General features: G+C 45.5%; 1 protein-coding gene and 1 long non-coding RNA gene across 3 annotated transcripts; one reads left to right on the plus strand and one right to left on the minus strand.

The window, feature by feature from the left end:
* Positions 1-1,716: 1,716 nt before the first annotated feature.
* Positions 1,717-29,997, minus strand: SLC36A2 (solute carrier family 36 member 2). 2 transcript variants are annotated; one of them, XM_019464465.2, is made up of 11 exons: positions 29,552-29,997; positions 28,484-28,688; positions 25,431-25,521; positions 24,798-24,886; positions 24,156-24,251; positions 19,563-19,647; positions 16,288-16,506; positions 14,679-14,777; positions 9,642-9,808; positions 7,493-7,662; positions 1,717-3,242 (listed from the first exon to the last, which is right to left on the minus strand). In XM_019464465.2, exons 1-11 carry the CDS (start codon positions 29,709-29,711, stop codon positions 2,971-2,973), a joined length of 1,653 nt encoding a protein of 550 aa, XP_019320010.1. In that variant the 5' UTR covers positions 29,712-29,997; the 3' UTR covers positions 1,717-2,970. The 2 variants fall into 2 exon arrangements, with proteins under 2 accessions (XP_019320010.1, XP_019320012.1); XM_019464467.2 differs by having other exon boundaries at positions 29,556-29,664.
* On the plus strand, positions 15,859-19,703 carry LOC128778253 (uncharacterized). The gene is made up of 2 exons (XR_008423716.1): positions 15,859-16,196; positions 19,468-19,703. It is a non-coding gene; the product is annotated as an uncharacterized LOC128778253 (long non-coding RNA).
* Positions 29,998-52,863: the final 22,866 nt, after the last annotated feature.

A 52,863-nucleotide genomic window follows, 5' to 3' on the forward strand; every position in this document is an offset into this window, starting at 1 on the left:
GCATGCTTGATCACCTACAAGTCACTTCATATCTCTAAGCCTGTTTCCTTACCTGAAAATAGGGACAATGACAGTACATACCTCATAGGGTGGTTGTAAGGATTAGGGAGATAATCCCATGTAAAACACAGTAAGCGCTCAGTGAGGGAAGGAAGAAAGGGTTTTCTATGATTCTTGATTCAAGCACAAGCTCTGAAACTTAAAAGAATCAGTCGGGATGAGGAGAGGGTGGAGAGCCTGTGTGTGTGTGTGTGTGTGTGTGTGTGTGCGCAAACCAGTACCAACAAACAAAAAAACCCCTTAATATCCTCACACTCAGACACAGTTCTAATACTTGGTATTTTTTAGTGCTGCCGACAATGACTAACGAGTCTCACTAGCTTACTTTGATCAGTTACATCTATGTTACTAAATTTTTTTTCTTTAAAAACATTTTTTTTAACATTTATTTATTTTTGAGAGACAGAGACAGAGCATGAGCAGGGGAGGGCAGAGAGAGGAAGACACAGAATCTAGAAGCAGGCTCCAGGCTCTGAGCTGTCAGCACCGAGCCTGACATGAGGCTTGAACTCACGAATCGCAAGATCATGACCTAGGTTGAAGTCGGACACTTAACTGACCGAGCCACCCAGGCGCCCCTAAATTTTTTTTTTCTTTGCAAAATTGAGCTTTAGCCAGATTAGCCTAAGCGATAAGATTAGCCTGAGCATCTTACACTGTAGGGGCTTGTGCCTGGACAAGGAGTGTGACAGTTTTTTAACAACAGGACAATCTTAAACTTAGCAAGGTTGGTTGGGGTGATGGTGGAATATGGTGGGAGAGGCGAGCTCAGAGAGAGGAAGAACGCTTTGCCGCAGCTCTGAGCCAGTCAGTGGGAGAACTTTGGGTCTGCTGATGAAACAGAGAAGTACAGGGTGGAAGTGATGAGCCAGCTCCCTGGCCAGGTAGGTTTTGTACCATTGCATAGGCTAAGGGTGTGCTGCCTCCCAACAGGAACTCTGCAGACAGACTATGGGATGTGGGTGTGGCCTGCTGGCCCTCCTCCCACCTGAGCAAGGCTAGTGCTCATGAAGTACCTTCTTGAAGTCTAGCAGATAGAAAGTAACACACAAAAGGAGCAGACCAGGATTTAGGAATTAGGGCAGACACTCCCCCAATATCTTCCCTAGGCCATATAGGGAGGATCACGGTTGAAAAGAAGCAAGAAAGGGTCTTTCAAACACGGTCTTAAAATGGAGACTAAAACAAGCATGGGTCATTCCCATAAATTACAGGAAGTCCAATGGGAAACTCTCTTCCTTGGGACTATAGATCTGCCTCTAATATCTACTCAGTTATTTGGGGGCACTTTCCCAGTTTTAGTAATTTTAGGGATGAAGGAGCAAACGCTACCTGGAAGGTTGAGCTGGTGTTTCAGGTTGGCTGGCTCTTGCTATCAGCCGAGCACAGACATGAGAAAAGGCCCAGGACTGTCAAGGAAGCAGGTTGGAGTGGAAGGAGGGCAAGGTTCAGTGTCAGGAGACCCAAGTTTTACTCAAAATCCAGTTTAATGGCACCACCTGTGGAAAGCCATACTTTGTCCTCAAGAGCAGTTAGTGTCCCTCTGCCCTTATAAGGACCCGTTATGGTATCGACTTAGGTGATTACCTATAATTCTTCCCCCCTTGCCTCCCCACCGGTGAATAGTAAACTAGCTTTTTTGAGGGCAGGGATGCTTTCTCACTCATTGGTATATCTCCTTTAGAGTATCAGTTAACTTTTGCTGCATAAAAACTCCCACTTCTTATGGCTTAAAACCACATTTATTATTTCTCACAATTCTGTGGATCATCTGGGCAATTCTTACGACTTGGGTCAGCTTGACTGGAGCTGGATGTAGTCTAGGAGGCTTCCCTCATGTGTCAGAAGTTGGCAGGCTGGTTGATCTGAGGGATGGGCTCAACTGGGATGATTCGTTTCTGTGCAACATGGCTTCTCATCCTCCAGTAGGCTAGCTCAGGCTTCTTCCACTGGTGGATCTTCACCCCATAGCATAGGGAGAAATGAAAGTCCTGATGCACAAGCCATCACCAAATCTCTGCTTGCATCACATCTACTGATGTTCAACGGGCCCAAATAAGTCACAAGGGCAAGACCAGATTCAAGGAGTAGAGACATGGATTTCACCTCTTGATGGGAGGAGCTGCAAAGTCACATTGTCAAGAGGAATCTGTGGCCATTTTTGCAACCTACTATAAGAACCTTGAACTATGCTTGACACACCGTAGGGAGAATGCTTGTTGCAAGAGTTAAGAGGTAAATAATGCCAAATACTGTAATGGCATTATCCACTCCCCTACCCCATGCCATTGGCACATCAACTTCCATGCCTCCTACTTACTGATGAGATCTTTCACCTGGGCCAAAACTTTATCCAGTGGTTTAGAAAGTTTATTGCCCTGGACTTAAATATGATGGCTCCTTTCTGAGAGTTGCAGCTCACGTTGGACCTCTTTGCCCTACCCATTTTGACACAGGAGCCATGCATACCTTGTTGGATTATAGGTTCTGTCCCCTAGTCTTTGCTCATTGAACAGGTCTGGAAAAGGGGAAACCCTTGGTCTACCAGATCAGGGTCAGCCTTAGCCAGCTGCACGTCCTTCTGCCAGTTGCTGTCACTTGGTTTCCCCCTGGTGGCTTCTTCGTGCCTAGCACCACTCAAGGCGACGTGAATTGCCCAAAAGTTGGATGGAATCAAGAGCCTTCCATGGGAGAGCTCTCGACTTAATGGAAAGCTAGAGATGGAAATAAAAGGAATAACAAAACCAAATTTTTAAATTACCATCTAGACCCTGTAGCCAGTGAGTCCTTGCTTGTTTCACCATGACTTGGCCCAGAACAAGGATAAAGCAGTAAAATAAAGATAGTGCATATAAAAGATATCCACATCAGTAAAAGTCAGGCGCTGGTGGGTACGGGACAGTGCCATGCTCACTGAATAAAAACGGTAGAGTTGGAAAAGGTGAGAGGGCCTCCCGAGAGGATCAGCTCGTCCAGGGCCTGGTAGGTTCCTGCCACAAAGCCTGCAAAGCCCAGGATGCTGATCAGGGCGTCCTTGGCGATGGTGAGGGGGCTCATGCCCTCTGAGTAGTAGGTGGTGATCTCCAGGAGGGGCGGGATGATGAGGGCCAGGGCGCTGCTGCTCACGGACCCCACCAGGGAGAGGACCAGGTCCAGGCGGGGGACGAGGATGGCCAAGGTGCCTGCAGGAGATGATATGCGATGCATGGATTTTTAGGACTTGGCCAAGTTTTTCAAGTTTGGTTTTAAAATCCTTTTCTTAAAACACAAACCAGTTGTTTCTCACATTTAATCGCGTAAGTAAAACATCGAAAGTCCTGTAATACTCTGATCATATTCACTAGAGGTTACACATTAAAAATCTGGCGTGTCTCAGGGCCCCTGTGTGGCTCAGTCGCCTAAGTGTCTGACTCTTGACCTCGGCTCAGGTCATGATCTCCCGGTTTGTGGGTTCAGGCCCCACATCAGGTTCTGCAGAGCCTGCTGGGGATTTCCCTCTCACACACACAAAATAAATAAACTTAAAAAAATTGGTGTCTTTTTAATGATTTTTTTAAAACATGCGTTCATATTTATTGGGAAGAGAAATCTTCCCTCTGCCTACTTAGGCCGGGTGGGGGCGAGGGGAGGCAGAGGCTGGGGATGAACTGACAATGGATTAACCAGACAAAAGACAGTTTATTTAGGGTTAGGGAACCTTCAGATGAGTTGGCTCCTCCCAGAACAGCCAAAGATAGGGGTCCACATGCCTATCTCATAGGGTGAAAGGAGTGGGCAGAAAGAGCATCTATGTAAGAACAAGTGGAAGTCATAACTGGTTCCTATCATTTATTTAAGGAATTTGTCTGTGATGATGGTTAGTCTTTTTTTCTGGTTGAAAACCTTCCAGAGAGGGGATTTATAGAGGCTGTACTTCTTCTGGGATCCTCCTTAATTCAGCGATGGACGTTTAGACAAGGGTTTATTTTTCCCTTCCCTGTGGCTGCTGTTTGTTCAAATTTAGTTTAAAATAATTTTTATGCCACCGAGGCACACTTTGAATCCTCCATTATTCAACAATGATTAAGCTCTTACCCAATAAATAATATTAAATATCAGTGCTGGCAGCAAAGGAAACAATCAACGAAACTAAAAGGCAACCAACGGAATGGGAAAAGATATTTGCAAATGACATATCGGACAAAGGGTTAGTATCCAAAATCTATAAAGAGCTCACCAAACTCCACACCCGAAAAACAACCCAGTGAAGAAATGGGCAGAAAACATGAATAGACACTTCTCTAAAGAAGACATCCGGATGGCCAACAGACACATGAAAAGATGTTCAACGTCGCTCCTTATCAGGGAAATACAAATCAAAACCACACTCAGATATCACCTCACGCCAGTCAGAGTGGCCAAAATGAACAAATCAGGAGACTATAGATGCTGGAGAGGATGTGGAGAAACGGGAACCCTCTTGCACTGTTGGTGGGAATGCAAATTGGTGCAGCTGCTCTGGAAAGCAGTGTGGAGGTTCCTCAGAAAATTAAAAATGACCCAGCAATAGCACTGCTAGGAATTTACCCAAGGGATACAGGAGTACTGATGCAAAAGGGCACTTGTACCCCAATGTTTATAGCAGCACCCTCAACAATAGCCAAATTATGGAAAGAGCCTAAATGTCCATCAACTGATGAATGGATAAAGAAATTGTGGTTTATATACACAATGGAATACTACGTGGCAATGAGAAAGAATGAAATATGGCGTTTTGTAGCAACGTGGATGGAACTGGAGAGTGTGATGCTAAGTGAAATAAGCCATACAGAGAAAGACAGATACCATGTGGTTTCACTCTTATGTGGATCCTGAGAAACTTAACAGAAACCCATGGGGGAGGGGAAGGAAAAAAAAAAAAGAGGTTAGAGTGGAAGAGAGCCAAAGCATAAGAGACTCTTGAAAACTGAGAACAAACTGAGGGTTGATGGGGGTGGGAGGGAAGGGAGGGTGGGTGATGGGTATTGAGGAGGGCACCTTTTGGGATGAGCACTGGGTGTTGTATGGAAACCAATTTGACAATAAACTTCATATATTGAAAATAAATAAATAAAATAAATAAATAAATAAATAAATAAATATCAGTGCTGGGAACTGTCCCATCTGTTTGGGACGCATCAACGTACAAAAAGACAGAAATTAAACACACACACACACACACACACACACACACACACACACCTTGGGAGGGGGGGATGGGCTCAATGGGTAAGGGGCACTAAGGAATCTACTCCTGAAATCATTGTTGCACTAGATGCTAACTAACTTGGATGCAAACTTTAAAAATAAATTAAATTAAAAAAACTTTTTAGAGCTAACATTTTAATAATTAACACAACTATAAGCACCTCTTACTTGCAAACAATTAGAATGTGAAATTATTTATAGGGGAAAGGGGTCTTCAGCTGGAACAAGATTGCAGGGGCTCATTAAAAGAGTATCTTCTCCAGGTTTTAAATCCATGTCAGAAAACATCTAACAGACACTAGCAGCTAAGGATTTTGAACTTATCCATTTTTTAGTAGGATATCTTACAGGTGTGGGCTTCTACATTCCTTGTTTGACCTGTTGGCAGATTTTCACCAAGAAAGCCCAAAAGCCTCCCCCCGGGCCTGCTGTGGAGGAGTGTGGTGTATCAGAACCGCAACAGGTCTGGAAGGCAGGGTTCTGGCTTCCCCTTGTGTGGCCTTGGGGAAGTCCCTAACCTCCTTCTCAGCCTGTTGCCTCCTCTGCAGAATGGGGATAAATGCCATCTATCTTTGTAGGTAGCATGGCGCACACTGCAGACGGTGTTAAAGTTTTAAACTGGTTTATGTCCCTAGATAACAGAGTTAATTGATGTAAAGCCCTTAGAAAAGTTATCTTTATTGTTACTTCAATTTATTTCCTCATTTGTGCTGATTGAGGCAATGCATTCAGAAGCTGGAGGCCTCAGGAACTCATCTTCGAGGACAAAGTCCTTGATCTCTAAGGTTCCAAATGGTAGTGTCCCTGCTTCCTGGGGTAAACTGGGGACAAATCACTTTAAAGAAAGAAAACCAGTGTCCGTTGAATTGCATAGGTTGGTCTAGTACAGTAAGAAGCAAGAATCTCCCTGAGAAGGAGTCTTAGAATCACAATTAAAAGGAACTTTAGAGCGGTGCCTGGGTGGCTCAGTCGGTTAAGCGTCCCACTTCCGCTCAGGTCATGATCTCACGGTTTGTGGGTTCAACCTCTGCATTGGGCTCTGTGCTGACAGCTCAGAGCCTGGAGCCTGCTTCGGATTCTGTGTCTCCCTTCCTCTCTGCCCCTCCCCTGCTTGTGCGCGCACTCTCTCTCTCAAAAATAAAACATTAAAGGAGACAGGGATAGCTGGGGAATACCACACTCCACACAGAAATCTCTGTCATCTCCTTCGCCCCTGCTAAAACACCTGCACAAATGGGGTGCCCTGGATCATGGGGCCTGGAGCATGAGGAGGGCTGCCAGGGGGTGACCGCGGCCAGCTGAAGCCCAGGGGGCAAGTCCAGCTCACTGCTGCCAGTGGGAACGTGAGCCTAGGCTTGCCAAATCATTTTGTTTCCTCCCGCCCAATGTTAGAAGTCTGGATGTATAACAGATCTCAGGCATTTTAAACGTTGGCTGAAATTTATACAACACTCAGGCTCAAACAACACACCTCTGCTATCCGATTAGACTCACTGGCCACAAACCTCTGTCTTGGAGGGTGTTGGCTCTGGACTCAGATGATGTGGGTTCAAATCCAAGTTCTGGCACCTCCTGGCCAATTATTTACTGCTCCCTGCTTTAGTTTTCTCCTTTGTAAAGTGAAGTGTATCATAGTCCTACCTCATTAGGGTTCCTGCGGGGCTGAATAAAATACTATGAAATACGGCCTATGGGGCGCCTGGGTGGCTCAGTCGGTTGAGTGTCCAACTTCGGCTCAGGTCATGATCTCATGGTCTATGAGTTCGAGCCCTGCGTCGGGCTCTGTGCTGACAGCTCAGAGCCTGCAACCTGCTTTGGATTCTGTGTCTCCCTCTCTCTCTGCCCCTCCCCCACTCATGCTCTGTCTGTCTCTCTCTCTCTCTGTCAAAAATAAATAAACATTAAAAAAAAAAGAGCACAGTGGCTGGTACACAGTAGGTATTTAGTATCAGTTCTTATGATGATGATTATTGTTCAATAAGCTGTGTCACTCCCTCAGGCTGGACACCTGTGAATCTGACTAATTAGGTACCTGTAAGAATTAGGTTGTCCCTGAGGCTTACATGAGTTACTACTTGTAAAGTATGATCCTTGAAATACAATTAGTGCTCAAACAATGCTGGTTATCATGATTATCCTTTACCATCTGGCTGATTCCTGATAGCCCTCAGGGAAAGAGCACCATTTTGCTGTGCCTTGTACTCACATGTCAGGCAGACCATGGCGAGGCGGATGGACAGGTCCAGAGGCAGTGCCCAGCGCTTTGACACCTGCGAGGTGGCAAAGGGGATGATGATTTCTGCAGGGACGTAGAACTGCAGGGCGTAAGTGCACAGGATACCCACGATGTACAAGAGCTTGACCGACTGGTACAGCCTGCGGGACAAAGCAGAGCAATGCTCCCTGAGGCCACTGTGCTCTGATGCCTGGGCCCTAGGAACATTAACCCCTGACCTTGGGATAGTCCCCGGGGCTGCAGTTTCCTTGTCAACATGATGGGCAGGGGGCTTCTCGGAGCTAAGAGCATGCAGTGAAAACTAAAGAATAAAGTATCATGAATTCGAATGGAAACAGGTCATCTCCAAATAGAATCTTGAGCATGGTTACATGTAACACTTTCACAAGCCACTATCACTTGGTGGTCAAGTTTAGGTTTTAGGAACTACAGGCTCAGGCCAGGTACCCCATGCAGGGAGACAGAAGTGTTAAGTGGTGAAGACCAAAAACCCTGGGTCTAAAATACTCTCGTCCCTTGTGATCTAATGTCAGTCCTTAGCAATGCTCTGGATTCCCCCAGAGCTCTTGGCACATAACAGGCCCTCAACAAATGCTTCTAGTGGGTTGAGAGAACTGCAGAGTCCCGAACCCTTGCAGGAAGACGCGGTCTACAAATAGGGTTGTGTGCAGGCTGGGGGTGAAAGTAACCCTTGTAGGCCTTGGACTGAGGCAGAGATGGTGTGTCGGGTTTTACCAAAGCCTGTTTTGACCTATGGAGGTAGGACTTTTTCCTTTAGTCCACTAATGTGGTAGCTACATCTCACATACTTAAGAAATCAGTGTGTGTGTGTGTGTGTGTGTGTGTGTGTGTGTGTGTGTGTTGGGAGCCATTCCTTAGACTAACTTCCACATTTCTGAGTTTCTTGTTCTCACTAGTCCTTCTGCCTGAAACACCACTTACTCCATTTCCACCTGTCCAAATCCCACTGATTTTTTTGAAATTCCCATCTTTTGAGCTGTACTGCACGCCAGATATTTTTAGACATGTCCAGCTTAATCCCCAGGGAAACTGTGCATTATCGATGAAGAAACTGAGGGTCAGAAAGGTTGAGGAAATCACCCATGACCACAAGCTAGAAGGTGGCGCAACAGAGACTTGGGCCCATGAGTGACAGAGTCGTCCTTGTCTGGACAGAGCTGCCTTGTTGGACAAAAAGATTCCCGTTCTGATAGATTTCTTTCCTCAAAGGTTCCCAAAGCCTCTTTGCTACTCTGGAGGGCTCCTTTTTCTGTTCCATTTGTGTCTATATACTACCTATCCCTCCCCCATCCTCGCTGGATCACGAGCTGGGGCAGGTAGCGAAGTTCAAGATCTTAGCCTACTCAGTCGGTGCCTCCCAGCTCCCTCGTGCCTAGACTGGCGTCTCCACGTAATTGGCATGCAGGAAATGCTTGATGCATGACATTATCAACTTGAGAAAGGGGCCCCATTTAGGTAAATGAAGCCTCCAAGTGACCCTTAAAAAGACAAGCCCCCTGTCATTAATGACCTGCCTGGGTGTGGGAGACAGTGCCACACAACGCGATATGGGTTCATGTGTCTATTTAAATCCTGGTGAAGTCTGGGTCAGCTAACCATTGCATGAATTGGTTGCATTTGAACATAAAATGTTCACAGTGGTCATCCCAAATTGGTCCTTGCTTCACTACTTTTTTCTCCTACTCTGACCGGGAGGATGTATACCCTTGGCTGTGGCAAGGAAGGCTTGGTAGCATAGGCCTTAGGAAGTGTCGCTGGAAATGAGTGTTGCTGCCCAACGACTCCTTTCTCTGCCTCTTATTCTCCCCGAGGGCCCCTCCTTTCTCTCCTTGGGTGGCCAAGGACTGTCACTTCTCTCTCTTCCTAAATCCTGTCCTCCATACTAAAGCTATCAAGGCCTCACTCAACACGGGAGGCTGTTGTTCAAAGAGGAGCTCCCTGGACAGAGAAACCAGAGCCCAGGGTGCCAACGACAGTTCTGCTTCTCGCTGTGGAGGCCCTGTAGGCCTCAGTTGCCATCGGTGGAAGGCAGGAGGAAGTAACTCACACATTTCTACCCGGCCCCACGTCCCCCCCACCTGAGGGCCTGTGAAGTTACCAGCAGTTGGGTAGGTTAAGGGTTATGCTGGCCTTGATGTCATTTCCAAACCGCAGGTAGCCCAGGGCCCCGATGCCAATGTACAGGGCAGTGATGATGGACATTCCCAAAGACAGGATGGCTGGGAAGCGGCGGGCATCCTTCATCTTGTTTTCCAGGGGAAGAACCTACAGAAGCATCATAGCATAAAAAGAGAGAAGGAGAAAGAGGAACATGAACATAAAGAAGAAAGGCATGACACTTCTGAGTATATCCCAACATACCGGAAGCAAGGGCTGGAACTGATATTCATAGCAGCATTATTTCCAAAGCCAAAAGGCAGTAGCAACCCAAGGGTCCAGTGATGGATGAATGGATAAACAAAGACGGTATATACGTACGACGAATATCATTCAGCCTCAAAACAAAAGGAAATTCTGACACATGCTGTAATACGGATGAACCTTGAGGTCATTATTCCGAGTGAAATAAGCCGGTCATAAAATGGCACAAACTGTGTGACTCCGTTTACATGAGGTGCCTGAAGTAGTTAAATTCAGAGAGTCAGAAAGTAGCATGCAGGGTTCATGGAGCGGGGGGAGTGAGTGGTTATTGCTCAATGGGTACAGAGTTTCGGTTCTGCAAGAAGAAAAGGATCCTGGGGACGACGGACGGTGGTGGTGGTTGCCCAATAATGTGAATGTAGTTAATGCCACTGAACTCTACACTTAAACATGGTGAAGATGGTAAGTGTTGTGTTAGGTGTATTTTACCACAATAAAAGACGAAGGAAGGAAGGAAGGCCGGCTGGCAGGACTGGACTCACAAGATGAGCCCTGGAACATTCAGAGCTGGAAGGGCTCTTCAGGTTGTTCAGACCAAGGAGCTCAGTGCCCTGGGGCAGCCCCATCTGGCTAGCAGATGCATTTTGTTAGGCCAGCATAGCCTTTTAGACAATTGAAGGTGAATGCCTTTGGGCACAATATTCTTGCCCCATTCACCAGGCCCGCCTCTCCCCTCACATTGACACATACCTGGCCCCTTTGCCCACATTGCCCGCTAAAGGCATTTGAGTTTGAGACTTCCGATTCTAGCACATTTGCTGCTTTCTGTCCAGAAGGGGAGGCTGAGATTCGGCTTACACAGTGAGCCGGTGACAAGAGTTGGGACTGGGGGTTCTTGGTTCCCCAGCGGGACGCTCCCCTGCACACCACGTTCTCAGGATCCTTTTTCCCCAGGTGTATATCTGGCCCTAAGAGCCTCCGAGTTGAGACCGCCTACCTGGAGCCTGCTGGGCACCCCAAGGTCACGTCTATCTTTGGAACCAACCTTCTGGCCTTCCATCCCATATACGTTCCTCCTTAGGCTTCTCTTGGCTGACAGTCCACTTCCACCTTCTCCTTCTCCTTGATCAGGCCGTGGGTAAAGCACACTCTACACACACCATTAGGCTGATCTGTGCTTCAGTTTCTGTATCTGAAAACTTATCTGTTGGAATTTTTTTTTTTTTTTTGAGATTGAAGTGAGTACCGTAATGGCATACAGTAAGGGCTTGGTAAATGTTAACTGTTCTTGTTTTCAATACTGTGAAGACCACATCTCTATGAAGATGGAGCCTATATAATTCTTATTTTGCAGATGAAGACTGCGGCAGACTGGGGCTGTCCCCCAAAGTTGAAGTACTTGCTTCTATCCAATCTTGACTGTACCCCTCCAGCACTGGATATATTTATTACTCGGTAGGACCTTAGCATCTACTCCCTTGTACTGTTGACTCTTTTTTTTGTCCTTTACGCATCCCAGCTCCATGCAAATGGAAAATGCTTGAGGGGAATGCCATGTCAGGGTCATGGTTGTGTCTTTCCACTTTCTTCCAGATGAGGGCAGGCTCCTAGCTGCGGCAGGTGCTCAGGAAAATGTCTGGGGGATTATATGGAAAGCGAACAATCCAACCTGAGTTCTCCCACCCTGCAATACATTTTTGTTTTTAATTTTTTAATGTTTTATTCTTTATTTTTGACAGAGAGAGACAGAGCATGAGCAGGAGAGGGGCAGAGAGAGAGAGGGAGACACAGAATCTGAAGCAGCTCCAGGCTCTGAGCTGTCAGCACAAAGCCCGATGTGGGGCTTGAAACTCACGAATTGCGAGATCATGACCTGAGCCAAAGTCAGACACTCAACCGACGGAGCCTCCCAGGTGCTCCTGCAATACATTTTTGCTGCATAAATTCTCCAGGCACACAATGACTTTTTTACTCAGTAGCTGGATTTCTCCTTCTCTCCTTTCTCCTCCCACAATCAATCAAGGAGATAAATGGCCATTCACATAAAGTGGGAAGTCCCTGGACTGGGAGTAAGGAGTGCTTGGTTTTAGCCACAGCTGCAGCTGTTCCCGGCTGGTGACCTGACTCAAGTCCCTTTCCTGTCAGGGCTTAGGCTCCTCTTCTGTAAAGTTGGAGACTAGGCTAGAAGATTTCTAGTGGTAATCTGAACTCTGATACTGATCATCATTAGTATCTAGTAGGTGTTTGATACTTACTGAACAATTACTTCCATCATTAGCTGGGGAATTAGAGTTCAGAGAGTAACCCGTGGCTGAAGTAAGATTCCAGCATAGTCTGCCTCCAAAGTCATTTACTCAACCATGGCACTCTGCTTTTTGCCATGAGTATCCAACATTCTAAATATAAAGTGCTTCCATTTCCATTAAGATGGTGTAAGCACGTTCCACCATAGCTCTCTTCCTGATTAAAACTAAAAGCCCTGGGCAGGATACACAAAATAACTACCCAAGGACTCTGAAAAGTATGAAGAGGGTCCCTACTTTTTTGTTTCCTTTTTTACTCTCAACACCACACTCCCAGGGCAAGTCCCCATCACAAAGCAGCATCTTGGTGGACCAGTGACTGTGGTGGTCACACAGGCACCCAAAAATCTGACGCAAGCTTTTCTCTTTGAGCAAAGGAACTAGGGGAGGGGGATTTGGGGGTCTATAGAATGTAGGGGTAAATCAGCACTGGTATATAATTTGCAGGGTCTAGTGCAAAATGATAATGCAGGGCACCTTGTTCAAAAATCAAGAATTTCAAGATGATGAAGGTAGAGCATTAAACCATGTACGGGATCCTTCCAAAGGCAGGTCTCTATGTGATTGCACAGGTTGCATGTCCATGAAGAAGGCCCTGGAAGGAATCCCTATTCATTCATTCATTCGTTTTTATTTTAGTTTTTCCCTCTCTTTTCTCTCAGTGCTTAACCCCAGTCAGACTTAGTTACAGGAAGTGTGCATAGCACTATAGGGAGGCTAAAACCCTAGCTTTCTAGCCAGAGAACCAGAAAAAAAAAAGCCACTGGAAGCTGATGAGTGTGCAGGAAAACATGGATAGGAGGATGCTGGAGAAACTGATCTCCTGCATCTGTGGGTGAAGTCCTGGGCTCAGCCCTAAGTTGTGCATGTATGGAAATGTGATGTGAAAGATCAAAACATTATTTAAAGAAATGAAAGAAGGCCCAAATAAATGGAAAGACATCCCATGTTCATGGAGGACAATACTGTGAAGATGCAAAGGCAATTCAATGGAGAATGAACAGTCTTTTCAACAGATGATGCTGGAACAATTGGCCATCCTATTAAACAAAAATGAACTCCCATGTATAAACATCTTTATCAAAAATTAACTCAGAATGGATCACAGATCTAAATGTATGATAAAATTATAAAATATTTAAAAGAAAATATAGGGGAAAATCTTTGTGGACTTATGTTAGGGAAAGTGGTTTTAGATAAAACATCAAAAGCAGGATCCATAAAACTAAAATTTTGATCTATTGGACTTCATCAAATTTTAAATCTTTTGCTCTATGAAAGGCACTGCTAAGAGAATGAAAAGACAAGCTACAGACTACAGAAAATATTTGCAAATTATATATCCAATAAAGGACTTGCATTTGGAATATGTATAGAATTCTTACATTTCAACAACTGTTAGGTCATTTCCAGTTTATGACTATTATGAACAATGTTGCCATTGTCATAAATTGGAAACAACCTAGCTGCTCTTCAACAGGTAAACTGATAAACAAATCGCGGTATTGCCCACACAGTGGATGTTCAGCCATCGAAAGCAAGGAGCTATTGATGGATGCAACAACACAGACGATCTTTAAAAAAAAAAAAAATATATATATATATATATATAAAGTTTATTTGAGAGAGAGAGAGAGAGAGAGAGAGAAGGGGCACTCATGTGCATGTATGCACAAGCAGGGGAGGGGCAGAGAGTGAGACAGGGAGAGAGAGAGGATCGCAAGCTCCGATGCGTGGCTCGAACTCACGAACAGTGAGATCATGACCTGAGCCGAAATCAAGAGCTGGGCGTTTACTCAGCTGAGCCACCCAGATGCCCCACAACACAGATAATCTTACGTGCAGTCTCAAAAGGTTACATACAGCATGACCCCATGTGTATGACATTCGGGAAACAATAAAACAATAGAGACAGAGAATAGAAAGAGGGTGGTTGCCAGGGGTCAGTGGCGGGGCGGGGGCGGGGGGCGGGGGGGGGGAGAGCGGACTACAATGGGAGCAGCACAGGGTTTTTTTTTTTTTTTGTGGTGAGGGAGTTGTTCTGTGTCCTGATTGTGGTGTATCTATGACTCTATGCATTTCCCAAACTTAGAGAAATGTACACCCCCCCCAAGTGAATTGCACTGTATGTAAACTAAAAGTAAACAAAAATTACATGCATAGCACTTCCCTTCCTCAAGTGTGGAAGCACAAACTATATAATAATCCATCGTAAACGTGTAGTACTTTCCAGCTTAAAACTCCTTTTGTTTGCTTCATTACATCCTGTAAATTGTATACCTCCATTTGCCTTGCTTTTAAAAGATTAGGAAACACATGTTGGCATGAAGATAAATGTTTAATAGATGTATTGGGACAAGAGGTTACTTTCTCCTATGTGCACACAGAAACCCAGAAACCCAGAGCTCCCGGCTCCTGTTCAGAAGGCCACCCACAGCACCGGGGAAAGGCTACCCCAATTCCAACCTTACCACGCCAATGCTTTCAAATGAAAAAATGGCTGTTCCAAAGAACAGAGGATAGGTCTTCCAACTCGCTACCAGTGGCAACCGGCTGGGGTCTGGAATTTCCTACGGGAGAGAGAAATGTAGTAGGACATTTATTCTTTTTTTTTTTTTTTTTTTTAATTTTTTTTTAACATTTATTTTTGAGACAGAGAGAGACAGAGTATGAACAGGGGAGGGGCAGAGAGAGAGGGAGACACAGAATCTGAAATGGGCTCCAGGCTCTGAGCTGTCAGCACAGAGCCCGACGCGGGGCTCGAACCCACGGACCGTGAGATCATGACCTGAGCCGAAGTCGGACGCTTAACCGACTGAGCCACCCAGGTGCCCCTAGGACCTTTATTCTTAAAGCGTGTTTGGGCTCATTTAAGAGGGGAATATTCTGACAGTAAATCTAAATTAAAAAACAAAAACAAAACCAAAAACGAATGTCAAGAAATTCAGAAAACTTCAAAAGGAAGTAGGCACCAAAGCTGATTTTAACACCACACGATACCGAAGAGCCAGAGGAAAGAGACATTGAGGTATTCAAAGTACTGAAGGGTCAGGACCTCATGATGTGAGTATGGCTTACCAGAATCCTCCAAAAGAAAATCTTACACACCACAGGTTGGTACCAGCCTGAAATGCCCTTGGACACTTGGTATGTACCAGAGGTTAGGGGTGACACAAAGTGCTGTGTCTATAGTTTCAGTGATATTCTAGCGAGTCCAAAGTAGTTAGATAGATATGAAAGTCCCCTTTTATAGATCCTCAATGAGTTATAAATTGAAGGGAAGAAAAGTACTGGAATAAATATTTTATGTGCCCTGTGACCTGGAATGTGACACCAATTACAGAGCTATTTCTCTAACTGGGCCACCTCAGGAATGGTCTAAAAATGACTCGAAGGTAGCTATCTCATTAGGAAATTCACTTTTGTAGGATTTATTAATATATTGTCTTAAGGAATATAAGACCGATTTGTAGTCCTCCTACAATACTTAACTAATTTGTTATTTTTATTAAATTCCATGGACAAGATAATTTTTTTCTTGTGACTTCTGAAAGAGAATAACATCTGAAAGGTATGAGGTAGGCCAAGGGTTTAAATTTCTATGCAGCCTTGTCCAATAAATACAATTAGAAAGGATGGAAAAGTAGAAATTGAGGGAAAAATCAATATCCATAATTCAACCTCAAAGGCATCATAATTTGCATTGTGACAGATTTGCTTGTGGTCTTCTGAGATTAGTCTCTGTGATAATAGGATCCAGTAGGGGATCCTATTTTTCATTTGCCTTTTGCTGCTATCTAACCATTAGAGGAATGGTCTGTAGTTCACCAATCAAGATGTTTTCCTTACAGAGTATAATTTTTTTCAAAGCCCAGAATTTGACAAGTATTGGAGAAGCAATATAAAAGAGGAGATACCGAGAAGAAGGAGACTGCGCAGAGACACCTTTGCGGAAAAAATGGTACAATGGTACTCGGCTGGAGAGTCAGGTACATACCTACCCTCAGGGCTCGCTCTAGGCAGGTATCTAGAGAAAAGTCTCTGCCCACTGGAGGGGTCAGGTGTGTGGTGTGCACTAACCTGGGCAATATACTGGGTGATGATGATCAAGCTGACCAGCATGCTGATGTTGGCCAACATGGAGAAGACGGTCAAGACCCTGAGGTTCCGGATGAGGACCAGCAGCACCAGGAAGGGCAGGAAGGCAAGCATGTAGAGTCGAGAGTCCATGGTGGGCGTCAGAATCACTGTCTCATTGTAATGGCAGTTGTTGGTGGTGCCATTAACTGCTTCCACTACCTGAGGAAGAAATGGGAAAAGCAAGAGGGAAGATTCAATGTATCTGTTGGCCACACGATGAGCTTAGTGCGTGGTCCATAATCAAATCCCTCACAAAGAGCTGGAATGTCTCACACGCCAGGGCCTCACAATGAGTTAGGGTGGGTGTCTCTTTTGCTTATAACCAAAAAACCCATCACTTACTGTTTCTTAATTGGACCAATACTGGCATTCTGAGTGAGAGAATTATTCTTTGTCAGGACTGCATTCACTGCAGGACATTTAGCATCCCTGCACCCCACCCAATAAAAGCTATTTGCATCCCCCAATCATTGTGATGCACAAGAAACACCCCTCTGCACACAATACAAACATCCCTTGGTAAAGTCAGGGGGAATGGGGGAGAAGAGGGTTGGTACTACCCTCATTTAGAATCAGCCTGAATTAACTGATACAGTTGTATTCTGCAAGCAATACAATTAGAACAATTAGAAACTAGAGTTAGGCAAGAAGAAAACGTAAAGGCAATGACAATCTCAGTACCCGTTGGTAGCCAGGGTAATGCCCTGGAACATATTCATCTATGCATTTTCTTGTCTTTTTTTAAAAAAATGTTTAAATGTTCTTATTTTTGAGAGAGAGAGAGAGAGAAAGAGAGAGAGAGAGAGCACGCACACATGGGGGAGGGGCAGAGAGAGAGGGAGACATAGAATCCGAAGCAGACTCCAGGCTCTGACCTGTCAGCACAGAGCTCGACGCGGGGCTCAAACCCATGAACCCTGAGATCATGACCTGAGCTGAAGTCGGACGCTTAACCTACCGAGCCACCTAGGTGCTCCCCATTTATGCATTTTCTATACCATATCACAAATTACATGTATCATATGCATCCTTTTCATTTTATAAGACTGCAATCACAGCATATGCTCTTATTTTGAAGTCTCCTTTTCATTTAATATACCACAGCTACTTGAATGAACGATTAAGTCTATTTTTTTTCTGATTCCTCACTACAATAGGAAAAATATTTGGCACATTAGCCAGCACTCATGGTCCTCTATACTGGGCACCATTCAATCTGGAAGGCTCTTCCTCTCCCAAAGCCTACACCTTCTACAACCAATTTTATTGCCTCTCCTGGGCAAGTCCTGCACATTCCTGCCTCCAGGTGTTCATGCCTCCCTTCTTGGCTGCCAGAACCTCTCCTCCAACCTTCCTTCAATACCCAGCCCACATGGACCTCCACAAGGGAGACCTCCCTTGCTCTAATGATCTTTTCTGCCCCCACGTATTTTGCCCATTAAGTTCACAATTAAGCAGCCCTGCCCTCAGAGTGTTGTCAGTGGTGTCCTGACCCAGCACCACAATACACTGATGCTAACTTTTTATTTTTTAGAACACATTCTACTGAGCCTGCAAACTCTTCAAGTGAATGCTTGCTATGTCTTTAGACAGAGATGATAACGTTCAGCAGACTGATTTCCAAGCGGCCATCTGATGACGTGTCTTAAGAGCCTTCAAACAATCAAACTCTTTGATCCCATAATTTTACCTTAAGGAATATATGCTAAGGAAATAAAGGGGTATACAAACATTTCCACAGATTATAGTAGAAAAACAAAGGGAAAAAAAGAAAATATCCAATGACAGAAGACTAAGTCATGGCTAATCTGTGTGATGAAATATGAAACTAGCAGAAGTTATATTTAAAAATATAAGGACAGGGGCGCCTGGGTGGCTCAGTTGGTTAAGCGTCCGACTTCGGCTCAGGTCGTGATCTTGCAGTCCGTGAGTTCCAGCCCTGCATCGGGCTCTGTGCTGACAGCTCAGAGCCTGGAGCCTGTTTCAGATTCTGTGTCTCCCTCTCTCTGACCCTCCCCCGTTCATGTTCTGTCTCTCTCTGTCTCACAAATAAAGGTTAAAAAAAATTAAAAAAAATAAATAAAATAAAAATAAAAATATAAGGACATTACAAAATGCTCACCAGCTGATACTAACTTAAGACAATAACCTGAGTGGTTGAATTAACAATAATTTTGTTTCATTTTGAAAAGCAATATGGTATGGTGTTCAAGAACTGCAGCTCTGATGTCAAAAGGCCTGGATTTTTGACTGTGCTTCTGTGATCTTGTATACATTATAGTTCATAGCTTTAGTTTTCTCATCTGCGAAATGGGAATAGCCACAGTACCTACTCTGATAAGGCTATGGAGAGAACTGAATGAGGGGAAGCCCATACCATGTTCCCTGTTCCTGACATAGAACAGAGGCTAACTCTGAACGCTTACTATTTTTTTTCCTTCTGATTTCTTTACATTTCTAAATTTCTAAATCATTGACTAAGGATGGCCTTTGTTACTACCCGTATTATTTTGCTTATATTGCTACAAGATAACTTCTGGGCTAGATCAAAACAACGTCCTAGAGACAACAACTGTTAAACCGGAGGTTAAGAAGCTAAAGGTAGATAAAGATGGTCCAAAGAATGGGGCGCCTGAGTGGCTCAGTCGGTTAAGTGTCCAACTTCAGCTCAGGTCATGATCTCACAGCTCATGGGTTGTAGTCCTATGTCGGGCTCTGTGTTGGCAGCTCAGAGCCTGGAACCTGCTTCAGATTCTGTCTCTGTCTCTCTCTGCCCCTCCCCTGCTCATGCTCTGTGTCTCTCAAAAATAAATAAACATTAAAAAAATTAAAAAAAAAAAAAAAGATCGTCCAAAGAAGATTAGCTATCATCCAAAAAGAACCATATCCACTTTAGGAAAGTTAAGGGTGATTAAGCTCCAAGGCTGGACAACTGACAAAATCCAAGGTTCCTCCCAGCTCAGTTTTAGAGACGGGCTTTGAGAACGGGTCCAAGGTACCGGACCAAGGGTACTATGAAAAAAGTAACCACTTGTAGAACAGACACGTGAACTGGGGGAAGTCTGGGTTCTTTGATAACATCTAATTTAACTTCCTTTGTTGTACAGATGAGGACACTAGGAGCCCAAGAGAAGAAGCCACATTTGCTGAACAACTAAATGAGGACCCTCCTCTTCCATGTCCTTTTCCCTTCCACCTTCTCTAGAAGACTCTACCTGTTTTAAATTATCAGCCAGAAACACAACGTACACACAGCAGAAGCCCAGCTGGGTGACTATAAGGAAGAAGCTCACGATATGCCTGGAAGAGAAGGGAGAGAGAGAAAACGCGTTATAAAAGATGAGTTGATTTTTCAATTCGATGTCTGTCCCTAGGGCTTGGTGTCCCTGTACCAGCACCCTCCGTTCTGCTACCTCAATCAACAATGGGGCAGTAAGAAGTGAGGTAACGACAGTTCTTTTTAAAAAAATGTTTCTCAACCATCCTCACACTCTCAGCTCAGCAAGTGGTGAGATTCTTCATGGTTAGGAACCTCCCCCATCCCTGGCTCTGTGGCATTCCTCATAATCGATACTAAATTGATGTAGGGCAGTAGGCACTACATTTTTAATTAGCTATCATTAACATTAAAATTTTTTCCACCAGGTGCCAGACACCTCATTAGGCTCTGAGGAAACACAAATAACACATGGCACCCTCCTCTAGGGTTCATAGAGTCGTGGGTGAGATGGACAAAAAAGAATATGGCACCGAGGGCCATGGTGAAAAGGACACTTTCCCCAAATTATAGAGCAGAGAGCCTTCCTAGAAAAACCAATACCTTGGTGGGAATCCCTTGGGGAGGGGAAGAAAGAGAGATATTTTTAAAAAGAAGATGAGGAGGAGGAGATGGAGAGGAAGAAGTGAGGAAAGCATTTCGGCGAAGGAATTAGGCAGATTTCTCTGGCCGTGTGGAATCCATTGGAGGGGGCAAGACTCAGGATGGGAAGACTGGATAGGAGATTCTTACAAGAACAGAGGTGTCCAGCAGCCTGGACAAAGACAAAGGCATTAAAGCATTTTAAGGCGTACTAGGGATCTAGAACTTAAATAACCTGTTGACCACCTACATCTGGGGGAAAGGGAAAGGAAATGATGAAAGGTGACTGATGGGCTTTGGCTCAGACAACAAAACGAACTGGAAGGAAGGAACAGGTTTTAGGAGAAGGGCATGAATTGACACATTCAGTAACTGAATTATTGAGCCTGAGGTTCCTAGAAGAGACATTCAGGAGACCACTTATATAGACAACTTATATATAAGGAGACCCTTATATAGGGTCTGGAACTGCTGATTTGTCAGTAACGGATAAGGTCTTGAGAAGGCAGGTCAGTGCTGGGGAGTGTGTGGGGGGAGGAGAAGAGACGGCAGAGTTCCAAACCCTAGAGAACACTAATATTTAAAGGGGAGACAGAAACAAAGGAGTCTGCAATGAAAGCAAAGGACTGGCCAGAGAGGTAGGTGGGAAACTAGGAGTGGGGAGAGGGTTTAGTAGAAGCCAAGGGAAGAGAGAATGTTTGAAGAAGAGAATAGCCAATTGTACCCACACTGTTGAGAGGCTCTCTAGGGCAAAGAAGGTGCAATAAAGAGGCCTTTTAGGACACTGGTGGAAAGAGCTTCAACAGAAGCGTAAGGACAGAAAATCTAGGTGACCCACGGAAGTGGTGTGAACCAGATGTATGGAAGCAAAGTCAGAGGGTGTGCTGTTCTTTCACGGAGCTAAGTGTGAGTCTGGGCTTGATGGGCCCATTCCTTCCATTCATCACTGTAGACCCATTGCCTAGAACACATCCTGACACACTGCAGGCATTCAGTACATATCTGCTGAATAAGCAGCTGCTGAATGTAAGATAGGATGGTTGCTGGAGGATGGTGTGAGGTCCAGGAAACTTTATGAGTTTATTTCATTATTTTTAAGATGGCAGTGCATGAGTGCATTTAAATGTTGAGAGGAAGAGACCACGGATCAAAATAGAAGTTCAAGTTATAGGAGAGGGGATGATTCATGGAGCAAGAGCCCCAAGAAGAGCAGGAAAAGCTGCTTTAACTTCATTTTAATTTTAACTAGGCTCAGGGCACTTGGGTGGCTCGGTCGGTTGAGAGTCCGACTCAGCTCAGGTCATGATCTCACGGTTTGTGAGTTCGAGCCCTGTGTCAGGTTCTGTGCTGACAGCTCAGAGCCTGGAGCCTCCTTCAGATTCTGTGTTTCCCTCTCTCTCTGCCCCTCTCCTGCTCATGTTCTGTCTCTCTCTCAAAACTGAATAAACAGTAAAAAAAATTAAAAAAAAATTTTTTAACTAGGCTCCACACCCAGTGTGGGGCTTAAACTCATGGCCCTGAGGTTAAGAGTCGTATCTTCTACTGACTGAGCCAGCCAGGTAAATGCTGCTTAATACGTCCCATGATGAGTACAAGGATTTGAGGGGTAAGTGATAGGGGAAGCCTCCTCTTGGCTCACACTCTGGGAAAGTTCTGGTTATCGTCCCAAAGTCTTCCCTCGTCCGCTCAGAGGCTGAATTTATTGATTCAGTATGTGAACAGGCTTTGGGCCGAAGGAGGCCCCAGACCCATGATGGTCTGTCGACTACATTACATGAGAGGGCACAGCGCAGGGACTGTAATGGTGTAGGGTATCCGAATTCAACAGCGACTTTGGCATACATGGTGCTCAGAAAAGAGTACGCAGACAGGGTGGGGACAGGCCTGAAAACAAAAACGGAAGAGTAGATTTAGCCCCAAGTACCACAGAATGGAAGGGGTTGACTTGTCAGTGTCACCCCTGAAAGCAAAAGACAGGAGTTGCCGGAGGAGGACTTCAGCACAGCCAAGGGTCCTCGACGTCTTGGTCTTTCTTCCCTTTTCTTCTCATGATAAATTCTCCCTGAGGGACCTCTTCTGACCCCTGCCACCATGGCTGATGACTTCGGTTCTGTATCTCTTGCATGAAGATATGTTCAAATCCATATATATCACTACCCACCTGCCATCTCCACTTGAACTTCAAACTCAACTTGTCCAAAACGGAAGTCCTCAGAAATCTGAGTCAACCTTGCCTTTCCTTTTCCCACAGTCCACGGTCCAAAGCATAACCAAATTCACTTTTCCCTATTCCTATTGCCACCAGCTTGGTCCCAGCTGTCACTGCTATCTGCCTTGATATTGTCAATGGCCTTCTCATGGGTCTCACTAAATCTATGGTTGCTCGCTTACAATGTATTCTCCTAACAGAAGATTTTTTAAAAAGATTTTTTAAAATGTTTTTTATTTATGGAGTACTTGGGTAGCTCAGTTGGCTAAGTGTCTGACTTCAGCTCAGGTCATGGTCTCACAGTTAGTGAGTTCAAGCCCCACATTGGGCTCTGTGCTGACAGCTCAGAGCCTGGAGCCTGCTTTGGATTCTGTGTCTCCCTGTCTCTCTGCCCCTCCCCTGCTTGTGCTCTCTCTCTCTGTCTCAAGAATAAATAAACATTAAAAAAAATTTTTTTTAATGTTTTTTATTTGAGAGAGAGATTGAGAGAGTGGGAGTGGGAGGGAGGCAGAAAGAGAGAGAGAGAGAGAGAGAGAGAGAGAGAATCCCAAGTAGGCTCTACACTGGCAGCACAGAGCTCGACGTGGGGTTTGATTCCACAAACCATGAGACCATGACCTGAGTTGAAATCAAGAGTCAGACACTTAATGGACTGAGCTACCCAGGCGTCCCAAAGCCAGAGAGATCTTTAAACAATACAAATATGATCATTTGCCTGATTAACACTCTCCGGTGGCTTCCTGGTTGTTTTGAAGAAAAGAACAAAGCCTTTAGGAGGGTCTAAAAGGTACAGGTTGCTTGGGCCCCTGGGTCATTCCTCAGTGTCATCTCCTTGATTCTCTGCCCTCAAGCTACCTAAGTATTTCTGTGCCTTGAAACTGTCATGTATACTTTCGTGCTTCAGACCTTCACACCCTGCTCTTCCTTCTTCCTGGAAGGCCATCCAGGCTCCTGCCCACTTCCCCTAAGTAATTCCTCATACTCAAGAATTCTTCCCTTCTGGGCTCATCTCAACTGTTCCATCTTAGGCAGCCCACATGAGCTCATGCGCATCTCCTTACCTGCCCGGTAGCAGCTAGTATTTTTTTTTAACTTTTTTTCTAAAGTTTATTTATTTATTTTGAGGGAGGGAGAGAGAGAGAGAGAGAGAGAGAGAGCATGAGTGGGAGAGGGACAGAGAGGGAGAGAGAGAATCCCAAGCAGGCTCCACACTGTCAGCACAGAGCCTGATGTGGGGCTCAAACTCATGAACTGTGAGATCCTGACATGAGCCAAAATCAAGAGTCAGGTGCTTAACCAACCGAGCCACCCAAGGCACCCCAGAAACTAGTATTTCTTTCCTTCATCACACTTATCCCAGTGGTTATTAAGTGACTGTCTCCTAAACTGTGTAACGCTGGTCTTTGCCACTGGATTATGGGTTCTTTGAGAGCAAAGCCTCCTTGCCTTGCTCTCCACAGTATTTCCAGGGCCTAGTACATAGTACAATTGGACAAATGCAGTTTAATAAATAAGCAAACAGTATTAAAGCTGCAAGACAAAGGAATGAGCACCCTGTCACTGGAGGTATATAAGGAGGGGGGCTGGATCAGGAAGATTGCCAATGAACCCCGTCCATGTGGAAAGTCCAGTATTCTGTGCCACATGAGCCAGCTTTCCAGGGAAGAAGGCATCCCTGACAGCCACACATGTCCTCCTCCTGCACCTTACTCCACTTCAGGTAAAGCAAGAACAAGGTACCTTCCCCAGTGGGCATGGCTCCGGAGCCAGGCGCTGGGGCTGGCTTCCAGTCCGTGCAGTACTGTGTCGCCATAGTCCATGAAGGGCTTGTTAAGCCTGTGGGAGAAAGTATACACACAGTTACCAAGAGGCACTTTAACCTAAGATCATGTACTGAAAAGTCAGGAGACACACAGCAAGGCAGGACCCCGCTAGAGTGGAAAGAACACTGGGGCAGAGACCCAAGTTCTAGTTCAGACTTAGACACCTGGAGGTACTTCTTGGGTGGCTTGTGTTCCTTCCCTGTCAAGTGGGGGTGGTTACTACATGACAAGGGTAATAATGCATACCTCACGTGGGCACAGTAGTTTTCAAGTCCATGATCCCAGTGGATTCTCATCACAGTTCTCTGAGGCAGGGTTAGGCATGGATTGTTTATGCCTGATTTCCAGATGAGCCAAGCAGATAAGCCCAGTGGCCTGATCAATATCACCTATTGAGTCATATGGCAGAGCCTCGCCTTAGATCCCTGTCCCACTGCTTTTCTCTTTTCCTTGGCCTTCTTGGACGAAATTCAGAACTCTGGCTTATTTAGGAGGTTTCTGGGATGTCCCTGAGACCTGAGTATCAAAGGAATCACCGGGAGGATGCTGTTTTCCTTACCTGTGGCAGAAGCGCCGGGCACACTTGACCAGGATGTGCATACAGTGGCAGGCGATGAAGCCCATTGCCAGCAAACTGAGCGGGCCCATCTGGAAGAAGGGGGAGTCAAGGAAATGGGAAGAGAGAAGAGGATGGATTTATGAAGAGCACTGCAAGGAGATACCTGGTAGCACAGACGCCATTCAGCACTCGAGGGCCTTTCCAGCAAACTGCTTTGCAAGTCCCGCTTGCTAAACCAGCAACAGCTATTCTTTCGAATATAATCTCAAGTGGTACTCCGAAAAAGTACCTAAAGCAATTCCAGTGGGTGTTGTGGTGGGAGTAGGGGGCTCCTTCTGAGACCCCCTGCTCCATAGGACACAACTGGAAAACTAGTCATAGTCCAACCCCTGCATCCTACAAGGGAGAAAACGGAGTCCCAGAGAAGGGACAGAGTGGCCAAGGCCACTCAGAGTCTGTGGCAGAGCCAGAACTCAAACCCTGGCTAGATGTCTAGACTCTAAGTCTGGACCCAGCTGCCTCCCAGAAAGACTGCTTGTTGCAAGCCACTGAAAACTCTTAGAGCCTCTCCTCCCACTTCCCTTCTACAATCCAGTCATACTGGTCCCCCCCCACTGCAGCAGCCCCTCTTACCAGGATGCCTGCATTCTTCACAGCCAGGGGAAGTCCCAGGATCCCTGTGCCCATGTTGCCTTTTACCAGGTGAACCAAGGTCTGGAATGCTCTAAAGGAGAAGAGACATGAGGGTGTAGGTGTTTGAAGGTGAGGAGGTCCAACAGGCTCCTCTCACAGCATGCCAACACCAGAGTTCAGCTGGATAGGCGGGCTCCCGGCCATCTCTCGGTCCCCATGGCCTTGACTGGCACCTCTGGGTTTCCTGTGGGGTAACCAACCATCTCGGTTTGCCAAAACTCTTCTGGTTTTAGCAGCTAACACTCAGTGTATACGATTCTAGTATTTAGTATATAATAGACACTATGCTAAGTACTTTACCCATATTACCTCATTTAACCCCTTGTCAAGACTAGGAAGTAGGTTATTGCTTTTATTTTACTGATGAGGAAACTGAGCACAAAGATCTTTTTTTTTAACGATATGTCCAAAGATAGACTAGGGAGTCAGGATTTGAACCCAGAACTGCCTCAGAGTCCTTGTTCTTTACCCCACTTTCACTGGACTGCCTCCTAGAAATAGGCCCAGACAGATGCATAAAGGGATAATGCTATTTCATAACCAAGGAAACAGAAGCCCAGAAAGGGAATGATCCAAGGTCAGAGAACTAGTAGCTGAAATAGGACTGAACTCAGGGAAAAGGGAAAAGGACTGGCAGTAGAGAGAAATCATGGTGACTTCTGAATAAATAGGTCAGATGACTTGGGTCTCCAGATGGGGTCTATTGAGACAGGATCATTTGAGGACTGGGCTCCAGAGGAATTTCTTTGCCCCTCAGGCCAGGACATCAAGCTAGGGAGTGGCTTGCCTCCTTCAACCCCCAACAAAAACAAAACCAAAAACTCAGACCCCTTCTTTAAGACAGAAGGGAAGGTTGTGTGAAGGACATCATCAGGGCTAAATTCCAGGGAGGTGAATTACAAAACAATCTATTGCTATACCTCTTTTTACGTGGACCAGGTTAAACCAAGGTGGGTGTTGGGTTCACATCCACAACTTTAGAAACGCTGGAAGTTCCCTACGGGAGCTTTCCAGCAAGGACACTGACTGTGAAGGACACTGACTGTGATGTATTCTGGAAGGAGCCTGGTCTCTGAGGTTGGACGAACCCGGGATTAAATCCCAAGGCCACTATTTAACTAGCTGTGTCATCTTGGGCAACTCGTCTACTTTGCTAAGCCTCTGCAAATGTTGGAATGTTGGAAGGAATGATATTTTTAAAGGATTGCCCCAACCACCCTCATCTTTATGTTAATCCCTAGATCCTGTAGCTTTCCAAGGATCTGCCCATCCATTTGTTAAGGGTTAAAGAGAGCAATTGAGGGGGAAAGAGGGCGGAGAGTCGGGTGCCTTTCTCTCTCCCTGTGGGTGTCAGCATCGCTGACTGAGCACTTGTCCCGGCTCTCCAATAATAGGCTTGTTTTGCAACAAGGGAAGGGTCAGTAGGTCACATTAGACATTTCTAACCAAAGGACTTAGGAAATCAGAATTTAACTTTGGGCTACTCAGCCAACTTAAAAACTTAGTGGGGTGAGCTGGGCAAAGCACTGGGCTGGGAGGCAGGAGACCCATGATTTATAGCCCTAACTCATTTGTTGACCTTGGACCTTTCTGGGATTCACAGCATCCAGCTTTTAAGGGTGCTGTACTTGAGGGCTTTATGCACAAATCACCTCTGCAGCCATCCTGGGAGGAGTGAAATGTCATTTCACAGAAAAGAAACTGGGGCACAGAGAAAGTTCCGTCACTTGCTCAGGCCAGTTAGCAGCTAAGTGGGAATGTGAACTCGGGTGAGCTGACCTGAGTTCCATGCTTGCCTGACTTGTTTCTCTTTCGCTCCAAAAGCCACAGAGGATCCCTCTACTTCTCTCATGCTTTTATTTCTTTGTTTCTTGAGTAGTTGAAATTGCCTCCAAACCACGTGTCGGTTTAGGACATGAGAGCTAGTCTGTTCCCCGAAGGCCTTGGATTGAGAAATATCCCTACTCAGCAGTGGATGGCCCCAAGGCCTGGAGAGTTCACCCTCAGTGTCAGGAATTCACAGCCCCCAGGATTAGCCCCCGGGGCAGCTGAGCCCTGTCTGGTGGAGTCATTGTGTCCACAGGGTCCTGGGCAGCAATGGAAAGGAGCTTTGCTCGCCCTCCCCGCTGCTCGTCCCCTCCCTTCAGGTGTAATTCCCACAGGCAGCCTCTCTAAATTCACGCTGAGGCCAAATTAGCCCCATTTTACATATGGGGAAAACTGAGGCTTGGGGAAGGGAAGGTGCAGAATCACAAGGTGAACGCGGGTGTTTTTTTCTACTACACCAGTGGGGTCAACAGGTTCTCTTGAAGCGGCGGCACTCTCCACCACGCCACCTCACCCACATTTCCTAAGTGGACTGGCCACTCTGCTTGAGTGGTGGACGCCGAGGTTGCTGAGCCCCGTAGCTTGGCTTCCCCACCTAAACTCCTTCTGCAGACCCTTCCTTGTCATGGTTTGCAAGCCCCCTCCACTCCCAAACACACCCCAAGGAGGTGGAAGAAAGTCTTCCTCATATTGTGCTTTTGATGTCCTGACCATTGAAGTAGAGGCCGAAGTAGAGGCCAGGGTAGCTTGAGGATGGGGTGGGTGGTGGGTAAGGCTTGGCTGTCGGTGAGGCCACTGTGGTTTTAAGCTCAGATCTCACCTTCTCCTCTGAGAAGCTGGGGATTCTGCCCCACTTCCCAATGGTCAGGAATGACCAGGAACAAAACTGACGTAGGGCCAGCACAGGATTCTAGCGCCCCTCCTGCCAATGGCCCAGTGCGTGGCCTGGGGTAACTAGGCCTTAACGTCCCCATCTGCACCTGTGGAGGGCGGGACCACAAGTCTCCGCTCTCATCTGGACCCAGTCTCTGACTGCTCCGTTTGTGACCTTGGTTTTCCTATCTGCACAATGGGGTGGGGGTCAGACGCAGCCACTCGAGGGTTTTTGCCAAGGCAAGTGTCCGGGCTCGAAGGCAGAAATGGGGGTGGCAGAAAAGAGCACTCACGTTATGCCTGTGGTTTTCTCTAAGCCTGGCGACTCGGAAGGGTGTCCATCCCAGAAACTGGAGTCCTTGCTGTGCAGCCTCTTGGCACTTTTGGGTGGGTACCTGAGGTCCAGTTTGAGGTCAACGGCTCCCTGGGGGCCCCCGGCACTCTTTGTCACGGGCATGACTGCTTCCGAGAGGGCTCCGGGTGATGAGGAGGTCTGCTCTGGAAGGAGGCAAGCAGGAAGGTGTCCGTCAGGTGCAAACCCGCAGCTCAGCGGCTTGGCTCCTGCCTCAGCAGGCTCTGGCGGAGCTGGAATGAGGACCCGCCCACCTCCCCCGGAGTGCACTCGTCCTGCCCCAAGGAGCCCAGTGCAAGAGAGGCTGGAGCAGGACAGGCAGGAAGGGATCTGGGAGGGGAGTTACCCACCTCACCTGCACCAGTGACTGCAATACCCACTATTTTAAGAACTCACATTTATGAAGCCCTTCACTAAGAGACCGACATTCTCCTGAGTGCTTTGCCTACATTTTCTCATTTCATCCTATAAATTAAATACCAAGGAAATCAGACCCAACTAAAGGGACCTGCCTGAGATCACATAGCTAGAAAGTGACAGAGTAGGGACCAGACCCCAACTCGTCAGGCTTTTTTTTTGTTTTTTAATGTTTTTATTGATTTTTGAGAGAGAGAGAGAGAGAGAGACATAGAATCTGAGAGAGGGAGACATAGAGACTTGCACGTGCACAAGTGGGGGAGGGGCAAAGAGAGAGGGAGACATAGAATCTGAAGCAGGCTCCACGCTCTGAGCTGTCAGCTGTCAGCACAGAGTCCCATGCGGGGCTCGAACTCATGAACCACGAGATCAAGACCTGAGCCGAAGTCCGTTGCTTAACCATCTAAGCCACCCGGCAGGCTTTTTAACTAACACCATATTTCTGTCTCCAAGGGAATCCTATACATCCCATCTCCTTATTCATCCCAGGTTGGGGGCTCCACTTCCCACTGGCTGACATCTGTTGTAAGGCCTCCTTCCGGGTGCTTCCCTTTCTCGGGAAAAGTTGGGAGAAAAAAGAGCCAGCACTCACCCACCTCCAGAAGCTTCTTAGCTTTTGTGGAACTCCAGGGAGAGAGCCGTGAGGGTTCTTTCGGAAAAGGCAGAGACTGTAACAACCCCCAGCCACATTTCACTGGGTAGGACACTGGCGCCTGGAGAGCACGTGATTTGCCTAAGGTCGCACATGACATTCAGGATTGAACTCCGTAGCTAAAGAAGGCCTTGAGGGGGTTTCTCTAGTGTTCCAAGCTCTGTCATTATCTCTGCTTCAGTGACAGATGAACGGGCCAAGATTTCCTCCTTCCTTCAAAATTATAGCATTTTACTCAAGCCACACCATTCCCTGTACCATCATCTCATGGGCCAAAGGCTTTGCTCCAATGATCTCTCAGCTAACTGGTGGCATCTGAGACAGATTTGTCCAGGCCCTCCCTTCCACGGGACTCCTTCCAAGGTCCTGGGTGCAATTTTGAATTTGTAATTTTGTATTCTTATTCCGAAAGAGGCCCTTTCCACCCGTTACCGACACCCCCCCACCCACCAAGTGGCTTAATCGTCAGGCTCCAAAAAACCTGGCTACCTCTCTGGGGAGCATTGCCACTTTGTTTTTACAGATGTGGAAACTGAGGCTTAGAGAGGTAAAGAATAGCATGCCCGAGGTCACAGCCAATCCTCGGCAGAGTCCCAAATCTACCCTAGCCAGATCTTTCTGTCTCTGAGGCCTGTGGCCCTGACCACTACATTGACCCCTTGGTTTGAATCCCAGCCCCACCCTTAAGCTTCTTGCCCTGAATTGACTGAGACACTTGCTGTGGTTTGAGAAACGCCCTCTCTTCGCTAGTCTGGCACCGTCTGTGGGACAGCAGGCTGCAGCCTCTGGTCTGTCCAGCCGAAGCACAGAGACTCTACAATTCGATGCTAATCTCGGCTCTCACCCCACCAATAGATCTGTGTGCCCGCTTAAGCAACAAGATGGAGAAATAAGATTGTCAAGAAGCTTGAGATGTTTGGATATGGGGCCAGTTCCTGTTTTCCTCTCCAGGTTGTGAGACGCCTGAGTTCGTCTTCGGACCTTTGGGAAAGGAGCTGCTGGAATCTGGGACTTTGCTGGGGCTCTTTCCAGGCACCCTCAGCTAAAAGGAAACTGGCAGAGTGCTGCCCATTGACCTCCACCTTGCTGTGCCACCTGCCAGCTGGCCAGAGGTCTTCTTCCAGGATGCGGGGGGGGGGGGGGGGGGGGGCTTCCAAACAAGCCCTTTGACAGTGGCCCAGGCACCTGTAGCTCTTGGTTCCACCGTGGCTCTTAACCACGAATCTGCAGTGACGCTGGGAAAGGTATTGCTCCTCTCTCTGTCCCCGCTTTGTGAAAAGGATACAAAGTGGTAGGGGATTTCCAAAGTGCTGAGGACCCCAGGGCTTGTGTTTTTCATCCCCACGGGATGCTGAGCTGCACACCCAGCTTCCCTTGTTGGGACACAAGCAGCTACTCACTCGGCATCTCCATAGAGGGTGGAATAAATGGGACTTAAATAGTGATAATCATCTTTTCTGACCCTTTACAGTAAACAGAGGGCCTTGTTTCTTTGATTCTTTGATGGCAGTTTGGAAAGCTGGAGGGTATCAGAAGCATCTCGGGGAGGTGCTAAAGCACAGAGAGACTCTGACTCATTGAAGTCGGGAGAATCTGGGCCTTTGCATTTAGACCCACTTCCCCGGGTGGTTCCGCTACTGGCCGGAGTTTGAGTTCCACTGTGCAATGGGGTAAAAGTAATTGAGCCCCTTTAACAGATTAGAGAACCAAGGCAGAGGGCTGGGAAGGGCCTTGCGTGAAGTCGTGCAACTTGGTGGAAATGAACATAAAGTAGTCCTTTGGGGCGGGGGGAGTTGGAGATTCCAGAAACAACACTGAAACTCCTACCCAGATGGGAATTCTTGCCCGGCCTTGTTCCCCGGGGAGCCCTTCACAGCCACTGGCTGACCACTGTGACTTTCTCACTGACTGCATGACAATGGTGATAATCGTAATTTTCGTGGATGGAGTCTATTCTCTGTGCCTAAATCTAGACTAAGTGTATTACATAAGGAAGGCACTATTATCACCCCCACTTTACAGATGAGGAAATCGAGGCTCAAGGAGGTTACTTCACTTGCCTAAGGTACTACAGGCTGAGCTCTGATATGAATCCAGGCCTCTTGGAATGTGCCTCTGAAGCTGTAATTTATCCCTGTGTGCCCTGATTATGCTTAATGCATAGCAGAAACTCCAAAATAATAATAATTAGAAAAAACCCCTCCAGGGGTGCCCGTGTGGCACAGTCAGTTAAGTGTCCAACTCTTGATCTCGGCTCAGGTCGTGATCTCACAGTTCGTGAGTTCGAGCCCCACGTCAGGCTCTGTGCTGATGGTGTGGAGCCTGCTTCGGATTCTGTCTCTCCTTCTCTCTGGATCTCCCCTGCTTGTGCTCACTCTCTCTCTCTTTCTCAGCATAAATAAACTTAAAAAAACACCTTTCCATATACATAATTTATGTGGCTCAAGACTTCGGGATTTCATACAGCTACCAAATTTCCAAATGAATTCTAGGGACTGGCATAGATGGCCAAATTCTCATTTTTCTCTCTAAGTACCTTAAAAGGGTCGTCATTTCCTAAAAGAAAGAATATTTCGATCTCTAAAACCTGGAAGGACATAATCTCAGGATAAAGGACAATGTCTTTTGATGTTAAGAGCACTCCTTCCCTTTCTGGTGGGGACTGCTCTGGGGTTTCTCACCTGTGACATGCTGACGACATGGGTGTCTCTCCCTCTCTAGGCAGGAGGGAGGAGCAGCAGAGAAAAGGGACAAGTACAGTGAGTGCCCCACTCACCGTCAGCACCCCAGAGTGGGGAGCTCTTTTTCTTATGTCATTTTATCACTAGAAGGAACTCAAAAGGTCATCTTGTTGAGTTGTACTACCTTACCGATCAGGGGACTGGGGCTCAGAGAGGGAAGGGACACAATGAGTTCATGGTGGTGCCATGGCAGGGCCAAGACTATGACCCAGTCCAGGTCCGTTGATTTCCAAGCCCTGATGCTTTCACCATTTCCCAGACACCTTGAAATGCAGCACAGAGGAGAAGTTTCACTCACTCATTTAACTGATATTTACCAAGTCCCTGCCACGTGCCAACTGTTATGTCCCTCATAGGCAAACAAGCATCTGTGTCTTAGCTGGAGTCACAGGACAGAAGACACAGGCTGGGCAGATACAGCACAGATATTTACTCCCTCACAGTTCTGGAGGCTGGCAGTCCTAGATCGAGGTCTGGCAGGGTCAGTGCTTGGTGCAAGCTCTCCTCCTGGTCTGTAGCCAGCCAGCCGCCTTCTCCTCATGGTCCCCCATGGTTCTCCTTGGTGTAGTGTGTGGACAGAGTGAGGTCCCTCTCCGGTGTCTCTTCTTATAGAAACACCAATCTTGGGGCACCTGGGTGGCTCAGTTGGTTAAGTGTCCGACTTCGGCTCAGGTCGTGATCTCGCGGTTTGTGGGTTTGAGCCCTGTGTCGGGCTCCGTGCTGATGGCTCAGAGCCTGGAGCCTGCTTCGGATTCTGTGTCTCCCTCTCTCTCTGTCCTTGCCCCTCTCACACTGTCTCTCTCTGTCTCTCGAAAACAGAATAAATGGTTAAAAAAAACTAGTAAGAAGAATACTAATCTTATTGGATCAGAGACCCACCCTTGTGACCTCATTTAACCTTAATTACTGCCTTAGAGGCATCTCAGAATACAGCCATCCTGGGGTGGCGGTTAGGGCTTCAACATCTGAATGTTGGGAGCCACAAATGTTCCGTCAGTGACAACCTGCCTAGTGTGGGAGCCAGACAACAAAGGAGAAAGAGATAGTGGTAAACTGTGGTCAGCGCATTGAAGGAAGATAAGGGTGGTGGGAAGGGAGAGGCGATCTAGGTAAATTTGTCAGAGAAGGACTTTGAGAAGGTGGCCCTGGAGCCAAGAACCAAAAAAGAAGAGAAGAGGCCAGCTGTGGGAAAACTGGGGACAGGGGCAGAGAGACGGCTGGCAGTGTGTTCCAGGCAGAGCTAGGAAGGGAGGGGGGGGGCCAGGGGAGGGCACAGCAGAGTGTGGAAGGGGGCCAGGGAGGGGAGTTGTGGCAGTGCAGGGGACAGAGGCCAGACAAAGGCACAGGCAGGCGGAGGGTGGGGGTGCAGGTCCTGGCAAATGGTCTGGATGTTATTCGAAGTGTGCTTTGGAAGATCTGTGTGGAGAAGAGGTGAGTGAAGAGCAAGACAGAGGCTGGGGACACCGAGGAGGTGACTGTGGACCAAGTGAGAGACGATGGGGGCTTGGGCTGTCAGGGTGCTGGTGGCGATGGAGGTGTGTGTGTATGACCGAGACAGACAGACAGACAAAGGCCCAAACAATGATACTTCGAGGAGCACACAGATCTAATTACAGATGAAAAAACTGTATCAGATCTAATCTCCAAAGTTCCACCAGGCTTACCATGCCATTTTTAATATTAAAAACTATCCCTCAGAGCTCCTAGATGGCCTAAGAATGCGTTTGTGTAAGCAGCCGTGGGCTCTGACCCATTTCTAGGATTATGGGCTTGTGGGTGGTGGGGGTGGGGGAGGTAGACGGGTCAGGGAGGGGCAGAAAGTGGCTTCAGAAGTGGCTTCTCCTGGAGGACAGGAACGAGGAAGGACACCATGGGGCCTCTTCCAGCTGCTGCGGGGCTATCTCCGCTCATACTATACGGAGTGAGTCGTGTTCCCTTTGCTTTCAGTAGACGCGAATAGCGATGATGGTGCTGATGATAATAATACCGTAAGGAAGGCTTCCATTATTGGGCCCTTCCTACGTGCCAGGTACTCCACACTCATCATGTTACTTCACACTCCCGGCACCCTTCATCCTCACTGCCCTCTCCCTCCTCCGAGCCAGTACCACCTCCCCCTTGAAAGGCAGTGGGAGCTCCTTGGGCAGTTTCCTTGCCTTGCTCTTCCCCACCTAAAATCTGTCCTCACAGTGGCCAGTGGTGATGGCCCTCCCCTGCCTACAACCTCCCCCTGCCCCGAACTGCCCCGAGAATACAATCCAGACTCCTCACTGTGGCTCGCAAGGCCCTGCACGCTCTGGGCCCTGCCGTCCTGCCAACCTCACCTTGTCGCCCCTCTCTCTAGAACAGGACACCCAGCCACGCCAGCTGCCTTTTTGTGCTCCAATAAACTCTGTCCTTTTCTCGGAGATAAGCATTTTCTGCTCCTGGTGCCTTCACCGTTTATCCTGTGCATTTGGCCCCTTGGTCTTAGCTCGAGTTTCTTCTCCTCCGAAGCCCTCCCCTGACCACCGTGTCCAAAGCAAGTGCCCTCGGCCACCCAGTAACTGTGTGTCCACACCCACCGTTTACTCTCGTGTTGCTTCGCACTGTATGTAATGGTCTTGCTTATGCTCTTGCTTCCTCACACTAGAATTTAAGCTCCATGAAAATAGGAAGGCCTTGGGCACCTGGAATCCCCAGTGCGTAGGGCCGGCCCACAATAGGTTCTCAAAAAACATTTGATGAATGAATGTACTTGCATTTAACAGATGGGAATAAGGCTCAGAGAGGTAAAGTCCTTGCCCTGCTTATATCAGTTTCCTTTGGCTGCCTTAAGACACTGCCACCAACTTGGTGGCTGGAAACATCACAAACTTATGCCCTTGGAGCTTTGGATGCCAGCCTAAAATCGGTTTCAATGGGCTAACGTTGGGTGTTGGCAGGGCCCCAGCCCCTCCCGAGGCTCCAGGGGGAGTCCGTTTCCTTGTCTGTTCTGGCTTCTAGAGCTGCGTTCCTTGCCTCCCTTGGCTCCTGGACCTTCCTGCATTTTCATGTAGTGACTTCTCTTTCTGACTCTGTGTCTGTCACGTGGTTTTCTTTTGTCTGTCATCACATCTCCCTCTGCCTCCCTCTTAGAAGGATACTTGTGATTAATTTAGGGCCCACCTAGATAATCAGGATCATCTCCTCATCTTGAGAGTCTTGATTTAACCATATCTGCAAAGTGCCATATAAAGTGACAATCACAGCTTCTGGGATTGGGATGTGGATATCTTTGGGGCCATCTTTGACCTGATTACCTTACACAGCCAGTCAGCAAACCCAGATCTGTCTGACTTTAGAAGCAAACTGTAGACCGTTAAGCACACAGTGTTTATATACAGACATTTCTTTTCCCTGGCTGGGTCAGTGTACCTAGCACATGGGTGTGCACACAATTCCCTCTCACTTAGTGCTCATCAAATAAATGTAACTGTCTCCCTTGGGGCATTAGAGCTTGTCTCATTCCGACTAAAGCCGCAGACACAGCTTCTGGGACAACCCATTTTCCTGGTCATATCTACCCAATACAGATACTGCTGATGGCTCTGGTTCAATTTGACTTCTTCCTTAGTTCCTTATCTGCCACTTGATGACTCTGTGGTTGTTTTGTCCCATTTTCCTTCCCCTTCCCTTCCTTTTGCCACCTCCCCCTTCACCTTCTGCCTGTCTGTCTGTCTCTCTCCTTCTTTCCTTCCTCCCTTTTTATTCTTAGAATGTCAGAGGCTCATAGAACCTGAAGCATAGAGTAGTTTCTTCATTCTGTAGGTCGTGAAACCGAGGCTCAAAGAGGGGAAATGATCATGTACAAAGACACACTGTGTTTGGGACAGAGCCAGGAAAAGAACCTAAAATACGGTTCTCAGTTTAGGGACTATCTACTGAAACCTGATGTTGTCTTAAAAGTTGTTTTATTATTATTAGTAGAGCAGTTTTAGGTTCACAGTAAAACTGAGCAGAAAGTAGATTGTTCTCATTATACCTCCCGACCCCAAACGCTCACAGCCTCTAGCCTCCCCCACTATCAACATCCCCCACCAGGGGGGGACATGTGTTATAATCAATCAGTGAATCTACACTGACACATCATTATCACTCCAAATCCAGAGTTCACGTTAGAGTCAACCTTTGGTGTTGTACATTCTGTGGGTCTGGACAGATGTACAATGACATGTATCCACTGTTATATTATCATACAGAAGAGTTTTTCTGTCCTAAAATCCTCTGTCTATTCAACCCTTCCCTCCCCCCAGCCCCTGGCAACCACTGATCTTTTTACTGTCTCCATAGTTTGGCCTTTCCCAGAATGTGTGTAATAGAAATCATTCAGTATGTAACCTTTTCACATTGACTTCTTTCCCTGAGTAATATCCATTTAAGGTTCCTCTATGTCTTTTCATGGCTTAATAGCCCTCTTTTTTTTTTTTTATGTTTATTCATTTTTTGAGAGAGAGATAGATAGAGTTGAGCAGGGGAGCCACCCAGGCACCTTACCCATTTCTTTTTAGTGTTGAAAAGTATTGTACCATCTGGGTGTACCACAATTTATTTATCCATTCGCTTACTGAAGGGCATTTTTTTTTTTTTAACGTTTATTTATTTTTGAGACAGAGAGAGAGCATGAACGGGGGAAGATCAGAGAGAGGGAGACACAGAATCTGAAACAGGCTCCAGGCTCTGAGCTGTCAGCACAGAGCCCGACGCAGGGCTCAAACTCATGGACCGCGAGATCATGACCTGAGCCGAAGTCGGACGCTTAACCAACTGAGCCACCCAGTCGCCCCCTGAAGGGCATTTTGATTGCTTCCAAGCTTTGGCATTTGTGAACACACCTGCTATAGACATCTGTGTGGATGTTTTTATGTGGACATAAGCTTTCAACTCATTTGGGTAAATACTGATGTCTTCATTTTATGAAGTCTGGTTTATAGAACAGCTATTCTGGAGGAAATGATCTCTTGCCTCGAAAAATATCTATACTTTGGACAAGTCCCTGTGCTTCTCTGGGCATAATCACACGAGCCAAAATGACCTTGGAGAACACAGAGTCCAACCTCCCCATTTTATATATGAAGAAGTAGGCCCAGGGAAACGGACTCTGCCCTGCACCTAGGCCCCCCTTCCTTTAGCTGGGATTGGGGGTTGACGGATTGAGCTCTGCTTTCGTAGGAGGACAAGAAGGAGGGGTGACTCGGGGCTACTCTCCCTCTTTCTCAGTAGTTCTAGAAATAGTCCTGGCACTAGCTGCTATTAGGCAGATTGGGACACACACACATGCCTGAAGCAGCCACTGTGAGTCTGGTGGTCCAGGATTGGGTTATACGTTCATCTCTGGAGGGGAGGACAGAGTTGGCCTCAGAACTATGTACAGGGCGGGTGGCAGAAGTGGTTTTCCAAAGGATAATTAGGGAACAATTACCAGAGGAAGGGAGGATGGGTCCTGGGCGGCAGACAGAGATGCTCATCACATAGGAGAAATAAAACTTGAACACTGGGTGCTGGAATGCAAGGGACAGCATGGTGAGACCTCTCCACTGATCAAAGACAGGCACCTTAAAATAACACTGACATAGCGCTGGAAGTTAACTTGGTGAGATTCATTGAAATTTTAGAAAGCACATTCCCTTTAACTCAGCAATGCACTTTCTAGAAATCTCTCCTACGGAGATGCTTGCACGGCTGGGCACCAGGGTGTTGACCACAGCATTATCTGTACCAGCAACAGGTTGGAGACCACCTGTACGTACATCAAGGGGATCCCGATGAAATAAACTATTGTAATTCTATTGAGGAAAATGTCGCTGCAGCTGTTGAAAAGATTCATGTACATCTGTACCTACTAATGTGGAGGGATGTTCAGGGCATGTTATTGTGAAATACGAAATGCCCACCACACTAAGTGTAATATAATCCCTCCCCCACCCTTTTTTTTTTTCTAAAAATAAGAAGCCATCCACACATACTACCATAAACACCCACCCATGCATAAATACACATGCATATAGAAACATTGCTATGGTCTGAGTGTTTGCATCCCCCTGAAATTCATATGTTGAAATCCTAATGCCCAGTGTGATGGTATTAGGAAGTGGAGCCCTTGGGAGATGATTGGATCATGAGGGTAGAGCCCTCCTGAGTGAGATTAGCACCCTTATAAAGGAGGCCCCAGAGAGCTCCCTTTTCTCTTCTACCACATGAGGATACAATGAGGATTCTGCAGCCTAGAAGAAGGGCCTCACCTGACCATGCTGCTACCCTGATCTTGGACTTCCAGCCTCCAGAACTGTGAAAACTGAAGTTCTGTTGTTTAGAATCACCTAGTCTTTTTTTCTACAGCAGAGTGAATGGACTAAGACACACATAGATCACACCCATGTTTGTACGTGCATGCAATGATCTGGACGACTTTATAATAGTCCTTCCTACACTGTAGCTGTGTAAGTGGAGACACAGGGGTGGAAGCAGGGGTGAGAATTTCACGTTTTAATTTCAATGCTTTAATTTTTAAAGATATATATGTCATTTTTGCAACAAAAATCAAAATTTTAAAAGGGTATGTTAAGCGTATGGTGGGGATGGGGTGGGGAGTCTGATAAGGTGCTAGAAGAAAAACAGAGGAGTGACAAGTATATGGAGTACCCAGGTCCCCCCTGAGCAGGAGACAATCAGCACCAGGAGGAGAGGGGGTGTGTATTCCTTTTCATTCTTAGTGCTGTGAGCCACACATAGTACATGCCTCTGCTGTCTCCTCCCTGCAATTCCCCTCTCAGGACTGGCTCTCCCCCTGTGCTTTTGCAAGGAGAAATGCACACACTGAAGTCTAGCTTTGAGCCACCCTCCCATCCACTCACACAAAGACAAGGCAGGAAGCAGTTCAACAAAATCCTCCCATACTGAGGTTAACTGCTGGGTTTTAGGTTGTGGTCAATCTGCCTTCTTGGCTGTAGCTCTCTGCCATAAATTCAGTAAAACACATGCTACAGAACTGGCGATAATTTTCTATCTCAAATTTAACTTCAGAGGTGTCTTTCCCCCTCAACCTGCTTATGATTCCTTGTTCAAAGGTGAGGATCATTAAGGAAGAAAAAAAGAGGAAAGTAACTGGGGCCAAGGAGAGAGATCCGGCAGCTAATATCTACCCAGGCAGGGTGCTCTTGTGGGTACAGGACTATGGTTCCCCAGGACTTAATCCATCCGGAATTCCATTGATGTTAACAACCAACCTGGGAGGAAGAAGGGGAGGGGTTATATAGTCCCTTAGCTACCGATGAGGTATTTGAGGCCAGAGAGGTTTAATGACACGTCCACATGTGCTGGTGGACAACCAGGAAATCCTCATTCCCAAAGTTTCAGTCTTCTATTCAGAAAGACACAGGTCTGTTCCTAGGTCAGCCTTAACCTCCCTCCCAGCTTTAGCCATAGGCCCACATAGCTAAGGAATTTGTCACTATGTGTAACAGGCAGTAGTAGGCAGCAGGAAGATTGTTGGCAGTCAATAGCAGCATGACAAAAGCCATCACTCTCTTTTGTACTAAAAGGAGCCATGCTAGCACCAGCCGGGTGGGGTGCATCTTCTGACATGGGAGAGATAGAGTTTCCATTGCTGATTTTGTAGAGTAAGAGACTTTATTGACTTGTACTTTCTTACAAGATGAGTGGGATGCCAAGAATTGATACTGATCTTGTTTGATTTCTCTCTTTTGTGACATCCGAAAGCAGGGATTGGTAAACCATGACACTGTTTTGGCCAAATCTATCCTGATGCCTATCTTTGTAAATAAAGTTTTATTGGAACACAGCCAGGTCTTCCATTTGTGCATTGTCCATGGCTGCTTTCACACTACAACAGCAGAGTTGCTTAGTTATGACAGAGACTGGCCCACAAAGGTTAAAATATTTACTATCTGGTCCTTCATAGAAAATGTTTGCCAACCTCTGACAGAAGCCAATCAATCTTTTCTGAACGTGAACTCCGTGCCTTCTTAGTCTTCCACTTGCAGAAACCACTGCTGTTTTACAGGATTAGAACTTGAATTTTGTGACTCGTTTGACATGTTCCCTGTGAAATTCTTCCACTCCCACCCAATGAGTAACCATTACTGGCTGGAGCAGTGGTCCTCAAACTTCAGGGGGCAGGACAACCACCGGGGAAGCTGGTTAACATGCTGATTCCTGGGGCCCACAGCAAACTGTTGATTTAGGAATCTACATTTTTGCAAGTGCCTCAGTGATTCGAAAGCAGTCGCATCAGAAACCATGTATGTGAAATTACTTAGTCCTAGAGCTTTAAAACATGTCAGACTAAGGATTTCCTTTCTCCAGAGCAATGACACCTGTTTAAACCACCATGCCTTCAGCTGCTAACGTTTCCACACCTTCCTAAGTTGGCTAACTTTGGCACAACATCCATGAATGTTTTAGATCTCTCCTGGCCGTCCCACTGGACGTACATCTCTAATGCATTTTTTCCTGATGCCAAAAAAGAGTTGCTGGAAAAACGTAAACTTGAAAGGAGATTTTTAAGAGGCAATGGTTGAAGGAGGCATCTTTCTCTTCTATTCTAATGTTCCTAAAAGACTCTCAGCCAGTAAATGAGAGGGCAGAGGAAGAGATTCTATCTTTAAATAGCTTTATTGTTATAATTTACATACCATAAAATTCACCCACTGCAAGCGTACAATTAAATGATGTTAGTAAATCTATAGTTGTACAATCTTCACCACAAGCCAGTCTGGAAGATTTCCATCACACCAGAAAGTCTCCTTCTGCCCATTTATAGTTGATCCCTGGTTCTACCCCCCAGCCCTAACCAATAATTTATCTGCTCTTTGTCTCTGTAAATTTGCCTTTTCTAGACTTTTCACATAAATGGATTCACACAATATGTAGTTTTTTGCATTTGGCTTCTTTCACTTAGAATAATATTTTCGAGGTTTATCCATAGTGTAGCATGTATCAATAGTCTGTTCCTTTTAATTGTTGAATGATATCCCATTCTATGGATATGCCACATTTAGTTTATCCACTTACCAGTTGATGGACATCTGGATTGTATCCAGCTTTGGGTCTATTATGAGTAATGCTGTTGTGAACATTTGCAAATACATCTTTGTGTGGACATCGGCTTTGTTTCCATTTTTCTTGGATAAGTGCTTGGATGTAGAATTTCTAGGCTATGTGATAAGTATAGGTTTCACTTTTTGAAAACTACCGCACTGTTTTTCAACGTGTGACTATTTTACATTCCCATCAGCGGTTTGCAAGAATTTCAGTTTCCCCACGTCCTTGTCAGCACTTCGTATTGCCATCTTTTTGATTACAGTCATTCTGATGGATGTGTAGTGAGATTCCATTTTAATTACAATAGAGAATTAAAGAATGTTGATGCTATTAAGGCTCTTAGAGCCTCAATTCTCTCATTTTGGATGCGGCAACCTTGAAAGAAGGTGACCTTGCTCAAGGTCACTGACAGATTTAGTCAGGGTTCTTTAGTTGTAAATGTCAGAAACCTCACCCAATGTGACTCAAACAAAAAGAAAACTGGCCCAGGGAATGGGAAGTACAAGGTGGCACCTGCATCAGGCACCTGTGAAGGAAGGAGCTCCAATGATATCGACAGGCCTCGTCTCCATCTCTTGGCTTCATTTTCTCCTGCTTGAGACGTGCTTCTGCAGTGCAGTCTGAGAATCTGTTTACTACAGCTCCAGGTTAATTTGTCCGGGTTGAGTAATCCCAGCACAAAGATCCCCCTTTCCTGATATCATTGATCAAAGCCCTTGGGTCACATGACCACCTCCGAACAAAAAACTATGGGCAGGGACGTGTCACATGCCCACTCCTGGAGTTAAGGTGGAGTCTGCCCTTCTGAAATTACACGGACTGGGAGTGGAGAAAGGGTGGTTCCTTAAGGCAAAATCAGGGCACTGTTTCTAGAATGAGGGAAAGGACACTGGGAAAGTGGACCTTCCACATGTCCACTCCCCAGCTAGCTGAAAATAGCCCTGGGACTAAAAGTCGGTTCTATATGAACCCCTCTGTTCAGTGCTGTTCCCCCAAGTCAAGATGCTGCTCATGTTATACAGACGCTAGGCTAGTGCCGTATCTTCATCTGGTTGAGGTGACCACTGATTGCAAACCCGTCATCGTTCCTCTCTAGTTGATAGGCTCAGGGAAAGCAATTATTTCCGGGGCTGCAGAAGGCTGAAGGCAAGGTCACAACTGGCCCCAACAATCAGTGGCAAAAGAGAGGTCAGCCTCTTGTTAAGAAGACTTTGAAGTGTGTAGAGCAAAGATGGCTTAGATTGGGCCCTCAGAGATCTAGCCAACCCTCCCATTTTACAGATTGGGAAACTGAGTCCCAAAGAGATGTCACTTAAGTCATGTAGTTGAGGTAGTTTCATGGTGTAATGGTTATGAACGTGGGCTTCATTGTCCAGTAGGCCTGTGCTTAAATCCTGGCTCTGCCACTTACTGAAAGTCTGACTTAGACTGTAACCTAATCTCTAGGAGCCCTAGTGTCTTGTCTCGTAAAATGGAGGAGATACCATTTACCTTATAGGGTTCTGAGGATAACTTAAGGACATAATGTAGGGGGTGCATTTTGTAAATTTCCTGGCCCATGGCAAGCCTGGATCAAAGGTGCCTGTTCCTGGGGTTGCTGGAACCAGGTCTCCTGGATCACAGATCGGTGTCTTCTCAGCTCCCAAGCTATTAGGACAAGAGATGGGTTAGCCTGGCTTGAAGAAAGGCAGGTTCTCCTCATACCTCTCTGGCCCTTAGAGGAGGAAAGAGCAAAGTAACGAGAATCACTGACATCTGTAGAAAATGTATCTTTTCAAAGAATGCTTGTCCACATATCTTCATTTGTTTTCCAGAACATTCTGAGGTGCGTGATGCTGGACTCTTTAACCACATTTGTAAAACTGAGGTGCCTGAGGGTATGTGGCCTGGCCCAGATCAGGTAGGAGTAAATGACAGAGCTCAGGATTAAAACTCAGATCTTCTGACTCCATTTCTGCCCAGCACCATGGAGGTCCCATAAAAATACAGGCATGGACAATGAAAGAAGGCTCTTTGCTCAAACAAGGCTAGAATTTCAGTTCAGGGAGTGGACGGAGAACGGTCAAGTTGAAAACTGGTAACTGTTCCAAGATGCCAGCGGAGCTGGGGGAGGTGACAGGGTCTCCCATCTGGCTTGGTTTGTCCAGGGCTTGGCAGGTCCCCACCACAAAGCTCACAAAGCCCAGGACGATGATCGGGGTGTCCTGGGTGGTGATGAGGGGGCCCACCCTCTCTGAGTAGTAGCTGCTGATCTCCAGGAGGGGCGGAATGAGGAGGACCAGGGCATTGCTGTTCATGGACGTGACTAGGTCCAGTTTGGGGGTCACGATGACCATGGAATCTGCAGGTGAAGAAGACACCTGGTTTCCAACTGACCTAGAGGGAACATCCCTACGGTAGCAGAATCCCAGCATGGCAGAGCGTTAGAAAACATTTCACTGGGCCACAGAGAAGATTTTGCGGCCCTGCTAATAATGCTTTATAGGGATAGGCTGTTTTGGTGGGGCAACTTCAACGTGGCTATATTGAGGCTACGATTTGATAAAGCCTGAAAAACAAATCAGTAAGCTTCTGGTCTTTTGTAGAAGTATCAAGGAAGGTGGAAATATTTCTCACCCTTTCTTCAGCTTTATCTCATTTACAACCCTGGGGTATACCTGCGAGTGAGACAAACTCAGAAATGAGGAAAGAAACAAGCCTCTTTAACCATCACATGGAAAGATAAGCTGGAGTCTGTGGATTTTGATGTATTCATAACAAAATGTCCTCTGAGTCAAAGTGACTACAGAATATTTGTTTTCTGGCGTTTTGTTTTGTCTTACTGAAATACAATTGACATATAGCACTATATAAGTTTAAGGTAAAGAGCATAATGACTTCACTTACATATATCACGAAATGACCACAACAGTAAGTTAACATTCATCTTCTCATATAGATACAAGAAAGAAAGAAAGAAAGAAAGAAAGAAAGAAAGAAAGAAAGAAAGAGAAAATAGTATTTTTTTCCTTGTAATGAGAACTTTTAGGATTTATTCTCTTATTCAGCCTTCACTTATACCACACAGCAGTGTTAGCTATGGTCACCATGCTGTATATCACACCCCCAGCACTTATATATCTATTTTATTATTTTTTAATGTTTATTTATTTTGAGAGGAGGGCATAAGTGGGGGGTGGGGTGGGCAGAAAGAGAGGGAGAGAGAGATTCCCAAGCAGGCTCTGAACTGTCAGCACAGAGCCCCATGTGGGCTCGATCTCACGAATTGTGAGGTCACCACCTGAGCCGAAATCAAGAGCCAGATGCTTGACTGAGCCATCCAGGTGGCCCTACATATCTAAAACCGGATGTCTGTACCTTTGGACTGCCTTCATTCAACCCCCACCCCTTGCTTCTGCTAACCACAAATCTGATCGCTTTTTCTATAAGCTCGTTTTTTGTTGTTCAGATTCCACATATAAGGTGAGATTGCCAGAGTATTTTCTTTTTCTGTCTGACTTATTTCACTTGGCATAATGTCCTCAAGGTCCATCCACATAGTCACAAACGGCAGGACTTCCTCCATTTTCATGGCTGAATATATTCTATTGTATTTGTATACACCACACACACACACCATGTATATATATAAAATCTCTTTATCCATAATGTTTATTTTTATTTTTTTGAGAGAGAGACAGAGCATGAATGGGGGAAGGTCAGAGAGAGAGGGAGACACAGAATCTGAAGCGGGCTCCAGGCTCTGAGCTGTCAGCACAGAGCCCGATGCGGGGCTTGAACCCACGAACTGTGAGATCACGACCTGAGCTGAAGTTGGACGCTTAACTGACTGAGCCACCCAGGCGCCCCTCCATTCATCTCTTGATGGGACACTTATACTGTCCATGTCTTAGCTATTGTAGATAATGCTCCTATATGGACATGGGGGTACACATATCTCTTTGACATAGTGTTTTCATTTCCTTCAGACAGACACCCAGTAGTGGAATTGCTGGATCATATGGTAGTTCTGGTTTTCATTTTTTGAGTAACCTTCATACTGTTTTCCACAGTGGCTTTAATATTTTCTTTATGACTCTTGAACAAGTCACCTGCCATCTTGGAGACTCCTTTTGCTTGTCCATAAAATGGCAGAGTAGGGTAAAGGTGACTCAAGGGCAGTTTGGGTTCTATTGTTAGCAAATTCTCCCAGTTCTGATATCCTGTGGCCCAATATAATCTTTACAATACTTTGCATTTGTTTATTGCTTAGTTGTCAACAAAACATATATATGTGTGTATAATATACATAATATATATATATATATAAGCTACAATATATATATACCCATACACACACACACACATACATATATATATATATATATATATATATATATATATATATATACACATTAGTTAACTCCTAGATCTCTTCAAACCCCCTGAGGTAGGCTGGGTGGGAAAGAAACTGAGGCTCAAAGATCAAGTAATATTCCTAAATCTCAAGAACAAGACTTTTCCCCAAACCTGGAGATTGGAGACTGGATTTTAGCAAACTGATCTCTCCTTTTCGTTATTTTTGTGTCCTTGGACCATCTCTTCTTCTTTTTCTTTATCTCCTGAATGGCTATAGCCTCCTCCCTTTGAGGAGAGACAGAAATGCTTAAATGCCCTTGAAATGCTATTAGGTGCCCAGGAGAAAGCTTGATAAAAGAGAATATTTTTGTCAGTAGAGAGAACTTTTAAGCCTAAAGACTGAACAGTTGACTTTTGCCTTCTGTGTTTCTAAGAGAAGAGAATCATCCTTTTCAGGGGCTGATCAGGATTCAGAACAGGGTCGGTCACCCAATAAGCAGGTGGTGAATGACTGTAGAGACCTCTTGTTATAGGAGCTCAGAACTCTGAGAAACCTCTGAAGATTCTACCCAGCTGTTCTTTGACTCTAAGACTCTTGTCATTTCATTCAACCTTTCTCCCCACTCACGTCAATACTCTGTCTTCTAGAATTGTAAGACTGGAAGGGACCTGAGCTGCCGTGCCTTTCAAACTGCTTACGCAGCAAATGTGTGGGTAACCATAGTACCTAGCCCTTAGCAAATGTTTGCTGCTTAAATGAAGGAAGCAATGAGGTTTTCTACAGTCATGAAGAAAAGTTCTGGAAGGCTTTGCCTCCTCCCCTTGGATGTCAAACCTCAGAAGCATATAACTGGCATATGTAAGTGCAAATCAGGTACAGAAGAGGGAATCCAAATAGTCAATAAACATACAAAGAGATGCTGAATTTCACACACACAATGAAATAAGTTTTCTTTTCTAACCACTCAGATTGGTAAAATAAAAAAGGAAAACATAAAAGAGGTTTAATAATAGCAGGTGTTGGTTGACAAAGGTGTAGGAACAGAAGTCCTTCCGTGTTCTGTTAAGAATCTTCTTTGAAAGATAATTTAGTAGTAACTTCTTTTCAGCTACTCAAAATGTGGGTGCTAAAGGTTGAGTTCATCATATTTTCTGGAAACTGCTCTTCTGTCATCACAGGCCCATGCAAGACTCCTATCTTGGTTGGCTCATTTACCTTTCTCCTTTATTTATGTCAACTGGAGGCTATTTTCCCACCTCGCCTCCATAGGGAATGTTTGGCAATGTCTGGAGACATTTTTGCTCCACACAACTGCCATGAGCATCTAGTGGGTAGAGACCAGGGATAGTGTAAACATTCTCCAATGCACAGGACAGTCCCCACGACAAAGGATTAGACAGCCCAAAATGTCAGCAGCGCTGAAGTACAGAAATGCCGGTTTACACCATTCCTTTCCCCGCCCTAGGCAACAGTTCTGATATGTCTGGCCTGTACTGTCTTGTATTTTCTCTTCTGAGGTGTGTATTATTGCTTTGTTGCTCTGTATGCTTCATGTAAATGGTATTATGTTAAAATCTCATTCTGCTTTCTGCTGTTTTGCTTTAGCTTCTGTTTTTAGACCCCATCCGTGTTCCTGGGTTTACGATCATTGTTACGACTAAAAGTGGTTGTGTCCATTGGCCCGGGGACGCCACTCCTTGGGATCTATCTTGAAGAAGACTCACATTTCCTAATAAGGCACACACTATAATATTCTTTGTAGCACTGTTTGTCACAGAATATTGGAAACGAGTTGGATGTTTTGTAATACAAGGTTGGTTACATAAATTGTAATAGAAAATCTTTATTTCCGCACTCAGTATCAACTTCCATGAGGCCAGTCTCTGGTTTAAATTGCTCCTATGAGGTGTGGTGTAGGATGTTTGGCAGAATCCCTAGCCTCTCTGCCCACTAGATACCAGTAGCTCCATACCCCTAGTTGTGAACATCGAAAGATGTCTCCAGATATTGCCACATGTCCCCTGGGGAAGGGAGCAGGGGTCACCTCCGGTTGAGAACCACTGGTGTAAGTAAAGAGGGAAGATAAATAAATTCAGGGAGGAACTCTGCATGAACCACGACAATCATTCCTTATATTTGTATACAACTTTAGAGTTTTTATATAATCTGGTTTTCTAAAAAATATATTCAATGTAGAAAAAGTGGAAAATATACATAGAGAGTGAATATATACACAATTCCACCACCTAGAGATCAACTGTTATCCCTACCCCCACCGCCCCTCTGGACACACACAAAACACACACTCACTGATGTACACACACACACACACACACACATACTCAATTTTTACAAATGGCAGTGGATGACATGCATCGTCTTACTACACGTCTTTCTCAGTTAATATATCATTAGCACTTTTTAATGTAAAATTATGGCATTTTAAAGCATAAAAGGGGGGGAAAGTAAAGGCGAAAGGGAAACAGAACAGAAACTGATTCCACTTTAGAGATGAGATAATTGAGGTTTAGTGAGGTTAAAATAATCTCTAGTTAATAATAATAATCTGCCTTATTATCAGATCCAACAATCAACAAAGATTTGGAAAAGCAAATTTAAGAAAAAAGATGCTCACGAAGGTTAGGGCATAGTCTTGTTTTCTTATCCATTCCCTTTGAGGAGGAACTAAGACCCCATATCCCATAACATTACATAACACTTTAGAGAAGACAAACTGTGTACTGCTCTTCCTTAGATTTTCTTCTGATCAGTGGCTATGTCATTCCTGGTGTATATGGAGGTGAAGGGCCAGGACAGGGTACATCCTACTTTTATTGTGACTGTGACAGGGAGCAGGGACTGGCCTCCCTCTAGCGGTGCCTTAACATCATCCTCCTGCCTGAAGGAAGACAGCATCTTCCCTTTGAACTCAGCTGCCCTGTGAGCCGGTGAACGCCTTTCCCTGGAGGTGTTCAAGCTCTAAAGTTCAACTCTAAAATCCTATGAAATTTTTTTGAACCCTAGCTTCCGAGATTCCAAGATGACAAGCTTCTAGAATTCTGAGATTCTGTGACTCTAGCAGGGAAACTCTCGGCTGTTACCCTGGTTGTCCTCTTCTTAAAGAGGCTGTTCTCACAGACTGATTCAGCTCCAGCACTGCTCTCCACAACCCCAGAAGGCAAAAAGAATTGAGAACATGACTATTTATGAGTACTTCATGGCATTTCTGAAGTTGATTTGGACAAAATGTGTGAACAAATGGAGAATTCAGTGGGGAGACGGAAACTATAAAAATAGTCCAATGGAAATGCTGGTGATAAAAAAATACTATGAAGAGTTTTTGAGGAAACTAAGGAAAGAGTCTGTGAACTTGAGGATAAGTTCAAATTGAAATACAAAAAGGAAAAAAGAGTGAAAAAAACCTGGAACATCAAAGGGCTGTAAGACAATATAAAACAGTCTAACATATTAGTAATTGGAATCCCAGAGGGAGAAGAATGTGGCAAAGGAAATATTTGAAGAAATAATGGCCAACAGTTTTCATAAACACATAAAACTACAGATCAAGAAATTCAGAGAAAATCACCAAAACAGAATAGGATAAATACAATGTGCGTGCATACACACACGCTTATCTAGACACATCATATTCAAATGAATAAAAACCAAAAATAAAGAGAAAACTTTATTTAGCCTCCATTTTTAGACTCCATCCAGGAGTCTAAATGCAGCCAGGGGAAAAAAGACACGTATATGCCGAGAAAGGAATATAAGAAATGTAGCATCCTCATCGGAAATCATACAAACCAGCAGAAAATGAATGGCATCTTGAAAGTGCTAACACATGAACACTCTCAACTCAGAGAAAATATTTTTCAAAGGTTTAAGGAGCAATAAAGACTTTTTTAAACCAGCAAAAACTGAGATAATCCATTACCAGCAGATCTGTGCTATAAGATGGGTTAAAGGACGTTCTTCAGGAAGGAGGAATATGATGACAGTTATGGATCTACAAAAAGAAATGAAGAACTTTGGAAATAGTTAAAGGAAAGGCAAATACAGAAGATACTTTTCCTTTACTTTTAAAGAGATTGGATTATCTAAATATCTAAAGCAGGAATCAGCAAAGTATGGGCTGTGGGCTATTTTCATGAGCAAAGTTTTATTGGAACACAGACATGCCCATCAGTTGATGTATTGTCTAGGTCCGCCCTGAGCTATAATGACACAGTTAAATAGGTGAAATACGGTTATACGGACTGAAAGCCTAAAATTTGACCATCAGGCCGTTGAAGAAAAAGTCTATCTCCAGTTCAGAGCAAAAACAGCAGCCACATATTATGGGTTTATAGCATATATAAAAATAAATACATGAGAAAAATAGCACAGAAATGGGAGGAAAGACTTGGTAGTACGCTATTGTTAGGTTCTTATACTACACATGAAACGGTAAATTGTTATTTGACAGTAATCTTGATTGAACATAGGAGAAGGGAAGCAAAAATAAGATAAAAACAGAGAGGGAGACAAACCATAAGAGACTCTTAAATACAGAGAACAAACTGAGGGCTGCTGGTAGGGTGTTGGCTGCGGGGATGGGCTAAAGGGGTGAGGGGCACGAAGGGCCCTTGTTGGGATGAGCACTGGGTGTTATTTGTAAGTGATGGATCGCTGAATTCTGTTCCTGAAATCATTACTATACTATATGTTAACTGACTTGGATTCAAGTAAAATAAAAAAAGAAAAGAGAAGAAAAAAGAAGAAAGAAAACAGAAATTAACCTGTGATTAACTAAAGATGTCTAAAACTGAGGACAGCTCCTAAACAAGTTGAAAGAGGTAAACATACTAAGATGGAACCTTTAAAAATACTCAATCCAAAAGCAAGCAGAAAGAAGAAAAAACAAAGAGCAGATGGAATAGAAAAAAATTAGCAAGAGATGGCAGGATGGATTTTAATCTAAGCACATCAATAATTAAATATAAATGTTCTGAAGACACCAATTGTAAGAGGTGGCCAAATGGAATACACAAGTAAGATCCAAGTAACTGCTGTCTGCAAAAAACCCACTTAACCTATAAAGATATAAATGTGTTAAAATTAAGGGGAAAAAGATATTCTATGCAAATACTAATTTAAAAAAATCCTGGATGGGCGTATTAATATTAGAGAAAGCAGATTCTGGACAAGGAATGCTGTGAGAGATAAAGGGAGGCATTATACAGGTGATAAAAGGGTAAAGTCATTGAGACAAATCTAAATGATGTAAATGTGCATTATATCTAACAACAAAGCTACCAAATAAATATATGAAGCAAAAACTGACGGACTTGAAAGAACAGACAAATCCACAAGTGTATCTGGAGACTTCCATACTCCTCGCCCAGTAATTAATAGAAAAAGTAGGTGGAAAATCAGCAAGGATATAAAAGCCCTAAACAACACCATCAATCAAGTTGACCTACTTAACATTTATAGAACGTTCCATTTCACACCAGCAGAATACCACGTTCTTTTCAAGTGCACATGGGGCACAGGCTATGATAAACTGTTCTCGGCCATAAATCAAAACCCACAAACTGGAATCATACAGAAAGAATGTTCTCTGACAAAAATGGAATTAAAGTAGAAATCAACTGAAAGACCATCTGAAAAACCACCAAATATTTGGAAGCTGAACGACACACTTGTAAATAACCCATGCATCAAAGAGGAAGTTGTAAGGATAATTAGAACCCTACTTTTGCTGTGACGGAGCATCCCTCCCTCACCGTATGGGGGTCTTGGTGGCACAGTCGGAATTCCCCAACTTCCCTTGTTTAAGGATGGGCATGGGTGACTGAACTCTGTTTCCATAGAATGTGCATCTTCAGCAGAGAGCACAAAGACAGAAAAGAACTGAAGGAAATTTATCCCAGGGGCTTTCTCTTCATTCCTCTGACTTTAATCTCAGGTTCTCCCTGATTTCTGTCTTTTTCAAGATTCGCTTCTTTAGCTTCTCCCTTTGACTCTGAGCTGCCCCCAAATCCCTTTGTTTCAGCTTAAGTTGGCCAGAGTTGTACGCTGTTTCCTGGCACCAAAGCTCCCCTTAGGTCCAGCCTAATTCCACAAACCTGTACTCTGCCTGAAATTCTGCACTGCCCTAGGGAGGTTCTGGTAGCCTGACTTCTGGAAACTTTTGGGGTCCTGAGGGAGGGACAGGAGAAGCAAGGCTCCCTGCCTTTTACTCATGTGTCAGATGGACCACAGCAGTGTGGGTGCCCAGGTGTACCACGAAGGCCCAGTGCTTCAGTGACGGGCAGGATGATCTCCAGAGGGACACAGAACTGCAGGGGAGGTGAGGCAGGCACTGTCCAAGGAGAGGAGCTTGACAGACGGGTACAACCTTTGGAAGGCAAAGGGGATCAGGAAAGATCCATCTGTGGATACCAGCAGCCTCTAGAGGACCTGCTGAGGGACAGCAGGGAGACCCGTGATGCCTCAGTGAGGGGCAGAAATGGGGAACTGTCAAACTGCCCTGAATCATCCCTTCAACACCCTAAAATACAGCAATGTGTTTAGAGGCCATACAATGCAAAAAATTATACACAGATTTCTAGCCACCAAAGGCTTACTCCAGAAAGGGTAGCAAGAGCCTCAGTCTCTGAAGGGCCTGAAGGGACTGAGACCCACAGAAAAGGAGGCGGATCCATGCTTCCCAGCTCACCTTCTTCAGGGACATCTATTCAATCAGTGGGGTGATGGGTGAAACCACCAGCCCTTTCAAAATAGCACACTCTCCCTCTTTCATAACCAAATTCACGTGAGGTCAAAGTGTATGATGTGTACGTTCTAAAAACTAGATTGTGTTGCAGGAGGTCTAAATCCTAACTCATCCTCTACCATTAACTATCTAGAGGGGTGCAGGGTGGCTCAGTCAGTTGAGTATCTGACTCTTGATTTCGGCTAAGGTCATGATTCCAGGATCGTGGGATCAAGACCTGCATTGGGCTCTGTGCTCAGTGTGGAGACTACTTACGATTCTCTCTCTCTTTCTCTTTCTGCCCCTCTCCCCTGCTTGTGCACACTCTCTCTAAAAACAAAACAAAACA

This window comes from Panthera pardus, unplaced genomic scaffold, assembly GCF_024362965.1.
Source record: "Panthera pardus isolate Hobbes unplaced genomic scaffold, ASM2436296v1 HiC_scaffold_2, whole genome shotgun sequence".
Classification (NCBI taxonomy): Eukaryota; Metazoa; Chordata; class Mammalia; order Carnivora; family Felidae; genus Panthera; species Panthera pardus.

Excerpts from the sequence above, each read along its gene's own strand:
- SLC36A2 (XM_019464465.2), bottom strand. The coding sequence starts at position 29,711 with ATGTCATGTGCGACCTTAGGCAAATCACGTGCTCTCCAGGCGCCAGTG. Across the intron at positions 9,809-14,678 it reads CATTTGAAAGCATTGGCGTG|GTTCTTCCCCTGGAAAACAA; the intron begins GTAAGGTTGGAA and ends ATGCTTCTGTAG. Across the intron at positions 3,243-7,492 it reads CGCCATGGTCTGCCTGACAT|GCACCTTGGCCATCCTCGTC; the intron begins GTGAGTACAAGG and ends CATCTCCTGCAG.